The sequence below is a fragment of the Podarcis muralis genome, chromosome 11 (assembly GCF_964188315.1).
Source record: "Podarcis muralis chromosome 11, rPodMur119.hap1.1, whole genome shotgun sequence".
In the NCBI taxonomy this organism is placed as follows: Eukaryota; Metazoa; Chordata; class Lepidosauria; order Squamata; family Lacertidae; genus Podarcis; species Podarcis muralis.
This window is the reverse complement of record NC_135665.1, coordinates 10,604,188-10,674,517: the sequence shown is the minus strand read 5'-3', so window position 1 is coordinate 10,674,517 and position 70,330 is coordinate 10,604,188.

The window sequence follows — 70,330 nt, the reverse complement described above, 5'->3', positions numbered from 1 at the left end:
AAAAATATTTTTCGCCGGTTAAGTTGCCGAGGGCTTATTTCTTGTCCTGTGATAAAAAGCCTTCTCTTTCGACTGCCAAACCTTTCAGGGGAGCATTTTCAAGCGTTTGGCACCATTTTTGAGTGAATTGCCAAAAGTCAGATTTTTGCTGAAATTGTGACCCCGGGGCTTACGGGTTTTTTCAAAAAAATATTTTCCGCTGGTCAAGTTGCCGAGGGCTGATTTCTTGTCCTGTGATAAAAAGCCTTCTGTTTCGACTGCCAAAGCTTTCAGGGGAGCATTTGCAACCGGTTGGCACCATTTTTGAGTGAATTGCCAAAAGTCAGATTTTTGCTGAAATTGTGACCCTGGGGCTTACGGGTTTTTTTCAAAAAAATATTTTCCGCCAGTTAAGTTGTTGAGGGCTGATTTCTTATCCTGTGATAAAAAGACTTCTTTTTCCATCGCCAAAGCTTTCAGGGGAGCATTTGCAATCGGTTGGCACCATTTTTGAGTGAATTGCCAAAAGTCAGATTTTTGCTGAAATTGTGACCCCGGGGCTTAGGGATTTTTTCAAAAAAAAAATTTCGGCTGGTTAAGTTGTTGAGGGCTGATTTCTTGTCATGTGATAAAAATTCTTCTGTTTCAACTGCCAAAACTTTCAGGGGAGCATTTGCAAGCTTCTGGCACCATTTTTGAGTGAATCGCCAAAAGTCAGATTTTTGCTGAAATTGTGACCCCGGGGCTTAGGGATTTTTTCAAAAAAATGTTTTCCGCTGGTTAAGTTGTTGAGGGCTGATTTCTTGTCCTGTGATAAAAAGCATTCTGTTTCGACTGCCAAACCTTTCAGGGGAGCATTTGCAACTGGTTGCCACCATTTTTGAGTGAATTGCCAAAAGTCAGATTTTTGCTGAAATTGTGACCCCGGGGCTTACGGTTTTTTTCAAAAAAATATTTTCCACTGGTCAAGTTGCCGAGGGCTGATTTCTTGTCCTGTGATAAAAAGCCTTCTATTTCGAATGCCAAAGCTTTCAGGGGAGCATTTGCAACCGGTTGGCACCATTTTTGAGTGAATTGCCAAAAGTCAGATTTTTGCTGAAATTCTGACCCGGGGCTTAGGGATTTTTTCAAAAAAATATTTTCCGCCAGTAAAGTTGTTGAGGGCTGATTTCTTATCCTGTTATAAAAAGACTTCTTTTTCCATCGCCAAAGCTTTCAGGGGAGCATTTGCAACCAGTTGGCACCATTGTTGAGTGAATTGCCAAAAGTCACATTTTTGCTGAAATTGTGACCCTGGGGCTTAGGGATTTTTTCAAAAAAATATTTTCCGCCGGTTTAGTTGTCGAGGGCTGATTTCTTGTCCTGTGATAAAAAGCCTTCTGTTTCGACTGCCAAAACTTTCAGGGGAGCATTTGCAAGCTTCTGGCATCAATTTTGAGTGTATCGCCAAAAGTCAGATTTTTGCTGAAATTGTGACCCCGGGGCTTAGGGATTTTTTCAAAAAAATATTTTCCACCGGTTAAGTTGTTGAGGGCTGATTTCTTGTCCTGTGATAAAAAGAATTCTTTTTCCATCGCCAAAGCTTTCAGGGGAGCATTTGCAACCGGTTGGCACCATTTTTGAGTGAATTGCCAAAAGTCAGATTTTTGATGAAATTGTGACCCCGGGGCTTAGGGATTTTTTCAAAAAAATATTTTCCGCCGGTTTAGTTGTCCAGGGCTGATTTCTTGTCCTGTCATAAAAATTCTTCTGTTTCGACTGCCAAAACTTTCAGGGCAGCATTTGCAAACGGTTGGCACCATTTTTGAGTGAGTCGCCAAAAGTCAGATTTTTGCTGAAATTGTGACCCCGGGGCTTACGGGTTTTTTCAAAAAAATATTTTCCGCTGGTCAAGTTGCCGAGGGCTGATTTCTTGTCCTGTGATAAAAAGCCTTCTGTTTCGACTGCCAAAGCTTTCAGGGGAGCATTTGCAACCGGTTGGCACCATTTTTGAGTGAATTGCCAAAAGTCAGATTTTTGCTGAAATTGTGACCCCGGGGCTTACGGGTTTTTTCAAAAAAATATTTTCCACTGGTCAAGTTGCCGAGGGCTCATTTCTTGTCCTGTGATAAAAAGCCTTCTGTTTCCATTGCTAACGCTTTCAGGGGAGCATTTGCAACCGGTTGGCACCATTTTTGAGTGAATCGCCAAAAGTCAGATTTTTGCTGAAATTGTGACCCCGGGGCTTAGGGATTTTTTCAAAAAAATATTTTCCGCCGGTTTAGTTGTCGAGGGCTGATTTCTTGTCCTGTGATAAAAAGCCTTTTGTTTTGACTGCCAAACCTGTCAGGGGAGCATTTGCAAACCGTTGGCACCATTTTTGGGTGAATCGCCAAAAGTCAGATTTTTTGTGAAATTCTGACCCGGGGCTTAGGGATTTTTTCAAAAAAATATTTTCCGCCGGTTAAGTTGTCGAGGGCTGATTTCTTGTCCTGTCATAAAAAGCCCTTTGTTTCGACTGCCAAACCTTTCAGGGGAACATTTGCAAGCTTCTGGCATCATTTTTGAGTGAATCGACAAAAGTCAGATTTTTGCTGAAATTGTGACCCCAGGGCTTAGGGATTTTTTCAAAAAAATATTTTCCGCCGGTTAAGTTGTTGAGGGCTGCTTTCTTGTCCTGTGATAAAAAGACTTCTTTTTCCATCGCCAAAGCTTTCAGGGGAGCATTTGCAACCGGTTGGCACCATTTTTGAGTGAATTGCCAAAAGTCAGATTTTTGCTGAAATTGTGACCCCGGGGCTTAGGGATGTTTTAAAAAAATATTTTCCGCCGGTTTAGTTGTCGAGGGCTGATTTCTTGTCCTGTCATAAAAATCCTTCTGTTTCGACTGCCAAAACTTTCAGGGGAGCATTTGCAAACTTCTGGCATCATTTTTGAGTGAATTGCCAAAAGTCAGATTTTTGCTGAAATTGTGACCCTGGGGCTTACGGGTTTTTTCAAAAAAATATTTTCCGCCAGTTAAGTTGTTGAGGGCTGATTTCTTGTCCTGTGATAAAAAGCCTTCTGTTTCCATCGCCAACGCTTTCAGGGGAGCATTTGCAAACGGTTGGCACCATTTTTGAGTGAATCGCCAAAAGTCAGATTTTTCGTGAAATTCTAACCCCGGGGCTTAGGGATTTTTTCAAAAAAATATTTTTCGCCGGTTAAGTTGCCGAGGGCTTATTTCTTGTCCTGTGATAAAAAGCCTTCTCTTTCGACTGCCAAACCTTTCAGGGGAGCATTTTCAAGCGTTTGGCACCATTTTTGAGTGAATTGCCAAAAGTCAGATTTTTGCTGAAATTGTGACCCCGGGGCTTACGGGTTTTTTCAAAAAAATATTTTCCGCTGGTCAAGTTGCCGAGGGCTGATTTCTTGTCCTGTGATAAAAAGCCTTCTGTTTCGACTGCCAAAGCTTTCAGGGGAGCATTTGCAACCGGTTGGCACCATTTTTGAGTGAATTGCCAAAAGTCAGATTTTTGCTGAAATTGTGACCCTGGGGCTTACGGGTTTTTTTCAAAAAAATATTTTCCGCCAGTTAAGTTGTTGAGGGCTGATTTCTTATCCTGTGATAAAAAGACTTCTTTTTCCATCGCCAAAGCTTTCAGGGGAGCATTTGCAATCGGTTGGCACCATTTTTGAGTGAATTGCCAAAAGTCAGATTTTTGATGAAATTGTGACCCCGGGGCTTCGGGATTTTTTCAAAAAAATGTTTTCCGCCGGTTAAGTTGTTGAGGCCTGATTTCTTGTCCTGTGATAAACAGCCTTCTGTTTCGATCGCCAAACTTTTCAGGGGAGCATTTGCAAGCTTCTGCCATCATTTTTGAGTGAATTGCCAAAAGTCAGATTTTTGCTGAAATTGTGACCCCGGGGCTTAGGGATTTTTTCAAAAAAATATTTTCCGCCGGTTAAGTTGTTGAGGGCTGATTTCTTGTCCTGTGATAAAAAGCCTTCTGTTTCGACTGCCAAACCTTTCAGGGGAGCATTTGCAAGCTTCTGGCATCATTTTTGAGTGAATTGCCAAAAGTCAAATTTTTGGTGAAATTCTGACCCCGGGGCTTACGGGTTTTTTCAAAAAAGTATTTTCCGCTGGTCAAGTTGCCGAGGGCTGATTTCTTGTCCTGTGATAAAAAGCCTTCTGTTTCGACTGCCAGAGCTTTCAGGGGAGCATTTGCAACCGGTTGGCATCATTTTTGAGTGAATCGCCAAAAGTCAGATTTTTGCTGAAATTGTGACCCCGGGGCTTACGGGTTTTTTCAAAAAAATATTTTCCACTGGTCAAGTTGCCGAGGGCTCATTTCTTGTCCTGTGATAAAAAGCCTTCTGTTTCCATCGCTAACGCTTTCAGGGGAGAATTTGCAACCGGTTGGCACCATTTTTGAGTGAATCGCCAAAAGTCAGATTTTTGCTGAAATTGTGACCCCGGGGCTTAGGGATTTTTTCAAAAAAATATTTTCCGCCGGTTTAGTTGTCGAGGGCTGATTTCTTGTCCTGTGATAAAAAGCCTTTTGTTTCGACTGCCAAACCTGTCAGGGGAGCATTTGCAAACGGTTGGCACCATTTTTGAGTGAATCGCCAAAAGTCAGATTTTTCGTGAAATTCTGACCCCGGGGCTTAGGGATTTTTTCAAAAAAATATTTTCCGCCGGTTTAGTTGTCGAGGGCTGATTTCTTGTCCTGTCATAAAAATCCTTCTGTTTCGACTGCCAAAACTTTCAGGGGAGCATTTGCAAACTTCTGGCATCATTTTTGAGTGAATTGCCAAAAGTCAGATTTTTGCTGAAATTGTGACCCCGGGGCTTACGGGTTTTTTCAAAAAAATATTTTCCGCCAGTTAAGTTGTTGAGGGCTGATTTCTTGTCCTGTGATAAAAAGCCTTCTGTTTCCATCGCCAACGCTTCCAGGGGAGCATTTGCAAACGGTTGGCACCATTTTTGAGTGAATCGCCAAAAGTCAGATTTTTCGTGAAATTCTGACCCCGGGGCTTAGGGATTTTTTCAAAAAAATATTTTCCGCCGGTTAAGTTGCCGAGGGCTTATTTCTTGTCCTGTGATAAAAAGCCTTCTCTTTCGACTGCCAAACCTTTCAGGGGAGCATTTTCAAGCGTTTGGCACCATTTTTGAGTGAATTGCCAAAAGTCAGATATTTGCTGAAATTGTGACCCCGGGGCTTACGGGTTTTTTCAAAAAAATATTTTCCGCTGGTCAAGTTGCCGAGGGCTGATTTCTTGTCCTGTGATAAAAAGCCTTCTGTTTCGACTGCCAAAGCTTTCAGGGGAGCATTTGCAACCGGTTGGCACCATTTTTGAGTGAATTGCCAAAAGTCAGATTTTTGCTGAAATTGTGACCCTGGGGCTTACGGGTTTTTTACAAAAAAATATTTTCCGCCAGTTAAGTTGTTGAGGGCTGATTTCTTATCCTGTGATAAAAAGACTTCGTTTTCCATCGCCAAAGCTTTCAGGGGAGCATTTGCAATCGGTTGGCACCATTTTTGAGTGAATTGCCAAAAGTCAGATTTTTGATGAAATTGTGACCCCGGGGCTTCGGGATTTTTTCAAAAAAATGTTTTCCGCCGGTTAAGTTGTTGAGGCCTGATTTCTTGTCCTGTGATAAAAAGCCTTCTGTTTCGATCGCCAAACTTTTCAGGGGAGCATTTGCAAGCTTCTGCCATCATTTTTGAGTGAATTGCCAAAAGTCAGATTTTTGCTGAAATTGTGACCCCGGGGCTTAGGGATTTTTTCAAAAAAATATTTTCCGCCGGTTAAGTTGTTGAGGCCTGATTTCTTGTCCTGTGATAAAAAGCCTTCTGTTTCGACTGCCAAACCTTTCAGGGGAGCATTTGCAAGCTTCTGGCATCATTTTTGAGTGAATTGCCAAAAGTCAAATTTTTGTTGAAATTCTGACCCCGGGGCTTACGGGTTTTTTCAAAAAAGTATTTTCCGCTGGTCAAGTTGCCGAGGGCTGATTTCTTGTCCTGTGATAAAAATCCTTCTGTTTCGACTGCCAAACCTTTCAGGGGAGCATTTGCAAACTTCTGGCATCATTTTTGAGTGAATTGCGAAAAGTCAATTTTTGCTGAAATTGTGACCCCGGGGCTTACGGGTTTTTTCAAAAAAATATTTTCCGCTGGTCAAGTTGCCGAGGGCTGATTTCTTGTCCTGTGATAAAAAGCCTTCTGTTTCGACTGCCAAAGCTTTCAGGGGAGCATTTGCAACCGGTTGGCACCATTTTTGAGTGAATTGCCAAAAGTCAGATTTTTGCTGAAATTGTGACCCTGGGGCTTACGGGTTTTTTTCAAAAAAATATTTTCCGCCAGTTAAGTTGTTGAGGGCTGATTTCTTATCCTGTGATAAAAAGACTTCTTTTTCCATCGCCAAAGCTTTCAGGGGAGCATTTGCAATCGGTTGGCACCATTTTTGAGTGAATTGCCAAAAGTCAGATTTTTGATGAAATTGTGACCCCGGGGCTTCGGGATTTTTTCAAAAAAATGTTTTCCGCCGGTTAAGTTGTTGAGGCCTGATTTCTTGTCCTGTGATAAAAAACCTTCTGTTTCGATCGCCAATTTTTCAGGGGAGCATTTGCAAGCTTCTGCCATCATTTTTGAGTGAATTGCCAAAAGTCAGATTTTTGCTGAAATTGTGACCCCGGGGCTTAGGGATTTTTTCAAAAAAATATTTTCCGCCGGTTAAGTTGTTGAGGGCTGATTTCTTGTCCTGTGATAAAAAGCCTTCTGTTTCGACTGCCAAACCTTTCAGGGGAGCATTTGCAAGCTTCTGGCATCATTTTTGAGTGAATTGCCAAAAGTCAAATTTTTGGTGAAATTCTGACCCCGGGGCTTACGGGTTTTTTCAAAAAAGTATTTTCCGCTGGTCAAGTTGCCGAGGGCTGATTTCTTGTCCTGTGATAAAAAGCCTTCTGTTTCGACTGCCAGAGCTTTCAGGGGAGCATTTGCAACCGGTTGGCATCATTTTTGAGTGAATCGCCAAAAGTCAGATTTTTGCTGAAATTGTGACCCCGGGGCTTACGGGTTTTTTCAAAAAAATATTTTCCACTGGTCAAGTTGCCGAGGGCTCATTTCTTGTCCTGTGATAAAAAGCCTTCTGTTTCCATCGCTAACGCTTTCAGGGGAGCATTTGCAACCGGTTGGCACCATTTTTGAGTGAATCGCCAAAAGTCAGATTTTTGCTGAAATTGTGACCCCGGGGCTTAGGGATTTTTTCAAAAAAATATTTTCCGCCGGTTTAGTTGTCGAGGGCTGATTTCTTGTCCTGTGATAAAAAGCCTTTTGTTTCGACTGCCAAACCTGTCAGGGGAGCATTTGCAAACGGTTGGCACCATTTTTGAGTGAATCGCCAAAAGTCAGATTTTTCGTGAAATTCTGACCCCGGGGCTTAGGGATTTTTTCAAAAAAATATTTTCCGCCGGTTAAGTTGCCGAGGGCTTATTTCTTGTCCTGTGATAAAAAGCCTTCTCTTTCGACTGCCAAACCTTTCAGGGGAGCATTTTCAAGCGTTTGGCACCATTTTTGAGTGAATTGCCAAAAGTCAGATTTTTGCTGAAATTGTGACCCCGGGGCTTACGGGTTTTTTCAAAAAAATATTTTCCGCTGGTCAAGTTGCCGAGGGCTGATTTCTTGTCCTGTGATAAAAAGCCTTCTGTTTCGACTGCCAAAGCTTTCAGGGGAGCATTTGCAACCGGTTGGCACCATTTTTGAGTGAATTGCCAAAAGTCAGATTTTTGCTGAAATTGTGACCCTGGGGCTTACGGGTTTTTTACAAAAAAATATTTTCCGCCAGTTAAGTTGTTGAGGGCTGATTTCTTATCCTGTGATAAAAAGACTTCTTTTTCCATCGCCAAAGCTTTCAGGGGAGCATTTGCAATCGGTTGGCACCATTTTTGAGTGAATTGCCAAAAGTCAGATTTTTGATGAAATTGTGACCCCGGGGCTTCGGGATTTTTTCAAAAAAATGTTTTCCGCCGGTTAAGTTGTTGAGGCCTGATTTCTTGTCCTGTGATAAAAAGCCTTCTGTTTCGATCGCCAAACTTTTCAGGGGAGCATTTGCAAGCTTCTGCCATCATTTTTGAGTGAATTGCCAAAAGTCAGATTTTTGCTGAAATTGTGACCCCGGGGCTTAGGGATTTTTTCAAAAAAATATTTTCCGCCGGTTAAGTTGTTGAGGGCTGATTTCTTGTCCTGTGATAAAAAGCCTTCTGTTTCGACTGCCAAACCTTTCAGGGGAGCATTTGCAAGCTTCTGGCATCATTTTTGAGTGAATTGCCAAAAGTCAAATTTTTGTTGAAATTCTGACCCCGGGGCTTACGGGTTTTTTCAAAAAAGTATTTTCCGCTGGTCAAGTTGCCGAGGGCTGATTTCTTGTCCTGTGATAAAAATCCTTCTGTTTCGACTGCCAAACCTTTCAGGGGAGCATTTGCAACCGGTTGGCACCATTTTTGAGTGAATTGCCAAAAGTCAGATTTTTGCTGAAATTGTGACCCCGGGGCTTAGGGATTTTTTCAAAAAAATATTTTCCGCCGGTTTAGTTGTCGAGGGCTGATTTCTTATCCTATGATAAAAAGCCTTTTGTTTCGACTGCCAAAACTTTCAGGGGAGCATTTGCAAACCGTTGGCACCATTTTTGGGTGAATCGCCAAAAGTCAGATTTTTTGTGAAATTCTGACCCGGGGCTTAGGGATTTTTTCAAAAAAATATTTTCCGCCGGTTAAGTTGTCGAGGGCTGATTTCTTGTCCTGTCATAAAAAGCCCTTTGTTTCGACTGCCAAACCTTTCAGGGGAGCATTTGCAAGCTTCTGGCATCATTTTTGAGTGCATCGCCAAAAGTCAGATTTTTGCTGAAATTGTGACCCCAGGGCTTAGGGATTTTTTCAAAAAAATATTTTCCGCCGGTTAAGTTGTTGAGGGCTGATTTCTTGTCCTGTGATAAAAAGACTTCTTTTTCCATCGCCAAAGTTTCAGGGGAGCATTTGCAACCAGTTGGCACCATTTTTGAGTACATTGCCAAAAGTCAAATTTTTGCTGAAATTCTGACTCCGGGGCTTAGGGATTTTATCAAAAAAATATTTTCCGCCGGTTAAGTTGTTGAGGGCTGATTTCTTGTCCTGTGATAAAAAGACTTCTTTTTCCATCGCCAAAGCTTTCAGGGGAGCATTTGCCACCGGTTGGCACCATTTTTGAGTGAATTGCCAAAAGTCAGATTTTTGCTGAAATTGTGACCCCGGGGCTTAGGGATGTTTTAAAAAAATATTTTCCGCCGGTTTAGTTGTCGAGGGCTGATTTCTTGTCCTGTCATAAAAATCCTTCTGTTTCGACTGCCAAAACTTTCAGGGGAGCATTTGCAAACTTCTGGCATCATTTTTGAGTGAATTGCCAAAAGTCAGATTTTTGCTGAAATTGTGACCCCGGGGCTTACGGGTTTTTTCAAAAAAATATTTTCCGCCAGTTAAGTTGTTGAGGGCTGATTTCTTGTCCTGTGATAAAAAGCCTTCTGTTTCCATCGCCAACGCTTCCAGGGGAGCATTTGCAAACGGTTGGCACCATTTTTGAGTGAATCGCCAAAAGTCAGATTTTTCGTGAAATTCTGACCCCGGGGCTTAGGGATTTTTTCAAAAAAATATTTTCCGCCGGTTAAGTTGCCGAGGGCTTATTTCTTGTCCTGTGATAAAAAGCCTTCTCTTTCGACTGCCAAACCTTTCAGGGGAGCATTTTCAAGCGTTTGGCACCATTTTTGAGTGAATTGCCAAAAGTCAGATTTTTGCTGAAATTGTGACCCCGGGGCTTACGGGTTTTTTCAAAAAAATATTTTCCGCTGGTCAAGTTGCCGAGGGCTGATTTCTTGTCCTGTGATAAAAAGCCTTCTGTTTCGACTGCCAAAGCTTTCAGGGGAGCATTTGCAACCGGTTGGCACCATTTTTGAGTGAATTGCCAAAAGTCAGATTTTTGCTGAAATTGTGACCCTGGGGCTTACGGGTTTTTTACAAAAAAATATTTTCCGCCAGTTAAGTTGTTGAGGGCTGATTTCTTATCCTGTGATAAAAAGACTTCTTTTTCCATCGCCAAAGCTTTCAGGGGAGCATTTGCAATCGGTTGGCACCATTTTTGAGTGAATTGCCAAAAGTCAGATTTTTGATGAAATTGTGACCCCGGGGCTTCGGGATTTTTTCAAAAAAATGTTTTCCGCCGGTTAAGTTGTTGAGGTCTGATTTCTTGTCCTGTGATAAAAAGCCTTCTGTTTCGATCGCCAAACTTTTCAGGGGAGCATTTGCAAGCTTCTGCCATCATTTTTGAGTGAATTGCCAAAAGTCAGATTTTTGCTGAAATTGTGACCCCGGGGCTTAGGGATTTTTTCAAAAAAATATTTTCCGCCGGTTAAGTTGTTGAGGGCTGATTTCTTGTCCTGTGATAAAAAGCCTTCTGTTTCGACTGCCAAACCTTTCAGGGGAGCATTTGCAAGCTTCTGGCATCATTTTTGAGTGAATTGCCAAAAGTCAAATTTTTGTTGAAATTCTGACCCCGGGGCTTACGGGTTTTTTCAAAAAAGTATTTTCCGCTGGTCAAGTTGCCGAGGGCTGATTTCTTGTCCTGTGATAAAAATCCTTCTGTTTCGACTGCCAAACCTTTCAGGGGAGCATTTGCAACCGGTTGGCACCATTTTTGAGTGAATTGCCAAAAGTCAGATTTTTGCTGAAATTGTGACCCCGGGGCTTAGGGATTTTTTCAAAAAAATATTTTCCGCCGGTTTAGTTGTCGAGGGCTGATTTCTTATCCTATGATAAAAAGCCTTTTGTTTCGACTGCCAAAACTTTCAGGGGAGCATTTGCAAACCGTTGGAACCATTTTTGGGTGAATCGCCAAAAGTCAGATTTTTTGTGAAATTCTGACCCGGGGCTTAGGGATTTTTTCAAAAAAATATTTTCCGCCGGTTAAGTTGTCGAGGGCTGATTTCTTGTCCTGTCATAAAAAGCCCTTTGTTTCGACTGCCAAACCTTTCAGGGGAGCATTTGCAAGCTTCTGGCATCATTTTTGAGTGCATCGCCAAAAGTCAGATTTTTGCTGAAATTGTGACCCCAGGGCTTAGGGATTTTTTCAAAAAAATATTTTCCGCCGGTTAAGTTGTTGAGGGCTGATTTCTTGTCCTGTGATAAAAAGACTTCTTTTTCCATCGCCAAAGTTTCAGGGGAGCATTTGCAACCAGTTGGCACCATTTTTGAGTACATTGCCAAAAGTCAAATTTTTGCTGAAATTCTGACTCCGGGGCTTAGGGATTTTATCAAAAAAATATTTTCCGCCGGTTAAGTTGTTGAGGGCTGATTTCTTGTCCTGTGATAAAAAGACTTCTTTTTCCATCGCCAAAGCTTTCAGGGGAGCATTTGCCACCGGTTGGCACCATTTTTGAGTGAATTGCCAAAAGTCAGATTTTTGCTGAAATTGTGACCCCGGGGCTTAGGGATGTTTTAAAAAAATATTTTCCGCCGGTTTAGTTGTCGAGGGCTGATTTCTTGTCCTGTCATAAAAATCCTTCTGTTTCGACTGCCAAAACTTTCAGGGGAGCATTTGCAAACTTCTGGCATCATTTTTGAGTGAATTGCCAAAAGTCAGATTTTTGCTGAAATTGTGACCCCGGGGCTTACGGGTTTTTTCAAAAAAATATTTTCCGCCAGTTAAGTTGTTGAGGGCTGATTTCTTGTCCTGTGATAAAAAGCCTTCTGTTTCCATCGCCAACGCTTCCAGGGGAGCATTTGCAAACGGTTGGCACCATTTTTGAGTGAATCGCCAAAAGTCAGATTTTTCGTGAAATTCTGACCCCGGGGCTTAGGGATTTTTTCAAAAAAATATTTTCCGCCGGTTAAGTTGCCGAGGGCTTATCTCTTGTCCTGTGATAAAAAGCCTTCTCTTTCGACTGCCAAACCTTTCAGGGGAGCATTTGCATTCGGTTGGCACCATTTTTGAGTGAATTGCCAAAAGTCAGATTTTTGATGAAATTGTGACCCCGGGGCTTAGGGATTTTTTCAAAAAAATATTTTCCGCCGGTTTAGATGTCGAGGGCTGATTTCTTGTCCTGTGATAAAAATTCTTCTGTTTCAACTGCCAAAACTTTCAGGGGAGCATTTGCAAGCTTCTGCCATCATTTTTGAGTGAATCGCCAAAAGTCAGATTTTTGCTGAAATTGTGACCCCGGGGCTTAGGGATTTTTTCAAAAAAATATTTTCCGCCGGTTAAGTTGTTGAGGGCTGATTTCTTGTCCTGTGATAGAAAGCCTTCTGTTTCCATCGCCAACGCTTTCAGGGCAGCATTTGCAAACGGTTGGCACCATTTTTGAGTGAATCAGCAAAAGTCAGATTTTTGCTGAAATTGTGACCCCGGGGCTTACGGGTTTTTTCAAAAAAATATTTTCCGCCAGTTAAGTTGTTGAGGGCTGATTTCTTGTCCTGTGATAAAAAGCCTTCTGTTTCCATCGCCAACGCTTCCAGGGGAGCATTTGCAAACGGTTGGCACCATTTTTGAGTGAATCGCCAAAAGTCAGATTTTTCGTGAAATTCTGACCCCGGGGCTTAGGGATTTTTTCAAAAAAATATTTTCCGCCGGTTAAGTTGCCGAGGGCTTATCTCTTGTCCTGTGATAAAAAGCCTTCTCTTTCGACTGCCAAACCTTTCAGGGGAGCATTTGCAATCGGTTGGCACCATTTTTGAGTGAATTGCCAAAAGTCAGATTTTTGATGAAATTGTGACCCCGGGGCTTAGGGATTTTTTCAAAAAAATATTTTCCGCCGGTTTAGATGTCGAGGGCTGATTTCTTGTCCTGTGATAAAAATTCTTCTGTTTCAACTGCCAAAACTTTCAGGGGAGCATTTGCAAGCTTCTGCCATCATTTTTGAGTGAATCGCCAAAAGTCAGATTTTTGCTGAAATTGTGACCCCGGGGCTTAGGGATTTTTTCAAAAAAATATTTTCCGCCGGTTAAGTTGTTGAGGGCTGATTTCTTGTCCTGTGATAGAAAGCCTTCTGTTTCCATCGCCAACGCTTTCAGGGCAGCATTTGCAAACGGTTGGCACCATTTTTGAGTGAATCAGCAAAAGTCAGATATTTGCTGAAATTGTGACCCCGGGGCTTACGGGTTTTTTCAAAAAAATATTTTCCGCCAGTTAAGTTGTTGAGGGCTGATTTCTTGTCCTGTGATAAAAAGCCTTCTGTTTCCATCGCCAACGCTTCCAGGGGAGCATTTGCAAACGGTTGGCACCATTTTTGAGTGAATCGCCAAAAGTCAGATTTTTCGTGAAATTCTGACCCCGGGGCTTAGGGATTTTTTCAAAAAAATATTTTCCGCCGGTTAAGTTGCCGAGGGCTTATCTCTTGTCCTGTGATAAAAAGCCTTCTCTTTCAACTGCCAAACCTTTCAGGGGAGCATTTGCAATCGGTTGGCACCATTTTTGAGTGAATTGCCAAAAGTCAGATTTTTGATGAAATTGTGACCCCGGGGCTTAGGGATTTTTTCAAAAAAATATTTTCCGCCGGTTTAGATGTCGACGGCTGATTTCTTGTCCTGTGATAAAAATTCTTCTGTTTCAACTGCCAAAACTTTCAGGGGAGCATTTGCAAGCTTCTGCCATCATTTTTGAGTGAATCGCCAAAAGTCAGATTTTTGCTGAAATTGTGACCCCGGGGCTTAGGGATTTTTTCAAAAAAATATTTTCCGCCGGTTAAGTTGTTGAGGGCTGATTTCTTGTTCTGTGATAAAAAGCCTTCTGTTTCGACTGCCAAACCCTTCAGGGGAGCATTTGCAAGCTTCTGGCATCATTTTTGAGTGAAATGCCAAAAGTCAATTTTTTTTTGAAATTCTGACCCCGGGGCTTACGGGTTTTTTCAAAAAAGTATTTTCCGCTGGTCAAGTTGCCGAGGGCTTATTTTTTGTCCTGTGATCAAAAGCCTTCTGTTTCGACTGCCAAACCTTTCAGGGGAGCATTTGCAACCGGTTGGCACCATTTTTGAGTGAATTGCCAAAAGTCAGATTTTTGCTGAAATTGTGACCCCGGGGCTTAGGGATTTTTTCAAAAAAATATTTTCCGCCGGTTAAGTTGTTGAGGGCTGATTTCTTGTCCTGTGATAGAAAGCCTTCTGTTTCCATCGCCAAAGCTTTCAGGGGAGCATTTGCAACCGGTTGGCACCATTTTTGAGTGAATCGCCAAAAGTCAGATTTTTGCTGAAATTGTGACCCCGGGGCTTACGGGTTTTTTCAAAAAAATATTTTCCACTGGTCAAGTTGCCGAGGGCTCATTTCTTGTCCTGTGATAAAAAGCCTTCTGTTTCCATCGCTAACGCTTTCAGGGGAGCATTTGCAACCGGTTGGCACCATTTTTGGGTGAATCGCCAAAAGTCAGATTTTTTGTGAAATTCTGACCCGGGGCTTAGGGATTTTTTCAAAAAAATATTTTCCGCCGGTTAAGTTGTTGAGGGCTGATTTCTTGTCCTGTGATAAAAAGTCTTCTGTTTCCATCGCCAACGCTTTCAGGGGAGCATTTGCAAATGGTTGGCACCATTTTTGAGTGAATCGCCAAAAGTCAGATTGTTCGTGAAATTCTGACCCCGGGGCTTAGGGATGTTTTCAAAAAAATATTTTCCGCCGGTTTAGTTGCCGAGGGCTGATTTCTTGTCCTGTGATAAAAAGCCTTCTGTTTCGACTGCCAAACCTTTCAGGGGAGCATTTGCAAGCTTCTGGCATCATTTTTGAGTGAAATGCCAAAAGTCAAATTTTTGTTGAAATTCTGACCCCGGGGCTTACGGGTTTTTTCAAAAAAGTATTTTCCGCTGGTCAAGTTGCCGAGGGCTTATTTTTTGTCCTGTGATAAAAAGCCTTCTGTTTCGACTGCCAAACCTTTCAGGGGAGCAATTGCAACCGGTTGGCACCATTTTTGAGTGAATTGCCAAAAGTCAGATTTTTGCTGAAATTGTGACCCCGGGGCTTAGGGATTTTTTCAAAAAAATATTTTCCGCCGGTTAAGTTGTTTAGGGCTGATTTCTTGTCCTGTGATAAAAAGACTTCTTTTTCCATCGCCAAAGTTTTCAGGGGAGCATTTGCAACCGGTTGGCACCATTTTTTAGTGAATTGCCAAAAGTCAGATTTTTGCTGAAATTGTGGCCCCGGGGCTTAGGGATTTTTTCAAAAAAATATTTTCCGCCGGTTAAGTTGTTGAGGGCTGATTTCTTGTCCTGTGATAGAAAGCCTTCTGTTTCCATCGCCAAAGCTTTCAGGGGAGCATTTGCAACCGGTTGGCACCATTTTTGAGTGAATCGCCAAAAGTCAGATTTTTGCTGAAATTGTGACCCCGGGGCTTACGGGTTTTTTCAAAAAAATATTTTCCACTGGTCAAGTTGCCGAGGGCTCATTTCTTGTCCTGTGATAAAAAGCCTTCTGTTTCCATCGCTAACGCTTTCAGGGGAGCATTTGCAACCGGTTGGCACCATTTTTGAGTGAATTGCCAAAAGTCAGATTTTTGCTGAAATTGTGACCCCGGGGCTTAGGGATTTTTTCAAAAAAATATTTTCCGCCGGTTTAGTTGTCGAGGGCTGATTTCTTGTCCTGTGATAAAAAGCCTTTTGTTTCGACTGCCAAACCTTTCAGGGGAGCATTTGCAATCCGTTGGCACCATTTTTGGGTGAATCGCCAAAAGTCACATTTTTTGTGAAATTCTGACCCGGGGCTTAGGGATTTTTTCAAAAAAATATTTTCCGCCGGTTAAGTTGTTGAGGGCTGATTTCTTGTCCTGTGATAAAAAGTCTTCTGTTTCCATCGCCAACGCTTTCAGGGGAGCATTTGCAAATGGTTGGCACCATTTTTGAGTGAATAGCCAAAAGTCAGATTGTTCGTGAAATTCTGACCCCGGGGCTTAGGGATTTTTTCAAAAAAATATTTTCCGCCGGTTTAGTTGTCGAGGGCTGATTTCTTATCCTATGATAAAAAGCCTTTTGTTTCGACTGCCAAAACTTTCAGGGGAGCATTTGCAAACCGTTGGAACCATTTTTGGGTGAATCGCCAAAAGTCAGATTTTTTGTGAAATTCTGACCCGGGGCTTAGGGATTTTTTCAAAAAAATATTTTCCGCCGGTTAAGTTGTCGAGGGCTGATTTCTTGTCCTGTCATAAAAAGCCCTTTGTTTCGACTGCCAAACCTTTCAGGGGAGCATTTGCAAGCTTCTGGCATCATTTTTGAGTGCATCGCCAAAAGTCAGATTTTTGCTGAAATTGTGACCCCAGGGCTTAGGGATTTTTTCAAAAAAATATTTTCCGCCGGTTAAGTTGTTGAGGGCTGATTTCTTGTCCTGTGATAAAAAGACTTCTTTTTCCATCGCCAAAGTTTCAGGGGAGCATTTGCAACCAGTTGGCACCATTTTTGAGTACATTGCCAAAAGTCAAATTTTTGCTGAAATTCTGACTCCGGGGCTTAGGGATTTTATCAAAAAAATATTTTCCGCCGGTTAAGTTGTTGAGGGCTGATTTCTTGTCCTGTGATAAAAAGACTTCTTTTTCCATCGCCAAAGCTTTCAGGGGAGCATTTGCCACCGGTTGGCACCATTTTTGAGTGAATTGCCAAAAGTCAGATTTTTGCTGAAATTGTGACCCCGGGGCTTAGGGATGTTTTAAAAAAATATTTTCCGCCGGTTTAGTTGTCGAGGGCTGATTTCTTGTCCTGTCATAAAAATCCTTCTGTTTCGACTGCCAAAACTTTCAGGGGAGCATTTGCAAACTTCTGGCATCATTTTTGAGTGAATTGCCAAAAGTCAGATTTTTGCTGAAATTGTGACCCCGGGGCTTACGGGTTTTTTCAAAAAAATATTTTCCGCCAGTTAAGTTGTTGAGGGCTGATTTCTTGTCCTGTGATAAAAAGCCTTCTGTTTCCATCGCCAACGCTTCCAGGGGAGCATTTGCAAACGGTTGGCACCATTTTTGAGTGAATCGCCAAAAGTCAGATTTTTCGTGAAATTCTGACCCCGGGGCTTAGGGATTTTTTCAAAAAAATATTTTCCGCCGGTTAAGTTCCCGAGGGCTTATATCTTGTCCTGTGATAAAAAGCCTTCTCTTTCGACTGCCAAACCTTTCAGGGGAGCATTTGCAATCGGTTGGCACCATTTTTGAGTGAATTGCCAAAAGTCAGATTTTTGATGAAATTGTGACCCCGGGGCTTAGGGATTTTTTCAAAAAAATATTTTCCGCCGGTTTAGATGTCGACGGCTGATTTCTTGTCCTGTGATAAAAATTCTTCTGTTTCAACTGCCAAAACTTTCAGGGGAGCATTTGCAAGCTTCTGCCATCATTTTTGAGTGAATCGCCAAAAGTCAGATTTTTGCTGAAATTGTGACCCCGGGGCTTAGGGATTTTTTCAAAAAAATATTTTCCGCCGGTTAAGTTGTTGAGGGCTGATTTCTTGTTCTGTGATAAAAAGCCTTCTGTTTCGACTGCCAAACCCTTCAGGGGAGCATTTGCAAGCTTCTGGCATCATTTTTGAGTGAAATGCCAAAAGTCAATTTTTTTTTGAAATTCTGACCCCGGGGCTTACGGGTTTTTTCAAAAAAGTATTTTCCGCTGGTCAAGTTGCCGAGGGCTTATTTTTTGTCCTGTGATCAAAAGCCTTCTGTTTCGACTGCCAAACCTTTCAGGGGAGCATTTGCAACCGGTTGGCACCATTTTTGAGTGAATTGCCAAAAGTCAGATTTTTGCTGAAATTGTGACCCCGGGGCTTAGGGATTTTTTCAAAAAAATATTTTCCGCCGGTTAAGTTGTTTAGGGCTGATTTCTTGTCCTGTGATAAAAAGACTTCTTTTTCCATCGCCAAAGTTTTCAGGGGAGCATTTGCAACCGGTTGGCACCATTTTTTAGTGAATTGCCAAAAGTCAGATTTTTGCTGAAATTGTGACCCCGGGGCTTAGGGATTTTTTCAAAAAAATATTTTCCGCCGGTTAAGTTGTTGAGGGCTGATTTCTTGTCCTGTGATAGAAAGCCTTCTGTTTCCATCGCCAAAGCTTTCAGGGGAGCATTTGCAACCGGTTGGCACCATTTTTGAGTGAATCGCCAAAAGTCAGATTTTTGCTGAAATTGTGACCCCGGGGCTTACGGGTTTTTTCAAAAAAATATTTTCCACTGGTCAAGTTGCCGAGGGCTCATTTCTTGTCCTGTGATAAAAAGCCTTCTGTTTCCATCGCTAACGCTTTCAGGGGAGCATTTGCAACCGGTTGGCACCATTTTTGGGTGAATCGCCAAAAGTCAGATTTTTTGTGAAATTCTGACCCGGGGCTTAGGGATTTTTTCAAAAAAATATTTTCCGCCGGTTAAGTTGTTGAGGGCTGATTTCTTGTCCTGTGATAAAAAGTCTTCTGTTTCCATCGCCAACGCTTTCAGGGGAGCATTTGCAAATGGTTGGCACCATTTTTGAGTGAATCGCCAAAAGTCAGATTGTTCGTGAAATTCTGACCCCGGGGCTTAGGGATGTTTTCAAAAAAATATTTTCCGCCGGTTTAGTTGCCGAGGGCTGATTTCTTGTCCTGTGATAAAAAGCCTTCTGTTTCGACTGCCAAACCTTTCAGGGGAGCATTTGCAAGCTTCTGGCATCATTTTTGAGTGAAATGCCAAAAGTCAAATTTTTGTTGAAATTCTGACCCCGGGGCTTACGGGTTTTTTCAAAAAAGTATTTTCCGCTGGTCAAGTTGCCGAGGGCTTATTTTTTGTCCTGTGATAAAAAGCCTTCTGTTTCGACTGCCAAACCTTTCAGGGGAGCAATTGCAACCGGTTGGCACCATTTTTGAGTGAATTGCCAAAAGTCAGATTTTTGCTGAAATTGTGACCCCGGGGCTTAGGGATTTTTTCAAAAAAATATTTTCCGCCGGTTAAGTTGTTTAGGGCTGATTTCTTGTCCTGTGATAAAAAGACTTCTTTTTCCATCGCCAAAGTTTTCAGGGGAGCATTTGCAACCGGTTGGCACCATTTTTTAGTGAATTGCCAAAAGTCAGATTTTTGCTGAAATTGTGGCCCCGGGGCTTAGGGATTTTTTCAAAAAAATATTTTCCGCCGGTTAAGTTGTTGAGGGCTGATTTCTTGTCCTGTGATAGAAAGCCTTCTGTTTCCATCGCCAAAGCTTTCAGGGGAGCATTTGCAACCGGTTGGCACCATTTTTGAGTGAATCGCCAAAAGTCAGATTTTTGCTGAAATTGTGACCCCGGGGCTTACGGGTTTTTTCAAAAAAATATTTTCCACTGGTCAAGTTGCCGAGGGCTCATTTCTTGTCCTGTGATAAAAAGCCTTCTGTTTCCATCGCTAACGCTTTCAGGGGAGCATTTGCAACCGGTTGGCACCATTTTTGAGTGAATTGCCAAAAGTCAGATTTTTGCTGAAATTGTGACCCCGGGGCTTAGGGATTTTTTCAAAAAAATATTTTCCGCCGGTTTAGTTGTCGAGGGCTGATTTCTTGTCCTGTGATAAAAAGCCTTTTGTTTCGACTGCCAAACCTTTCAGGGGAGCATTTGCAATCCGTTGGCACCATTTTTGGGTGAATCGCCAAAAGTCAGATTTTTTGTGAAATTCTGACCCGGGGCTTAGGGATTTTTTCAAAAAAATATTTTCCGCCGGTTAAGTTGTTGAGGGCTGATTTCTTGTCCTGTGATAAAAAGTCTTCTGTTTCCATCGCCAACGCTTTCAGGGGAGCATTTGCAAATGGTTGGCACCATTTTTGAGTGAATAGCCAAAAGTCAGATTGTTCGTGAAATTCTGACCCCGGGGCTTAGGGATGTTTTCAAAAAAATATTTTCCGCCGGTTTAGTTGCCGAGGGCTGATTTCTTCTCCTGTCATAAAAAGCCCTTTGTTTCGACTGCCAAACCTTTCAGGGGAGCATTTGCAAGCTTCTGGCATCATTTTTGAGTGCATCGCCAAAAGTCAGATTTTTGCTGAAATTGTGACCCCGGGGCTTAGGGATTTTTTCAAAAAAATATTTTCCGCCGGTTAAGTTGTTGAGGGCTGATTTCTTGTCCTGTGATAAAAAGACTTCTTTTTCCATCGCCAAAGCTTTCAGGGGAGCATTTGCAACCGGTTGGCACCATTTTTGAGTGAATTGCCAAAAGTCAGATTTTTGCTGAAATTGTGACCCCGGGGCTTAGGGATGTTTTAAAAAAATATTTTCCGCCGGTTTAGTTGTCGAGGGCTGATTTCTTCTCCTGTCATAAAAATCCTTCTGTTTCGACTGCCAAAACTTTCAGGGGAGCATTTGCAAACAGTTGGCACCATTTTTGAGTGAATTGCCAAAAGTCAGATTTTTGCTGAAATTGTGACCCCGGGGCTTAGGGATTTTTTCAAAAAAATATTTTCCGCCGGTTAAGTTGCCGAGGGCTTATTTCTTGTCCTGTGATAAAAAGCCTTCTCTTTCGACTGCCAAACCTTTCAGGGGAGCATTTTCAAGCGTTTGGCACCATTTTTGAGTGAATTGCCAAAAGTCAGATTTTTGCTGAAATTGTGACCCCGGGGCTTACGGGTTTTTCCAAAAAAATATTTTCCGCTGGTCAAGTTGCCGAGGGCTGATTTCTTGTCCTGTGATAAAAAGCCTTCTGTTTCGACTGCCAAAGCTTTCAGAGGAGCATTTGCAACCGGTTGGCACCATTTTTGAGTGAATTTCCAAAAGTCAGATTTTTGCTGATATTGTGACCCTGGGGCTTACGGGTTTTTTTCAAAAAAATATTTTCCGCCAGTTAAGTTGTTGAGGGCTGATTTCTTATCCTGTGATAAAAAGACTTCTTTTTCCATCGCCAAAGCTTTCAGGGGAGCATTTGCAATCGGTTGGCACCATTTTTGAGTGAATTGCCAAAAGTCAGATTTTTGATGAAATTGTGACCCCGGGGCTTAGGGATTTTTTCAAAAAAAAAATTTCCGCCGGTTTAGTTGTCGAGGGCTGATTTCTTGTCCTGTGATAAAAATTCTTCTGTTTCAACTGCCAAAACTTTCAGGGGAGCATTTGCAAGCTTCTGGCATCATTTTTGAGTGAATCGCCAAAAGTCAGATTTTTCGTGAAATTGTGACCCCGGGGCTTAGGGATTTTTTCAAAAAAATATTTTCCGCCTGTTTAGTTGCCGAGGGCTGATTTCTTGTCCTGTGATAAAAAGCCTTCTGTTTCGACTGCCAAAGCTTTCAGGGGAGCATTTGCAACCGGTTGGCACCATTTTTGAGTGAATTGCCAAAAGTCAGATTTTTGCTGAAATTGTGACCCCGGGGCTTAGGGGTTTTTTCAAAAAAATATTTTCCGCCGGTTAAGTTGTTGAGGGCTGATTTCTTGTCCTGTGATAAAAAGACTTCTTTTTCCATCGCCAAAGCTTTCAGGGGAGCATTTGCAACCGGTTGGCACCATTTTTGAGTGAATTGCCAAAAGTCAGATTTTTGCTGAAATTGTGACCCTTAGGTCACAATTGGCGATTCACTCAAAAATGGTCCCAACCGTTTGCAAATGCTCCCTTGAAGGCTTAGGGATTTTTTCAAAAAAATATTTTCCGCCAGTTAAGTTGTCGAGGGCTGATTTCTTGTCCTGTGATAAAAAGCCTTTTGTTCCGACTGCCAAACCTTTCAGGGGAGCATTTGCAAACCGTTGGCACTATTTTTGGGTGAATCGCCAAAAGTCAGATTTTTTGTCAAATTCTGACCCGGGGCTTAGGGATTTTTTCAAAAAAATATTTTCCGCCGGTTAAGTTGTCGAGGGCTGATTTCTTGTCCTGTGATAAAAAGACTTCTGTTTCGACTGCCAAAACTTTCAGGGGAGCATTTGCAAGCTTCTGGCATCATTTTTGAGTGAATCGCCAAAAGTCAGATTTTTGCTGAAATTGTGACCCCGGGGCTTAGGGATTTTTTGAAAAAAATATTTTCCGCCGGTTAAGTTGTTGAGGGCTGATTTCTTGTCCTGTGATAAAAAGAATTCTTTTTCCATCTCCAAAGCTTTCAAGGGAGCATTTGCAAACGGTTGGGACCATTTTTGAGTGAAACGCCAAAAGTCAGATTTTTGCTGAAATTGTGACCCCGGGGCTTAGGGATTTTTTCAAAAAAATATTTTCCGCCGGTTAAGTTGTCGAGGGCTGATTTCTTGTCCCGTAATAAAAAGCCTTTTGTTTCGACTGCCAAACCTTTCAAGGGAGCATTTGCAAACGGTTGGCACCATTTTTGAGTGAATTGCCAAAAGTCAGATTTTTGCTGAAATTGTGACCCCGGGGCTTAGGGATTTTTTCAAAAAAATATTTTCCGCCAGTAAAGTTGTTGAGGGCTGATTTCTTGTCCTGTGATAAAAAGAATTCTTTTTCCATCTCCAAAGCTTTCAAGGGAGCATTTGCAAACGGTTGGGACCATTTTTGAGTGAAACGCCAAAAGTCAGATTTTTGCTGAAATTGTGACCCCGGGGCTTAGGGATTTTTTCAAAAAAATATTTTCTGCCGGTTAAGTTGTTGAGGGCTGATTTCTTGTCCTGTGATAAAAAGCCTTCTGTTTCCATCGCTAACGCTTTCAGGGGAGCATTTGCAACAGGTTGGCACCATTTTTGAGTGAATCGCCAAAAGTCAGATTTTTGCTGAAATTGTGACCCCGGGGCTTAGGGATTTTTTCAAAAAAATATTTTCCGCCAGTAAAGTTGTTGAGGGCTGATTTCTTATCCTGTGATAAAAAGACTTCTTTTTCCATCGCCAAAGCTTTCAGGGGAGCATTTGCAACCGGTTGGCACCATTGTTGATTGAATTGCCAAAAGTCAGATTTTTGCTGAAATTGTGACCCCGGGGCTTAGGGATTTTTTCAAAAAAATATTTTCCGCCGGTTTAGTTGTTGAGGGCTGATTTCTTGTCCTGTCATAAAAATTCTTCTGTTTCGACTGCCAAAACTTTCAGGGGAGCATTTGCAAGCTTCTGGCATCATTTTTGAGTGAATCGCCAAAAGTCACATTTTGGTGAAATTGTGACCCCGGGGCTTAGGGATTTTTTCAAAAAAATATTTTCCGCCGGTTAAGTTGTTGAGGGCTGATTTCTTGTCCTGTGATAGAAAGCCTTCTGTTTCCATCGCCAACGCTTTCAGGGCAGCATTTGCAAACGGTTGGCACCATTTTTGAGTGAATCGGCAAAAGTCAGATTTTTGCTGAAATTGTGACCCCGGGGCTTACGGGTTTTTTCAAAAAAATATTTTCCGCTGGTCAAGTTGCCGAGGGCTGATTTCTTGTCCTGTGATAAAAAGACTTCTTTTTCCATCGCCAAAGCTTTCAGGGGAGCATTTGCAACCGGTTGGCACCATTTTTGAGTGAATCGCCAAAAGTCAGATTTTTGCTGAAATTGTGACCCCAGGGCTTAGGGATTTTTTCAAAAAAATATTTTCCGCCGGTTAAGTTGTTGAGGGCTGATTTCTTGTCCTGTGATAAAAAGACTTCTTTTTCCATCGCCAAAGCTTTCAGGGGAGCATTTGCAACCAGTTGGCACCATTTTTGAGTAAATTGCCAAAAGTCAAATTTTTGCTGAAATTCTGACCCCGGGGCTTAGGGATTTTATCAAAAAAATATTTTCCGCCGGTTAAGTTGTTGAGGGCTGCTTTCTTGTCCTGTGATAAAAAGACTTCTTTTTCCATCGCCAAAGCTTTCAGGGGAGCATTTGCAACCGGTTGGCACCATTTTTGAGTGAATTGCCAAAAGTCAGATTTTTGCTGAAATTGTGACCCTGGGGCTTACGGGTTTTTTTCAAAAAAATATTTTCCGCCAGTTAAGTTGTTGAGGGCTGATTTCTTATCCTGTGATAAAAAGACTTCTTTTTCCATCGCCAAAGCTTTCAGGGGAGCATTTGCAATCGGTTGGCACCATTTTTGAGTGAATTGCCAAAAGTCAGATTTTTGATGAAATTGTGACCCCGGGGCTTCGGGATTTTTTCAAAAAAATGTTTTCCGCCGGTTAAGTTTTTGAGGGCTGATTTCTTGTCCTGTGATAAAAAGACTTCTGTTTCCATCGCTAACGCTTTCAGGGGAGCATTTGCAACCGGTTGGCACCATTTTTGAGTGAATCGCCAAAAGTCAGATTTTTGCTGAAATTGTGACCCCAGGGCTTAGGGATTTTATCAAAAAAATATTTTCCGCCGGTTAAGTTGTTGAGGGCTGCTTTCTTGTCCTGTGATAAAAAGACTTCTTTTTCCATCGCCAAAGCTTTCAGGGGAGCATTTGCAATCGGTTGGCACCATTTTTCAGTGAATTGCCAAAAGTCAGATTTTTGATGAAATTGTGACCCCGGGGATTCGGGATTTTTTCAAAAAAATGTTTTCCGCCGGTTAAGTTGTTGAGGCCTGATTTCTTGTCCTGTGATAAAAAGCCTTCTGTTTCGATCGCCAAACTTTTCAGGGGAGCATTTGCAAGCTTCTGGCATCATTTTTGAGTGAATTGCCAAAAGTCAGATTTTTGCTGAAATTGTGACCCCGGGCTTAGGGATTTTATCAAAAAAATATTTTCCGCCGGTTAAGTTGTTGAGGGCTGATTTCTTGTCCTGTGATAAAAAGCCTTCTGTTTCGACTGCCAAACCTTTCAGGGGAGCATTTGCAAGCTTCTGGCACCATTTTTGAGTGAATTGCCAAAAGTCAGATTTTTGCTGAAATTGTGACCCTGGGGCTTACGGGTTTTTTCAAAAAAGTATTTTCCGCTGGTCAAGTTGCCGAGGGCTGATTTCTTGTCCTGTGATAAAAAGCCTTCTGTTTCGAGTGCCAAAGCTTTCAGGGGAGCATTTGCAACCGGTTGGCACCATTTTTGAGTGAATTGCCAAAAGTCAGATTTTTGCTGAAATTGTGACCCCGGGGCTTACGGGTTTTTTCAAAAAAATATTATCCACTGGTCAAGTTGCCGAGGGCTCATTTCTTGTCCTGTCATAAAAAGCCCTTTGTTTCGACTGCCAAACCTTTCAGGGAAGCATTTGCAAACCGTTGGCACCATTTTTGGGTGAATCGCCAAAAGTCAGATTTTTTGTGAAATTCTGACCCGGGGCTTAGGGATTTTTTCAAAAAAATATTTTCCGCCGGTTAAGTTGTCGAGGGCTGATTTCTTGTCCTGTCATAAAAAGCCCTTTGTTTCGACTGCCAAACCTTTCAGGGGAGCATTTGCAAGCTTCTGGCATCATTTTTGAGTGCATCGCCAAAAGTCAGATTTTTGCTGAAATTGTGACCCCAGGGCTTAGGGATTTTTTCAAAAAAATATTTTCCGCCGGTTAAGTTGTTGAGGGCTGATTTCTTGTCCTGTGATAAAAAGACTTCTTTTTCCATCGCCAAAGCTTTCAGGGGAGCATTTGCAACCAGTTGGCACCATTTTTGAGTAAATTGCCAAAAGTCAAATTTTTGCTGAAATTCTGACTCCGGGGCTTAGGGATTTTTTTTAAAAAATATTTTCCGCCGTTTTAGTTGTCGAGGGCTGATTTCTTGTCCTGTGATAAAAAGCCCTTTGTTTCGACTGCCAAAACTTTCAGGGGAGCATTTGCAACCGGTTGGCACCATTTTTTAGTGAATTGCCAAAAGTCAGATTTTTGCTGAAATTGTGACCCCGGGGCTTAGGGATTTTTTCAAAAAAATATTTTCCGCTGGTCAAGTTGCCGAGGGCTGATTTCTTGTCCTGTGATAAAAAGCCTTCTGTTTCGACTGCCAAAGCTTTCAGGGGAGCATTTGCAACCGGTTGGCACCATTTTTGAGTGAATTGCCAAAAGTCAGATTTTTGCTGAAATTGTGACCCCGGGGCTTAGGGATTTTTTTAAAAAAATATTTTCCGCCGTTTTAGTTGTCGAGGGCTGATTTCTTGTCCTGTGATAAAAAGCCCTTTGTTTCGACTGCCAAAACTTTCAGGGGAGCATTTGCAACCGGTTGGCACCATTTTTTAGTGAATTGCCAAAAGTCAGATTTTTGCTGAAATTGTGACCCCGGGGCTTAGGGATTTTTTCAAAAAAATATTTTCCGCCGGTTTAGTTGTTGAGGGCTGATTTCTTGTCCTGTCATAAAAATTCTTCTGTTTCGACTGCCAAAACTTTCAGGGGAACTTTTGCAAGCTTCTGGCATCATTTTTGAGTGAATCGCCAAAAGTCACATTTTTGCTGAAATTGTGACCCCGGGGCTTAGGGATTTTTTCAAAAAAATATTTTCCGCCGGTTAAGTTGTTGAGGGCTGATTTCTTGTCCTGTGATAGAAAGCCTTCTGTTTCCATCTCCAACGCTTTCAGGGCAGCATTTGCAAACGGTTGGCATCATTTTTGAGTTAATCGCCAAAAGTCAGATTTTTGCTGAAATTGTGACCCCGGGGCTTACGGGTTTATTCAAAAAAATATTTTCCGCCAGTTAAGTTGTTGAGGGCTGATTTCTTGTCCTGTCATAAAAATTCTTCTGTTTCCATCGCTAACGCTTTCAGGGGAGCATTTGCAACAGGTTGGCACCATTTTTGAGTGAATCGCCAAAAGTCAGATTTTTGCTGAAATTGTGACCCCGCGGCTTAGGGATTTTTTCAAAAAAATATTTTCCGCCGGTTAAGTTGTTGAGGGCTGATTTCTTGTCCTGTGATAGAAAGCCTTCTGTTTCCATCGCCAACGCTTTCAGGGCAGCATTTGCAAACGGTTGGCATCATTTTTTAGTTAATCGCCAAAAGTCAGATTTTTGCTGAAATTGTGACCCCAGGGCTTAGGGATTTTTTCAAAAAAATATTTTCCGCCGGTTAAGTTGTTGAGGGCTGATTTCTTGTCCTGTGATAAAAAGACTTCTTTTTCCATCGCCAAAGCTTTCAGGGGAGCATTTGCAACCAGTTGGCACCATTTTTGAGTAAATTGCCAAAAGTCAAATTTTTGCTGAAATTCTGACCCCGGGGGCTTAGGGATTTTATCAAAAAAATATTTTCCGCCGGTTAAGTTGTTGAGGGCTGCTTTCTTGTCCTGTGATAAAAAGACTTCTTTTTCCATCGCCAAAGCTTTCAGGGGAGCATTTGCAACCGGTTGGCACCATTTTTGAGTGAATTGCCAAAAGTCAGATTTTTGCTGAAATTGTGACCCTGGGGCTTACGGGTTTTTTTCAAAAAAATATTTTCCGCCAGTTAAGTTGTTGAGGGCTGATTTCTTATCCTGTGATAAAAAGACTTCTTTTTCCATCGCCAAAGCTTTCAGGGGAGCATTTTCAACCGGTTGGCACCATTTTTGAGTGAATCGCCAAAAGTCAGATTTTTGCTGAAATTGTGACCCCAGGGCTTAGGGAATTTTTCAAAAAAATATTTTCCGCCGGTTAAGTTGTTGAGGGCTGATTTCTTGTCCTGTGATAAAAAGACTTCTTTTTCCATCGCCAAAGCTTTCAGGGGAGCATTTGCAACCAGTTGGCACCATTTTTGAGTAAATTGCCAAAAGTCAAATTTTTGCTGAAATTCTGACCCCGGGGCTTAGGGATTTTATCAAAAAAATATTTTCCGCCGGTTAAGTTGTTGAGGGCTGCTTTCTTGTCCTGTGATAAAAAGACTTCTTTTTCCATCGCCAAAGCTTTCAGGGGAGCATTTGCAAACGGTTGGGACCATTTTTGAGTGAATCGCCAAAAGTCAGATTTTTGCTGAAATTGTGACCCCGGGGCTTACGGGTTTTTTCAAAAAAATATTTTCCGCTGGTCAAATTGCCGAGGGCTGATTTCTTGTCCTGTGATAAAAAGCCTTCTGTTTCGACTGCCAAAGCTTTCAGGGGAGCATTTGCAACCGGTTGGCACCATTTTTGAGTGAATTGCCAAAAGTCAGATTTTTGCTGAAATTGTGACCCTGGGGCTTCGGGATTTTTTCAAAAAAATGTTTTCCGCCGGTTAAGTTGTTGAGGCCTGATTTCTTGTCCTGTGATAAAAAGCCTTCTGTTTCGATCGCCAAACTTTTCAGGGGAGCATTTGCAAGCTTCTGGCATCATTTTTGAGTGAATTGCCAAAAGTCAGATTTTTGCTGAAATTGTGACCCCGGGGCTTAGGGATTTTTTCAAAAAAATATTTTCCGCCAGTTAAGTTGTTGAGGGCTGATTTCTTGTCCTGTGATAAAAAGCCTTCTGTTTCCATCGCTAACGCTTTCAGGGGAGCATTTGCAACAGGTTGGCACCATTTTTGAGTGAATCGCCAAAAGTCAGATTTTTGCTGAAATTGTGACCCCGGGGCTTAGGGATTTTTTCAAAAAAATATTTTCCGCCGGTTTAGTTGTTGAGGGCTGATTTCTTGTCCTGTCATAAAAATTCTTCTGTTTCGACTGCCAAAACTTTCAGGGGAGCATTTGAAAGCTTCTGGCATCATTTTTGAGTGAATCGCCAAAAGTCACATTTTTGCTGAAATTGTGACCCCGCGGCTTAGGGATTTTTCCAAAAAAATATTTTCCGCCGGTTAAGTTGTTGAGGGCTGATTTCTTGTCCTGTGATAGAAAGCCTTCTGTTTCCATCGCCAACGCTTTCAGGGCAGCATTTCCAAACGGTTGGCATCATTTTTGAGTTAATCGCCAAAAGTCAGATTTTTGCTGAAATTGTGACCCCAGGGCTTAGGGATTTTTTCAAAAAAATATTTTCCGCCGGTTAAGTTGTTGAGGGCTGATTTCTTGTCCTGTGATAAAAAGACTTCTTTTTCCATCGCCAAAGCTTTCAGGGGAGCATTTGCAACCAGTTGGCACCATTTTTGAGTAAATTGCCAAAAGTCAAATTTTTGCTGAAATTCTGACCCCGGGGGCTTAGGGATTTTATCAAAAAAATATTTTCCGCCGGTTAAGTTGTTGAGGGCTGCTTTCTTGTCCTGTGATAAAAAGACTTCTTTTTCCATCGCCAAAGCTTTCAGGGGAGCATTTGCAACCGGTTGGCACCATTTTTGAGTGAATTGCCAAAAGTCAGATTTTTGCTGAAATTGTGACCCTGGGGCTTACGGGTTTTTTTCAAAAAAATATTTTCCGCCAGTTAAGTTGTTGAGGGCTGATTTCTTATCCTGTGATAAAAAGACTTCTTTTTCCATCGCCAAAGCTTTCAGGGGAGCATTTGCAATCGGTTGGCACCATTTTTGAGTGAATTGCCAAAAGTCAGATTTTAGATGAAATTGTGACCCCGGGGCTTCGGGATTTTTTCAAAAAAATGTTTTCCGCCGGTTAAGTTTTTGAGGGCTGATTTCTTGTCCTGTGATAAAAAGACTTCTGTTTCCATCGCTAACGCTTTCAGGGGAGCATTTGCAACCGGTTGGCACCATTTTTGAGTGAATCGCCAAAAGTCAGATTTTTGCTGAAATTGTGACCCCAGGGCTTAGGGATTTTTTCAAAAAAATATTTTCCGCCGGTTAAGTTGTTGAGGGCTGATTTCTTGTCCTGTGATAAAAAGACTTCTTTTTCCATCGCCAAAGCTTTCAGGGGAGCATTTGGAACCAGTTGGCACCATTTTTGAGTAAATTGCCAAAAGTCAAATTTTTGCTGAAATTCTGACCCCGGGGCTTAGGGATTTTATCAAAAAAATATTTTCCGCCGGTTAAGTTGTTGAGGGCTGCTTTCTTGTCCTGTGATAAAAAGACTTCTTTTTCCATCGCCAAAGCTTTCAGGGGAGCATTTGCAACCGGTTGGCACCATTTTTTAGTGAATTGCCAAAAGTCAGATTTTTGCTGAAATTGTGACCCCGGGGCTTACGGGTTTTTTCAAAAAAATATTTTCCGCTGGTCAAGTTGCCGAGGGCTGATTTCTTGTCCTGTGATAAAAAGCCTTCTGTTTCGACTGCCAAAGCTTTCAGGGGAGCATTTGCAACCGGTTGGCACCATTTTTGAGTGAATTGCCAAAAGTCAGATTTTTGCTGAAATTGTGACCCTGGGGCTTACGGGTTTTTTTCAAAAAAATATTTTCCGCCAGTTAAGTTGTTGAGGGCTGATTTCTTATCCTGTGATAAAAAGACTTCTTTTTCCATCGCCAAAGCTTTCAGGGGAGCATTTGCAATCGGTTGGCACCATTTTTCAGTGAATTGCCAAAAGTCAGATTTTTGATGAAATTGTGACCCCGGGGCTTCGGGATTTTTTCAAAAAAATGTTTTCCGCCGGTTAAGTTGTTGAGGCATGATTTCTTGTCCTGTGATAAAAAGCCTTCTGTTTCGATCGCCAAACTTTTCAGGGGAGCATTTGCAAGCTTCTGGCATCATTTTTGAGTGAATTGCCAAAAGTCAGATTTTTGCTGAAATTGTGACCCCGGGGCTTAGGGATTTTTTCAAAAAAATATTTTCCGCCGGTTAAGTTGTTGAGGGCTGATTTCTTGTCCTGTGATAAAAAGCCTTCTGTTTCGACTGCCAAACCTTTCAGGCGAGCATTTGCAAGCTTCTGGCACCATTTTTGAGTGAATTGCCAAAAGTCAGATTTTTGCTGAAATTGTGACCCTGGGGCTTACGGGTTTTTTCAAAAAAGTATTTTCCGCTGGTCAAGTTGCCGAGGGCTGATTTCTTGTCCTGTGATAAAAAGCCTTCTGTTTCGAGTGCCAAAGCTTTCAGGGGAGCATTTGCAACCGGTTGGCACCATTTTTGAGTGAATTGCCAAAAGTCAGATTTTTGCTGAAATTGTGACCCTGGGGCTTACGGGTTTTTTTCAAAAAAATATTTTCCGCCAGTTAAGTTGTTGAGGGCTGATTTCTTATCCTGTGATAAAAAGACTTCTTTTTCCATCGCCAAAGCTTTCAGGGGAGCATTTGCAATCGGTTGGCACCATTTTTGAGTGAATTGCCAAAAGTCAGATTTTTGCTGAAATTGTGACCCTGGGGCTTACGGGTTTTTTTCAAAAAAATATTTTCCGCCGGTTAAGTTGTTTAGGGCTGATTTCTTGTCCTGTGATAAAAAGACTTCTTTTTCCATCGCCAAAGCTTTCAGGGGAGCATTTGCAACCGGTTGGCACCATTTTTGAGTGAATCGCCAAAAGTCAGATTTTTGCTGAAATTGTGACCCCGGGGCTTACGGGTTTTTTCAAAAAAATATTATCCACTGGTCAAGTTGCCGAGGGCTCATTTCTTGTCCTGTGATAAAAAGCCTTCTGTTTCCATCGCTAACGCTTTCAGGGGAGCATTTGCAACCGGTTGGCACCATTTTTGAGTGAATCGCCAAAAGTCAGATTGTTCGTGAAATTCTGACCCCGGGTCTTAGGGATGTTTTCAAAAAAATATTTTCTGCCGGTTTAGTTGCCGAGGGCTGATTTCTTGTCCTGTGATAAAAATCCTTCTGTTTCGACTGCCAAACCTTTCAGGGGAGCATTTGCAAGCTTCTGGCACCATTTTTGAGTGAATTACCAAAAGTCAGATTTTTGCTGAAATTGTGACCCTGGGGCTTACGGGTTTTTTCAAAAAAGTATTTTCCGCTGGTCAAGTTGCCGAGGGCTGATTTCTTGTCCTGTGATAAAAAGCCTTCTGTTTCGAGTGCCAAAGCTTTCAGGGGAGCATTTGCAACCGGTTGGCACCATTTTTGAGTGAATTGCCAAAAGTCAGATTTTTGCTGAAATTGTGACCCCGGGGCTTAGGGATTTTTTTAAAAAAATATTTTCCGCCGTTTTAGTTGTCGAGGGCTGATTTCTTGTCCTGTGATAAAAAGCCCTTTGTTTCGACTGCCAAAACTTTCAGGGGAGCATTTGCAAACCGTTGGCACCATTTTTGGGTGAATCGCCAAAAGTCAGATTTTTTGTGAAATTCTGACCCGGGGCTTAGGGATTTTTTCAAAAAAATATTTTCCGCCGGTTAAGTTGTCGAGGGCTGATTTCTTGTCCTGTCATAAAAAGCCCTTTGTTTCGACTGCCAAACCTTTCAGGGGAGCATTTGCAAGCTTCTGGCATCATTTTTGAGTGCATCGCCAAAAGTCAGATTTTTGCTGAAATTGTGACCCCAGGGCTTAGGGATTTTTTCAAAAAAATATTTTCCGCTGGTTAAGTTGTTGAGGGCTGATTTCTTGTCCTGTGATAAAAAGACTTCTTTTTCCATCGCCAAAGCTTTCAGGGGAGCATTTGCAACCAGTTGGCACCATTTTTGAGTAAATTGCCAAAAGTCAAATTTTTACTGAAATTCTGACCCCGGGGCTTAGGGATTTTTTAAAAAAAATCTTTTCCGCCGGTTAAATTGCCGAGGGCTTATTTCTTGTCCTGTGATAAAAAGCCTTCTCTTTCGACTGCCAAACCTTTCAGGGGAGCATTTTCAAGCGTTTGGCACCATTTTTGAGTGAATTGCCAAAAGTCAGATTTTTGATGAAATTGTGACCCCGGGGCTTAGGGATTTTTTCAAAAAAATATTTTCCGCCGGTTAAGTTGTTGAGGGCTGATTTCTTGTCCTGTGATAAAAAGAATTCTTTTTCCATCTCCAAAGCTTTCAAAGGAGCATTTGCAAACGGTTGGGACCATTTTTGAGTGAATCGCCAAAAGTCAGATTTTTGCTGAAATTGTGACCCCGGGGCTTACGGGTTTTTTCAAAAAAATATTTTCCGCTGGTCAAGTTGCCGAGGGCTGATTTCTTGTCCTGTGATAAAAAGCCTTCTATTTCGACTGCCAAAGCTTTCAGAGGAGCATTTGCAACCGGTTGGCACCATTTTTGAGTGAATTGTCAAAAGTCAGATTTTTGCTGAAATTGTGACCCTGGGGCTTACAGGTTTTTTTCAAAAAAATATTTTCCGCCAGTTAAGTTGTTGAGGGTTGATTTCTTATCCTGTGGTAAAAAGACTTCTTTTTCCATCGCCAAAGCTTTCAGGGGAGCATTTGCAATCGGTTGGCACCATTGTTGAGTGAATTGCCAAAAGTCACATTTTTGCTGAAATTGTGACCCCGGGGCTTAGGGATTTTTTCAAAAAAATATTTTCCGCCGTTTTAGTTGTTGAGGGCTGATTTCTTGTCCTGTCATAAAAATTCTTCTGTTTCGACTGCCAAAACTTTCAGGGGAGCTTTTGCAAGCTTCTGGCATCATTTTTGAGTGAATCGCCAAAAGTCACATTTTTGCTGAAATTGTGACCCCGGGGCTTAGGGATTTTTTCAAAAAAATATTTTCCGCCGGTTAAGTTGTTGAGGGCTGATTTCTTGTCCTGTGATAGAAAGCCTTCTGTTTCCATCTCCAACGCTTTCAGGGCAGCATTTGCAAACGGTTGGCATCATTTTTGAGTTAATCGCCAAAAGTCAGATTTTTGCTGAAATTGTGACCCCGGGGCTTACGGGTTTATTCAAAAAAATATTTTCCGCCAGTTAAGTTGTTGAGGGCTGATTTCTTGTCCTGTGATAAAAAGCCTTCTGTTTCCATCGCTAACGCTTTCAGGGGAGCATTTGCAACAGGTTGGCACCATTTTTGAGTGAATCGCCAAAAGTCAGATTTTTGCTGAAATTGTGACCCCGGGGCTTAGGGATTTTTTCAAAAAAATATTTTCCGCCGGTTTAGTTGTTGAGGGCTGATTTCTTGTCCTGTCATAAAAATTCTTCTGTTTCGACTGCCAAAACTTTCAGGGGAGCATTTGAAAGCTTCTGGCATCATTTTTGAGTGAATCGCCAAAAGTCACATTTTTGCTGAAATTGTGACCCCGCGGCTTAGGGATTTTTCCAAAAAAATATTTTCCGCCGGTTAAGTTGTTGAGGGCTGATTTCTTGTCCTGTGATAGAAAGCCTTCTGTTTCCATCGCCAACGCTTTCAGGGCAGCATTTGCAAACGGTTGGCATCATTTTTGAGTTAATCGCCAAAAGTCAGATTTTTGCTGAAATTGTGACCCCAGGGCTTAGGGATTTTTTCAAAAAAATATTTTCCGCCGGTTAAGTTGTTGAGGGCTGATTTCTTGTCCTGTGATAAAAAGACTTCTTTTTCCATCGCCAAAGCTTTCAGGGGAGCATTTGCAACCAGTTGGCACCATTTTTGAGTAAATTGCCAAAAGTCAAATTTTTGCTGAAATTCTGACCCCGGGGGCTTAGGGATTTTATCAAAAAAATATTTTCCGCCGGTTAAGTTGTTGAGGGCTGCTTTCTTGTCCTGTGATAAAAAGACTTCTTTTTCCATCGCCAAAGCTTTCAGGGGAGCATTTGCAACCGGTTGGCACCATTTTTGAGTGAATTGCCAAAAGTCAGATTTTTGCTGAAATTGTGACCCTGGGGCTTACGGGTTTTTTTCAAAAAAATATTTTCCGCCAGTTAAGTTGTTGAGGGCTGATTTCTTATCCTGTGATAAAAAGACTTCTTTTTCCATCGCCAAAGCTTTCAGGGGAGCATTTGCAATCGGTTGGCACCATTTTTGAGTGAATTGCCAAAAGTCAGATTTTAGATGAAATTGTGACCCCGGGGCTTCGGGATTTTTTCAAAAAAATGTTTTCCGCCGGTTAAGTTTTTGAGGGCTGATTTCTTGTCCTGTGATAAAAAGACTTCTGTTTCCATCGCTAACGCTTTCAGGGGAGCATTTGCAACCGGTTGGCACCATTTTTGAGTGAATCGCCAAAAGTCAGATTTTTGCTGAAATTGTGACCCCAGGGCTTAGGGATTTTTTCAAAAAAATATTTTCCGCCGGTTAAGTTGTTGAGGGCTGATTTCTTGTCCTGTGATAAAAAGACTTCTTTTTCCATCGCCAAAGCTTTCAGGGGAGCATTTGGAACCAGTTGGCACCATTTTTGAGTAAATTGCCAAAAGTCAAATTTTTGCTGAAATTCTGACCCCGGGGCTTAGGGATTTTATCAAAAAAATATTTTCCGCCGGTTAAGTTGTTGAGGGCTGCTTTCTTGTCCTGTGATAAAAAGACTTCTTTTTCCATCGCCAAAGCTTTCAGGGGAGCATTTGCAACCGGTTGGCACCATTTTTTAGTGAATTGCCAAAAGTCAGATTTTTGCTGAAATTGTGACCCCGGGGCTTACGGGTTTTTTCAAAAAAATATTTTCCGCTGGTCAAGTTGCCGAGGGCTGATTTCTTGTCCTGTGATAAAAAGCCTTCTGTTTCGACTGCCAAAGCTTTCAGGGGAGCATTTGCAACCGGTTGGCACCATTTTTGAGTGAATTGCCAAAAGTCAGATTTTTGCTGAAATTGTGACCCTGGGGCTTACGGGTTTTTTTCAAAAAAATATTTTCCGCCAGTTAAGTTGTTGAGGGCTGATTTCTTATCCTGTGATAAAAAGACTTCTTTTTCCATCGCCAAAGCTTTCAGGGGAGCATTTGCAATCGGTTGGCACCATTTTTCAGTGAATTGCCAAAAGTCAGATTTTTGATGAAATTGTGACCCCGGGGCTTCGGGATTTTTTCAAAAAAATGTTTTCCGCCGGTTAAGTTGTTGAGGCATGATTTCTTGTCCTGTGATAAAAAGCCTTCTGTTTCGATCGCCAAACTTTTCAGGGGAGCATTTGCAAGCTTCTGGCATCATTTTTGAGTGAATTGCCAAAAGTCAGATTTTTGCTGAAATTGTGACCCCGGGGCTTAGGGATTTTTTCAAAAAAATATTTTCCGCCGGTTAAGTTGTTGAGGGCTGATTTCTTGTCCTGTGATAAAAAGCCTTCTGTTTCGACTGCCAAACCTTTCAGGCGAGCATTTGCAAGCTTCTGGCACCATTTTTGAGTGAATTGCCAAAAGTCAGATTTTTGCTGAAATTGTGACCCTGGGGCTTACGGGTTTTTTCAAAAAAGTATTTTCCGCTGGTCAAGTTGCCGAGGGCTGATTTCTTGTCCTGTGATAAAAAGCCTTCTGTTTCGAGTGCCAAAGCTTTCAGGGGAGCATTTGCAACCGGTTGGCACCATTTTTGAGTGAATTGCCAAAAGTCAGATTTTTGCTGAAATTGTGACCCTGGGGCTTACGGGTTTTTTTCAAAAAAATATTTTCCGCCAGTTAAGTTGTTGAGGGCTGATTTCTTATCCTGTGATAAAAAGACTTCTTTTTCCATCGCCAAAGCTTTCAGGGGAGCATTTGCAATCGGTTGGCACCATTTTTGAGTGAATTGCCAAAAGTCAGATTTTTGCTGAAATTGTGACCCTGGGGCTTACGGGTTTTTTTCAAAAAAATATTTTCCGCCGGTTAAGTTGTTTAGGGCTGATTTCTTGTCCTGTGATAAAAAGACTTCTTTTTCCATCGCCAAAGCTTTCAGGGGAGCATTTGCAACCGGTTGGCACCATTTTTGAGTGAATCGCCAAAAGTCAGATTTTTGCTGAAATTGTGACCCCGGGGCTTACGGGTTTTTTCAAAAAAATATTATCCACTGGTCAAGTTGCCGAGGGCTCATTTCTTGTCCTGTGATAAAAAGCCTTCTGTTTCCATCGCTAACGCTTTCAGGGGAGCATTTGCAACCGGTTGGCACCATTTTTGAGTGAATCGCCAAAAGTCAGATTGTTCGTGAAATTCTGACCCCGGGTCTTAGGGATGTTTTCAAAAAAATATTTTCTGCCGGTTTAGTTGCCGAGGGCTGATTTCTTGTCCTGTGATAAAAATCCTTCTGTTTCCACTGCCAAACCTTTCAGGGGAGCATTTGCAAACTTCTGGCATCATTTTTGAGTGAATTGCCAAAAGTCAGATTTTTGCTGAAATTGTGACCCCGGGGCTTACGGGTTTTTTCAAAAAAATATTTTCCGCTGGTCAAGTTGCCGAGGGCTGATTTCTTGTCCTGTGATAAAAAGCCTTCTGTTTCGACTGCCAAAGCTTTCAGGGGAGCATTTGCAACCGGTTGGCACCATTTTTGAGTGAATTGCCAAAAGTCAGATTTTTGCTGAAATTGTGACCCCGGGGCTTAGGGATTTTTTAAAAAAAATATTTTCCGCCGTTTTAGTTGTCGAGGGCTGATTTCTTGTCCTGTGATAAAAAGCCCTTTGTTTCGACTGCCAAAACTTTCAGGGGAGCATTTGCAAACCGTTGGCACCATTTTTGGGTGAATCGCCAAAAGTCAGATTTTTTGTGAAATTCTGACCCGGGGCTTAGGGATTTTTTCAAAAAAATATTTTCCGCCGGTTAAGTTGTCGAGGGCTGATTTCTTGTCCTGTCATAAAAAGCCCTTTGTTTCGACTGCCAAACCTTTCAGGGGAGCATTTGCAAGCTTCTGGCATCATTTTTGAGTGCATCGCCAAAAGTCAGATTTTTGCTGAAATTGTGACCCCAGGGCTTAGGGATTTTTTCAAAAAAATATTTTCCGCCGGTTAAGTTGTTGAGGGCTGATTTCTTGTCCTGTGATAAAAAGACTTCTTTTTCCATCGCCAAAGCTTTCAGGGGAGCATTTGCAACCAGTTGGCACCATTTTTGAGTAAATTGACAAAAGTCAAATTTTTGCTGAAATTCTGACTCCGGGGCTTCGGGATTTTATCAAAAAAATATTTTCCGCCGGTTAAGTTGTTGAGGGCTGATTTCTTGTCCTGTGATAAAAAGCCCTCTGTTTCCATCGCCAACGCTTTCAGGGGAGCATTTGCAAACGGTTGGAACCATTTTTGAGTGAATTGCCAAAAGTCAGATTTTTGCTGAAATTGTGACCCCGGGGCTTACGGGTTTTTTCAAAAAAATATTTTCCGCTGGTCAAGTTGCCGAGGGCTGATTTCTTGTCCTGTGATAAAAAGCCTTCTATTTCGACTGCCAAAGCTTTCAGAGGAGCATTTGCAACCGGTTGGCACCATTTTTGAGTGAATTGCCAAAAGTCAGATTTTTGCTGAAATTTTGACCCTGGGGCTTACAGGTTTTTTTCAAAAAAATATTTTCCGCCAGTTAAGTTGTTGAGGGTTGATTTCTTATCCTGTGGTAAAAAGACTTCTTTTTCCATCGCCAAAGCTTTCAGGGGAGCATTTGCAATCGGTTGGCACCATTGTTGAGTGAATTGCCAAAAGTCACATTTTTGCTGAAATTGTGACCCCGGGACTTAGGGATTTTTTCAAAAAAATATTTTCCGCCGGTTTAGTTGTCGAGGGCTGATTTCTTGTCCTGTCATAAAAAGCCTTCTGTTTCGACTGCCAAAACTTTCAGGGGAGCATTTGCAACCGGTTGGCACCATTGTTGAGATAATTGCCAAAAGTCAAATTTTTGCTGAAATTCTGACCCCGGGGCTTAGGGATTTTTTCAAAAAAATATTTTCCGCCAGTAAAGTTGTTGAGGGCTGATTTCTTATCCTGTGATAAAAAGACTTCTTTTTCCATCGCCAAAGCTTTCAGGGGAGCATTTGCAACCGGTTGGCACCATTGTTGAGATAATTGCCAAAAGTCACATTTTTGCTGAAATTGTGACCCCGGGACTTAGGGATTTTTTCAAAAAAATATTTTCCGCCGGTTTAGTTGTCGAGGGCTGATTTCTTGTCCTGTGATAAAAAGACTTCTTTTTCCATCGCCAAAGCTTTCAGGGGAGCATTTGCAACCGGTTGGCACCATTTTTTAGTGAATTGCCAAAAGTCAGATTTTTGCTGAAATTGTGACCCCGGGGCTTACGGGTTTATTAAAAAAATATTTTCCGCCGGTTTCGTTGTCGACTTCTTTTTCCATCGCCAAAGTTTTCAGGGGAGCATTTGCAACCGGTTGGCACCATTTTTGAGTGAATTGCCAAAATTCAGATTTTTGCTGAAATTGTGACCCGGGGGCTTAGGGATTTTTTCAAAAAAATATTTTCCGCCGGTTAAGTTGTTGAGGGCTGATTTCTTGTCCTGTGATAAAAAGCCTTCTGTTTCAACTGCCAAAACTTTCAGGGGAGCATTTGCAACCGGTTGGCACCATTGTTGAGATAATCGCCAAAAGTCAATTTTTTGCTGAAATTCTGACCCCGGGGCTTAGGGATTTTTTCAAAAAAATATTTTCCGCCGGTTAAGTTGTTGAGAGCTGATTTCTTGTCCTGTGATAAAAAGACTTCTTTTTCCATCGCCAAAGCTTTCAGGGGAGCATTTGCAACCGGTTGGCACCAATTTTGAGAGAATTGCCAAAAGTCAGATTTTTGCTGAAATTGTGACCCCGGGGCTTAGGGATTTTTTCAAAAAAATATTTTCCGCCGGTTAAGTTGTCGAGGGCTGATTTCTTGTCCTGTGATAAAACTTCTTCTGTTTCGACTGCCAAAACTTTCAGGGGAGCATTTGCAAGCTTCTGGCATCATTTTTGAGTGAATCGCCAAAAGTCAGATTTTTGCTGAAATGTGACCCCGGGGCTTACGGGTTTTTTCAAAAAAATATTTTCCGCCAATTAAGTTGTTGAGGCCTGATTTCTTGTCCTGTGATAGAAAGCCTTCTGTTTCCATCACCAACGCTTTCAGGGCAGCATTTGCAACCGGTTGGCACCATTTTTGAGTGAATTGCCAAAAGTCAGATTTTTGCTGAAATTGTGACCCCGGGGCTTACGGGTTTTTTCAAAAAAATATTTTCCGCCGATTAAGTTGTTGAGGGCTGATTTCTTGTCCTGTGATAAAAAGACTTATTTTTCCATCGCCAAAACTTTCAGGGGAGCATTTGCAACCGGTTGGCACCATTTTTGAGTGAATTGCCAAAAGTCAGATTTTTGCTGAAATTGTGACCCCGGGGCTTAGGGATTTTTTCAAAAAAATATTTTCCGCCGGTTTAGTTGTCGAGGGCTGATTTCTTGTCCTGTGATAAAAAGACTTCTTTTTCCATCGCCAAAGCTTTCAGGGGAGCATTTGCTACCGGTTGGCACCATTTTTTAGTGAATTGCCAAAAGTCAGATTTTTGCTGAAATTGTGACACCGGGGCTTACGGGTTTATTCAAAAAAATATTTTCCGCCGGTTTCGTTGTCGACTTCTTTTTCCATCGCCAAAGTTTTCAGGGGAGCATTTGCAACCGGTTGGCACCATTTTTGAGTGAATTGCCAAAATTCAGATTTTTGCTGAAATTGTGACCCGGGGGCTTAGGGATTTTTTCAAAAAAATATTTTCCGCCGGTTAAGTTGTTGAGGGCTGATTTCTTGTCCTGTGATAAAAAGCCTTCTGTTTCGACTGCCAAAACTTTCAGGGGAGCATTTGCAACCGGTTGGCACCATTGTTGAGATAATCGCCAAAAGGAAATTTTTTGCTGAAATTCTGACCCCGGGGCTTAGGGATTTTTTCAAAAAAATATTTTCCGCCGGTTAAGTTGTTGAGGGCTGATTTCTTGTCCTGTGATAAAAAGACTCCTTTTTCCATCGCCAAAGCTTTCAGGGGAGCATTTGCAACCGGTTGGCACCATTTTTTAGTGAATTGCCAAAAGTCAGATTTTTGCTGAAATTGTGACCCCGGGGCTTACGGGTTTATTCAAAAAAATATTTTCCGCCGGTTTCGTTGTCGACTTCTTTTTCCATCGCCAAAGTTTTCAGGGGAGCATTTGCAACCGGTTGGCACCATTTTTGAGTGAATTGCCAAAATTCAGATTTTTGCTGAAATTGTGACCCGGGGGCTTAGGGATTTTTTCAAAAAAATATTTTCCGCCGGTTAAGTTGTTGAGGGCTGATTTCTTGTCCTGTGATAAAAAGCCTTCTGTTTCAACTGCCAAAACTTTCAGGGGAGCATTTGCAACCGGTTGGCAACATTGTTGAGATAATCGCCAAAAGTCAATTTTTTGCTGAAATTCTGACCCCGGGGCTTAGGGATTTTTTCAAAAAAATATTTTCCGCCGGTTAAGTTGTCGAGGGCTGATTTCTTGTCCTGTGATAAAACTTCTTCTGTTTCGACTGCCAAAACTTTCAGGGGAGCATTTGCAAGCTTCCGGCATCATTTTTGAGTGAATCGCCAAAAGTCAGATTTTTGCTGAAATGTGACCCCGGGGCTTACGGGTTTTTTCAAAAAAATATTTTCCGCCAATTAAGTTGCTGAGGCCTGATTTCTTGTCCTGTGATAGAAAGCCTTCTGTTTCCATCACCAACGCTTTCAGGGCAGCATTTGCAACTGGTTGGCACCATTTTTGAGTGAATTGCCAAAAGTCAGATTTTTGCTGAAATTGTGACCCCGGGGCTTACGGGTTTTTTCAAAAAAATATTTTCCGCCGATTAAGTTGTTGAGGGCTGATTTCTTGTCCTGTGATAAAAAGACTTATTTTTCCATCGCCAAAACTTTCAGGGGAGCATTTGCAACCGGTTGGCACCATTTTTGAGTGAATTGCCAAAAGTCAGATTTTTGCTGAAATTGTGACCCCGGGGCTTAGGGATTTTTTCAAAAAAATATTTTCCGCCGGTCAAGTTGCCGAGGGCTGATTTCTTGTCCTGTGATAAAAAGCCTTCTGTTTCCATCGCTAACGCTTTCAGGGTAGCATTTGCAACCGGTTGGCACCATTTTTGAGTGAATCGCCAAAAGTCAGATTTTTGCTGAAATTGTGACCCGGGGGCTTAGGGATTTTTTCAAAAAAATATTTTCCGCCGATTAAGTTGTTGAGGGCTGATTTCTTGTCCTGTCATAAAAAGCCTTCTGTTTCGACTGCCAAAACTTTCAGGGGAGCATTTGCAACCGGTTGGCACCATTGTTGAGATAATTGCCAAAAGTCAAATTTTTGCTGAAATTCTGACCCCGGGGCTTAGGGATTTTTTCAAAAAAATATTTTCCGCCAGTAAAGTTGTTGAGGGCTGATTTCTTATCCTGTGATAAAAAGACTTCTTTTTCCATCGCCAAAGCTTTCAGGGGAGCATTTGCAACCGGTTGGCACCATTGTTGAGATAATTGCCAAAAGTCACATTTTTGCTGAAATTGTGACCCCGGGACTTAGGGATTTTTTCAAAAAAATATTTTCCGCCGGTTTAGTTGTCGAGGGCTGATTTCTTGTCCTGTGATTAAAAGACTTCTTTTTCCATCGCCAAAGCTTTCAGGGGAGCATTTGCAACCGGTTGGCACCATTTTTTAGTGAATTGCCAAAAGTCAGATTTTTGCTGAAATTGTGACCCGGGGGCTTAGGGATTTTTTCAAAAAAATATTTTCCGCCGGTTAAGTTGTTGAGGGCTGATTTCTTGTCCTGTGATAAAAAGCCTTCTGTTTCGACTGCCAAAACTTTCAGGGAAGCATTTGCAACCGGTTGGCACCATTGTTGAGATAATCGCCAAAAGTAAATTTTTTGCTGAAATTCTGACCCCGGGGCTTAGGGATTTTTTCAAAAAAATATTTTCCGCCGGTTAAGTTGTTGAGGGCTGATTTCTTGTCCTGTGATAAAAAGACTTCTTTTTCCATCGCCAAAGCTTTCAGGGGAGCATTTGCAACCGGTTGGCACCATTTTTTAGTGAATTGCCAAAAGTCAGATTTTTGCTGAAATTGTGACCCCGGGGCTTACGGGTTTATTCAAAAAAATATTTTCCGCTGGTTTCGTTGTCGACTTCTTTTTCCATCGCCAAAGTTTTCAGGGGAGCATTTGCAACCGGTTGGCACCATTTTTGAGTGAATTGCCAAAATTCAGATTTTTGCTGAAATTGTGACCCGGGGGCTTAGGGATTTTTTCAAAAAAATATTTTCCGCCGGTTAAGTTGTTGAGGGCTGATTTCTTGTCCTGTGATAAAAAGCCTTCTGTTTCAACTGCCAAAACTTTCAGGGGAGCATTTGCAACCGGTTGGCACCATTGTTGAGATAATCGCCAAAAGTCAATTTTTTGCTGAAATTCTGACCCCGGGGCTTAGGGATTTTTTCAAAAAAATATTTTCCGCCGGTTAAGTTGTTGAGAGCTGATTTCTTGTCCTGAGATAAAAAGACTTCTTTTTCCATCGCCAAAGCTTTCAGGGGAGCATTTGCAACCGGTTGGCACCAATTTTGAGAGAATTGCCAAAAGTCAGATTTTTGCTGAAATTGTGACCCCGGGGCTTAGGGATTTTTTCAAAAAAATATTTTCCGCCGGTTAAGTTGTCGAGGGCTGATTTCTTGTCCTGTGATAAAACTTCTTCTGTTTCGACTGCCAAAACTTTCAGGGGAGCATTTGCAAGCTTCTGGCATCATTTTTGAGTGAATCGCCAAAAGTCAGATTTTTGCTGAAATGTGACCCCGGGGCTTACGGGTTTTTTCAAAAAAATATTTTCCGCCAATTAAGTTGCTGAGGCCTGATTTCTTGTCCTGTGATAGAAAGCCTTCTGTTTCCATCACCAACGCTTTCAGGGCAGCATTTGCAACCGGTTGGCACCATTTTTGAGTGAATTGCCAAAAGTCAGATTTTTGCTGAAATTGTGACCCCGGGGCTTACGGGTTTTTTCAAAAAAATATTTTCCGCCGATTAAGTTGTTGAGGGCTGATTTCTTGTCCTGTGATAAAAAGACTTATTTTTCCATCGCCAAAACTTTCAGGGGAGCATTTGCAACCGGTTGGCACCATTTTTGAGTGAATTGCCAAAAGTCAGATTTTTGCTGAAATTGTGACCCCGGGGCTTAGGGATTTTTTCAAAAAAATATTTTCCGCCGGTCAAGTTGCCGAGGGCTGATTTCTTGTCCTGTGATAAAAAGCCTTCTGTTTCCATCGCTAACGCTTTCAGGGTAGCATTTGCAACCGGTTGGCACCATTTTTGAGTGAATCGCCAAAAGTCAGATTTTTGCTGAAATTGTGACCCGGGGGCTTAGGGATTTTTTCAAAAAAATATTTTCCGCCGATTAAGTTGTTGAGGGCTGATTTCTTGTCCTGTCATAAAAAGCCTTCTGTTTCGACTGCCAAAACTTTCAGGGGAGCATTTGCAACCGGTTGGCACCATTGTTGAGATAATTGCCAAAAGTCAAATTTTTGCTGAAATTCTGACCCCGGGGCTTAGGGATTTTTTCAAAAAAATATTTTCCGCCAGTAAAGTTGTTGAGGGCTGATTTCTTATCCTGTGATAAAAAGACTTCTTTTTCCATCGCCAAAGCTTTCAGGGGAGCATTTGCAACCGGTTGGCACCATTGTTGAGATAATTGCCAAAAGTCACATTTTTGCTGAAATTGTGACCCCGGGACTTAGGGATTTTTTCAAAAAAATATTTTCCGCCGGTTTAGTTGTCGAGGGCTGATTTCTTGTCCTGTGATAAAAAGACTTCTTTTTCCATCGCCAAAGCTTTCAGGGGAGCATTTGCAACCGGTTGGCACCATTTTTGAGTGAATTGCCAAAATTCAGATTTTTGCTGAAATTGTGACCCGGGGGCTTAGGGATTTTTTCAAAAAAATATTTTCCGCCGGTTAAGTTGTTGAGGGCTGATTTCTTGTCCTGTGATAAAAAGCCTTCTGTTTCGACTGCCAAAACTTTCAGGGAAGCATTTGCAACCGGTTGGCACCATTGTTGAGATAATCGCCAAAAGTAAATTTTTTGCTGAAATTCTGACCCCGGGGCTTAGGGATTTTTTCAAAAAAATATTTTCCGCCGGTTAAGTTGTTGAGGGCTGATTTCTTGTCCTGTGATAAAAAGACTTCTTTTTCCATCGCCAAAGCTTTCAGGGGAGCATTTGCAACCGGTTGGCACCATTTTTTAGTGAATTGCCAAAAGTCAGATTTTTGCTGAAATTGTGACCCCGGGGCTTACGGGTTTATTCAAAAAAATATTTTCCGCCGGTTTCGTTGTCGACTTCTTTTTCCATCGCCAAAGTTTTCAGGGGAGCATTTGCAACCGGTTGGCACCATTTTTGAGTGAATTGCCAAAATTCAGATTTTTGCTGAAATTGTGACCCCGGGGCTTAGGGATTTTTTCAAAAAAATATTTCCACCGGTTTCAGTTGTTGAGGGCTGATTTCTTGTCCTGTGATAAAAATTCTTCTGTTTCGACTGCCAAAGCTTTCAGGGCAGCATTTGCAAACGGTTGGCACCATTTTTGAGTGAATCGCCAAAAGTCAGATTTTTGCTGAAATTGTGACCCCGGGGCTTAGGGATTTTTTCAAAAAAATATTTTCCGCCGGTTTAGTTGTCGAGGGCTGATTTCTTGTCCTGTCATAAAAATCCTTCTTTTTCGACTGCCAAAACTTTCAGGGGATCATTTGCAAACTTCTGGCATCATGTTTGAGTGAATTGCCAAAAGTCAGATTTTTGCTGAAATTGTGACCCCGGGGCTTAGGGATTTTTTCAAAAAAATATTTTCCGCCGGTTAAGTTGCCGAGGGCTTATTTCTTGTCCTGTGATAAAAAGCCTTCTCTTTCGACTGCCAAACCTTTCAGGGGAACATTTTCAAGCGTTTGGCAACATTTTTGAGTGAATTGCCAAAAGTCAGATTTTTGCTGAAATTGTGACCCCGGGGCTTACGGGTTTTTTCAAAAAAATATTTTCCGCTGGTCAAGTTGCCGAGGGCTGATTTCTTCTCCTGTGATGAAAAGCCTTCTGTTTCTACTGCCAAAGCTTTCAGGGGAGCATTTGCAACCGGTTGGCTCCATTTTTGAGTGAATTGCCAAAAGTAAGATTTTTGCTGAAATTGTGACCCTGGGGCTTACAGGTTTTTTCAAAAAAATATTTTCCGCCAGTTAAGTTGTTGAGGGCTGATTTCTTATCCTGTGATAAAAAGACTTCTTTTTCCATCGCCAAAGCTTTCAGGGGAGCATTTGCAATCGGTTGGCACCATTTTTGAGTGAATTGCCAAAAGTCAGATTTTTGATGAAATTGTGACCCCGGGGCTTAGGGATTTTTTCAAAAAAATATTTTCCGCTGGTCAAGTTGCCGAGGGCTGATTTCTTGTCCTGTGATAAAAAGCCTTCTGTTTCGACTGCCAAAGCTTTCAGGGGAGCATTTGCAACCGGTTGGCACCATTTTTGAGTGAATTGCCAAAAGTCAGATTTTTGCTGAAATTGTGACCCCGGGGCTTACGGGTTTTTTCAAAAAAATATTTTCCGCTGGTCAAGTTGCCGAGGGCTGATTTCTTGTCCTGTGATAAAAAGACTTCTGTTTCGACTGCCAAAGCTTTCAGGGGAGCATTTGCAAACGGTTGGCACCATTTTTGAGTGAATTGCCAAAAGTCAGATTTTTGCTGAAATTGTGACCCCGGGGCTTACGGGTTTTTTCAAAAAAATATTTTCCGCCGGTTAAGTTGTTGAGGGCTGATTTCTTGTCCTGTGATAAAAAGACTTCTTTTTCAATCGCCAAAACTTTCAGGGGAGCATTTGCAACCGGTTGGCACCATTTTTGAGTGAATTGCCAAACGTCAGATTTTTGCTGAAATTGTGACCCCGGGGCTTAGGGATTTTTTCAAAAAAATATTTTCCGCCGGTTTAGTTGTCGAGGGCTGATTTCTTGTCCTGTCATAAAAATCCTTCTTTTTCGACTGCCAAAACTTTCAGGGGATCATTTGCAAACTTCTGGCATCATGTTTGAGTGAATTGCCAAAAGTCAGATTTTTGCTGAAATTGTGACCCCGGGGCTTAGGGATTTTTTCAAAAAAATATTTTCCGCCGGTTAAGTTGCCGAGGGCTTATTTCTTGTCCTGTGATAAAAAGCCTTCTCTTTCGACTGCCAAACCTTTCAGGGGAACATTTTCAAGCGTTTGGCAACATTTTTGAGTGAATTGCCAAAAGTCAGATTTTTGCTGAAATTGTGACCCCGGGGCTTACGGGTTTTTTCAAAAAAATATTTTCCGCTGGTCAAGTTGCCGAGGGCTGATTTCTTCTCCTGTGATAAAAAGCCTTCTGTTTCTACTGCCAAAGCTTTCAGGGGAGCATTTGCAACCGGTTGGCTCCATTTTTGAGTGAATTGCCAAAAGTAAGATTTTTGCTGAAATTGTGACCCTGGGGCTTACAGGTTTTTTCAAAAAAATATTTTCCGCCAGTTAAGTTGTTGAGGGCTGATTTCTTATCCTGTGATAAAAAGACTTCTTTTTCCATCGCCAAAGCTTTCAGGGGAGCATTTGCAATCGGTTGGCACCATTTTTGAGTGAATTGCCAAAAGTCAGATTTTTGATGAAATTGTGACCCCGGGGCTTAGGGATTTTTTCAAAAAAATATTTTCCGCTGGTCAAGTTGCCGAGGGCTGATTTCTTGTCCTGTGATAAAAAGCCTTCTGTTTCGACTGCCAAAGCTTTCAGGGGAGCATTTGCAACCGGTTGGCACCATTTTTGAGTGAATTGCCAAAAGTCAGATTTTTGCTGAAATTGTGACCTCGGGGCTTACGGGTTTTTTCAAAAAAATATTTTCCGCTGGTCAAGTTGCCGAGGGCTGATTTCTTGTCCTGTGATAAAAAGTCTTCTGTTTCGACTGCCAAAGCTTTCAGGGGAGCATTTGCAAACGGTTGGCACCATTTTTGAGTGAATTGCCAAAAGTCAGATTTTTGCTGAAATTGTGACCCCGGGGCTTACGGGTTTTTTCAAAAAAATATTTTCCGCCGGTTAAGTTGTTGAGGGCTGATTTCTTGTCCTGTGATAAAAAGACTTCTTTTTCCATCGCCAAAACTTTCAGGGGAGCATTTGCAACCGGTTGGCACCATTTTTGAGTGAATTGCCAAACGTCAGATTTTTGCTGAAATTGTGACCCCGGGGCTTAGGGATTTTTTCAATAAAATTTTTTCCGCCGGTTAAGTTGTCGAGGGCTGATTTCTTGTCCTGTGATAGAAAGCCTTCTGTTTCCATCGCCAACGCTTTCAGGGCAGCATTTGCAACCGGTTGGCACCATTTTTGAGTGAATCGCCAAAAGTCAGATTTTTGCTGAAATTGTGACCCGGGGGCTTAGGGATTTTTGCAAAAAAAATTTTCCGCCGGTTAAGTTGTCGAGGGCTGATTTCTTGTCCTGTCATAAAAATCCTTTTGTTTCGACTGCCAAACTTTTCAGGGGAGCATTTTCAAGCGTTTGGCACCATTTTTGAGTAAATTGCCAAAAGTCAGATTTTTGCTGAAATTGTGACCCCGGGGCTTACGGGTTTTTTCAAAAAAATATTTTCCGCTGGTCAAGTTGCCGAGGGCTGATTTCTTGTCCTGTGATAAAAAGCCTTCTGTTTCGACTGCCAAAGCTTTCAGGGGAGCATTTGCAACCGGTTGGCACCATTTTTGAGTGAATTGCCAAAAGTCAGATTTTTGCTGAAATTGTGACCCCGGGGCTTAGGGATTTTTTCAAAAAAATATTTTCCGCCGGTTAAGTTGTTGAGGGCTGATTTCTTGTCCTGTGATAAAAAGACTTCTTTTTCCATCGCCAAAGCTTTCAGGGGAGCATTTGCAACCGGTTGGCACCATTTTTTAGTGAATTGCCAAAAGTCAGATTTTTGTTGAAATTCTGACCCCGGGGCTTAGGGATTTTTTGAAAAAATATTTTCCACCGGTTTCAGTTGTTGAGGGCTGATTTCTTGTCCTGTGATAAAAATTATTCTGTTTCGACTGCCAAAGCTTTCAGGGCAGCATTTGCAAACGGTTGGCACCATTTTTGAGTGAATCGCCAAAAGTCAGATTTTTGCTGAAATTGTGACCCCGGGGCTTAGGGATTTTTTCAAAAAAATATCTTCCGCCGGTTAAGTTGTCGAGGGCTGATTTCTTGTCCTGTCATAAAAATCCTTCTCTTTCGACTGCCAAACCTTTCAGGGGAACATTTTCAAGCGTTTGGCACCATTTTTGAGTGAATTGCCAAAAGTCAGATTTTTGCTGAAATTGTGACCCTGGGGCTTACGGGTTTTTTCAAAAAAATATTTTCCACTGGTCAAGTTGCCGAGGGCTGATTTCTTGTCCTGTGATAAAAAGCCTTCTGTTTCTACTGCCAAAGCTTTCAGGGGAGCATTTGCAACCGGTTGGCTCCATTTTTGAGTGAATTGCCAAAAGTAAGATTTTTGCTGAAATTGTGACCCTGGGGCTTACAGGTTTTTTCAAAAAAATATTTTCCGCCAGTTAAGTTGTTGAGGGCTGATTTCTTATCCTGTGATAAAAAGACTTCTTTTTCCATCGCCAAAGCTTTCAGGGGAGCATTTGCAATCGGTTGGCACCATTTTTGAGTGAATTACCAAAAGTCAGATTTTTGATGAAATTGTGACCCCGGGGCTTAGGGATTTTTTCAAAAAAATATTTTCCGCTGGTCAAGTTGCCGAGGGCTGATTTCTTGTCCTGTGATAAAAAGCCTTCTGTTTCGACTGCCAAAGCTTTCAGGGGAGCATTTGCAACCGGTTGGCACCATTTTTGAGTGAATTGCCAAAAGTCAGATTTTTGCTGAAATTGTGACCCCGGGGCTTACGGGTTTTTTCAAAAAAATATTTTCCGCTGGTCAAGTTGCCGAGGGCTGATTTCTTGTCCTGTGATAAAAAGCCTTCTGTTTCGACTGCCAAAGCTTTCAGGGGAGCATTTGCAAACGGTTGGCACCATTTTTGAGTGAATTGCCAAAAGTCAGATTTTTGCTGAAATTGTGACCCCGGGGCTTACGGGTTTTTTCAAAAAAATATTTTCCGCCGGTTAAGTTGTTGAGGGCTGATTTCTTGTCCTGTGATAAAAAGACTTCTTTTTCCATCGCCAAAGCTTTCAGGGGAGCATTTGCAACCGGTTGGCACCATTTTTGAGTGAATTGCCAAAAGTCAGATTTATGCTGAAATTGTGACCCCTGAGCTTAGGGATTTTTTCAAAAAAATATTTTCCGCCGGTTTAGTTGTCGAGGGCTGATTTCTTGTCCTGTGATAAAAATTATTCTGTTTTGACTGCCAAAACTTTCAGGGGAGCATTTGCAAGCTTCTGGCATCATTTTTGAGTGAATTGCCAAAAGTCAGATTTTTGCTGAAATTGTGACCTGGGGTTTAGGTATTTTTTCAAAAAAATATTTTCCGCCGGTTAAGTTGTTGAGGGCTGATTTCTTGTCCTGTGATAGAAAGCCTTCTGTTTCCATCGCCAACGCTTTCAGGGCAGCATTTGCAAACGGTTGGCACCATTTTTGAGTGAATCGCCAAAAGTCAGATTTTTGCTGAAATTGTGACCCCGGGGCTTACGGGTTTTTTCAAAAAAATATTTTCCGCTGGTCAAGTTGCCGAGGGCTGATTTCTTGTCCTGTGATAAAAAGCCTTCTGTTTCGACTGCCAAAGCTTTCAGGGGAGCACTTGCAACCGGTTGGCACCATTTTTGAGTGAATTGCCAAAAGTCAGATTTTTGCTGAAATTGTGACCCCGGGGCTTAGGGATTTTTTCAAAAAAATATTTTCCGCCGGTTAAGTTGTTGAGGGCTGATTTCTTGTCCTGTCATAAAAAGACTTCTTTTTCCATCGCCAAAGCTTTCAGGGGAGCATTTGCAACCGGTCGGCACCATTTTTTAGTGAATTGCCAAAAGTCAGATTTTTGCTGAAATTGTGACCCCGGGGCTTTGGGATTTTTTCAAAAAAATATTTTCCTCCGGTTAAGTTGTTGAGGGCTGATTTCTTGTCATGTGATAAAAATTCTTCTGTTTCGACTGCCAAAACGTTCAGGGGAGCATTTGCAAGCTTCTGGCATCATTTTTGAGTGAATTGCCAAAAGTCAGATTTTTGCTGAAATTGTGACCCCGGGGCTTAGGGATTTTTTCAAAAAAAAAATTTCCGCCGGTTAAGTTGTCGAGGGCTGATTTCTTGTCCTGTGATAAAAATTCTTCTGTTTCGACTGCCAAAACTTTCAGGGGAGCATTTGCGAGCTTCTGGCATCATTTTTGAGTGAATCGCCAAAACTCAGATTTTTCGTGAAATTCTGACCCCGGGGCTTAGGGATTTTTTCAAAAAAATATTTTCCGCCGGTTAAGTTGTTGAGGGCTGATTTCTTGTCCTGTGATAAAAAGCCTTCTGTTTCAACTGCCAAAACTTTCAGGGGAGCATTTGCAACTGGTTGGCACCATTTTTGAGTGAATTGCCAAAAGTCAGATTTTTGCTGAAATTGTGACCCCGGGGCTTAGGGATTTTTTCAAAAAAATATTTTCCGCCGGTTTAGTTGCCGAGGGCTGATTTCTTGTCCTGTGATAAAAAGCCTTCTGTTTCGACTGCCAAACCTTTCAGGGGAGCATTTGCAAACCGTTGGCACCATTTTTGGGTGAATCGCCAAAAGTCAGATTTTTTGTCAAATTCTGACCCGGGGCTTAGGGATTTTTTCAAAAAAATATTTTCCGCCGGTTTAGTTGTCGAGGGCTGATTTCTTGTTTTGTCATAAAAATCCTTCTGTTTCGACTACCAAAACTTTCAGGGGAGCATTTGCAAGCTTCTGGCATCATTTTTGAGTGAATTGCCAAAAGTCAGATTTTTGCTGAATTTGTGACCCCGGGGCTTACGGGTTTTTTCAAAAAAATATTTTCCGCCAGTTAAGTTGTTGAGGGCTGATTTCTTATCCTGTGATAAAAAGACTTCTTTTTCCATCGCCAAAGCTTTCAGGGGAGCATTTGCAATCGGTTGGCACCATTTTTGAGTGAATTGCCAAAAGTCAGATTTTTGATGAAATTGTGACCCCGGGGCTTAGGGATTTTTTCAAAAAAATATTTTCCGCTGGTCAAGTTGCCGAGGGCTGATTTCTTGTCCTGTGATAAAAAGCCTTCTGTTTCGACTGCCAAAGCTTTCAGGGGAGCATTTGCAACCGGTTGGCACCATTTTTGAGTGAATTGCCAAAAGTCAGATTTTTGCTGAAATTGTGACCTCGGGGCTTACGGGTTTTTTCAAAAAAATATTTTCCGCTGGTCAAGTTGCCGAGGGCTGATTTCTTGTCCTGTGATAAAAAGTCTTCTGTTTCGACTGCCAAAGCTTTCAGGGGAGCATTTGCAAACGGTTGGCACCATTTTTGAGTGAATTGCCAAAAGTCAGATTTTTGCTGAAATTGTGACCCCGGGGCTTACGGGTTTTTTCAAAAAAATATTTTCCGCCGGTTAAGTTGTTGAGGGCTGATTTCTTGTCCTGTGATAAAAAGACTTCTTTTTCCATCGCCAAAACTTTCAGGGGAGCATTTGCAACCGGTTGGCACCATTTTTGAGTGAATTGCCAAACGTCAGATTTTTGCTGAAATTGTGACCCCGGGGCTTAGGGATTTTTTCAATAAAATTTTTTCCGCCGGTTAAGTTGTCGAGGGCTGATTTCTTGTCCTGTGATAGAAAGCCTTCTGTTTCCATCGCCAACGCTTTCAGGGCAGCATTTGCAACCGGTTGGCACCATTTTTGAGTGAATCGCCAAAAGTCAGATTTTTGCTGAAATTGTGACCCGGGGGCTTAGGGATTTTTGCAAAAAAAAATTTTCCGCCGGTTAAGTTGTCGAGGGCTGATTTCTTGTCCTGTCATAAAAATCCTTTTGTTTCGACTGCCAAACTTTTCAGGGGAGCATTTTCAAGCGTTTGGCACCATTTTTGAGTAAATTGCCAAAAGTCAGATTTTTGCTGAAATTGTGACCCCGGGGCTTACGGGTTTTTTCAAAAAAATATTTTCCGCTGGTCAAGTTGCCGAGGGCTGATTTCTTGTCCTGTGATAAAAAGCCTTCTGTTTCGACTGCCAAAGCTTTCAGGGGAGCATTTGCAACCGGTTGGCACCATTTTTGAGTGAATTGCCAAAAGTCAGATTTTTGCTGAAATTGTGACCCCGGGGCTTAGGGATTTTTTCAAAAAAATATTTTCCGCCGGTTAAGTTGTTGAGGGCTGATTTCTTGTCCTGTGATAAAAAGACTTCTTTTTCCATCGCCAAAGCTTTCAGGGGAGCATTTGCAACCGGTTGGCACCATTTTTTAGTGAATTGCCAAAAGTCAGATTTTTGTTGAAATTCTGACCCCGGGGCTTAGGGATTTTTTGAAAAAATATTTTCCACCGGTTTCAGTTGTTGAGGGCTGATTTCTTGTCCTGTGATAAAAATTATTCTGTTTCGACTGCCAAAGCTTTCAGGGCAGCATTTGCAAACGGTTGGCACCATTTTTGAGTGAATCGCCAAAAGTCAGATTTTTGCTGAAATTGTGACCCCGGGGCTTAGGGATTTTTTCAAAAAAATATCTTCCGCCGGTTAAGTTGTCGAGGGCTGATTTCTTGTCCTGTCATAAAAATCCTTCTCTTTCGACTGCCAAACCTTTCAGGGGAACATTTTCAAGCGTTTGGCACCATTTTTGAGTGAATTGCCAAAAGTCAGATTTTTGCTGAAATTGTGACCCCGGGGCTTACGGGTTTTTTCAAAAAAATATTTTCCACTGGTCAAGTTGCCGAGGGCTGATTTCTTGTCCTGTGATAAAAAGCCTTCTGTTTCTACTGCCAAAGCTTTCAGGGGAGCATTTGCAACCGGTTGGCTCCATTTTTGAGTGAATTGCCAAAAGTAAGATTTTTGCTGAAATTGTGACCCTGGGGCTTACAGGTTTTTTCAAAAAAATATTTTCCGCCAGTTAAGTTGTTGAGGGCTGATTTCTTATCCTGTGATAAAAAGACTTCTTTTTCCATCGCCAAAGCTTTCAGGGGAGCATTTGCAATCGGTTGGCACCATTTTTGAGTGAATTACCAAAAGTCAGATTTTTGATGAAATTGTGACCCCGGGGCTTAGGGATTTTTTCAAAAAAATATTTTCCGCTGGTCAAGTTGCCGAGGGCTGATTTCTTGTCCTGTGATAAAAAGCCTTCTGTTTCGACTGCCAAAGCTTTCAGGGGAGCATTTGCAACCGGTTGGCACCATTTTTGAGTGAATTGCCAAAAGTCAGATTTTTGCTGAAATTGTGACCCCGGGGCTTACGGGTTTTTTCAAAAAAATATTTTCCGCTGGTCAAGTTGCCGAGGGCTGATTTCTTGTCCTGTGATAAAAAGCCTTCTGTTTCGACTGCCAAAGCTTTCAGGGGAGCATTTGCAAACGGTTGGCACCATTTTTGAGTGAATTGCCAAAAGTCAGATTTTTGCTGAAATTGTGACCCCGGGGCTTACGGGTTTTTTCAAAAAAATATTTTCCGCCGGTTAAGTTGTTGAGGGCTGATTTCTTGTCCTGTGATAAAAAGACTTCTTTTTCCATCGCCAAAGCTTTCAGGGGAGCATTTGCAACCGGTTGGCACCATTTTTGAGTGAATTGCCAAAAGTCAGATTTATGCTGAAATTGTGACCCCTGAGCTTAGGGATTTTTTCAAAAAAATATTTTCCGCCGGTTTAGTTGTCGAGGGCTGATTTCTTGTCCTGTGATAAAAATTATTCTGTTTTGACTGCCAAAACTTTCAGGGGAGCATTTGCAAGCTTCTGGCATCATTTTTGAGTGAATTGCCAAAAGTCAGATTTTTGCTGAAATTGTGACCTGGGGTTTAGGTATTTTTTCAAAAAAATATTTTCCGCCGGTTAAGTTGTTGAGGGCTGATTTCTTGTCCTGTGATAGAAAGCCTTCTGTTTCCATCGCCAACGCTTTCAGGGCAGCATTTGCAAACGGTTGGCACCATTTTTGAGTGAATCGCCAAAAGTCAGATTTTTGCTGAAATTGTGACCCCGGGGCTTACGGGTTTTTTCAAAAAAATATTTTCCGCTGGTCAAGTTGCCGAGGGCTGATTTCTTGTCCTGTGATAAAAAGCCTTCTGTTTCGACTGCCAAAGCTTTCAGGGGAGCACTTGCAACCGGTTGGCACCATTTTTGAGTGAATTGCCAAAAGTCAGATTTTTGCTGAAATTGTGACCCCGGGGCTTAGGGATTTTTTCAAAAAAATATTTTCCGCCGGTTAAGTTGTTGAGGGCTGATTTCTTGTCCTGTCATAAAAAGACTTCTTTTTCCATCGCCAAAGCTTTCAGGGGAGCATTTGCAACCGGTCGGCACCATTTTTTAGTGAATTGCCAAAAGTCAGATTTTTGCTGAAATTGTGACCCCGGGGCTTTGGGATTTTTTCAAAAAAATATTTTCCTCCGGTTAAGTTGTTGAGGGCTGATTTCTTGTCATGTGATAAAAATTCTTCTGTTTCGACTGCCAAAACGTTCAGGGGAGCATTTGCAAGCTTCTGGCATCATTTTTGAGTGAATTGCCAAAAGTCAGATTTTTGCTGAAATTGTGACCCCGGGGCTTAGGGATTTTTTCAAAAAAAAAATTTCCGCCGGTTAAGTTGTCGAGGGCTGATTTCTTGTCCTGTGATAAAAATTCTTCTGTTTCGACTGCCAAAACTTTCAGGGGAGCATTTGCGAGCTTCTGGCATCATTTTTGAGTGAATCGCCAAAACTCAGATTTTTCGTGAAATTCTGACCCCGGGGCTTAGGGATTTTTTCAAAAAAATATTTTCCGCCGGTTAAGTTGTTGAGGGCTGATTTCTTGTCCTGTGATAAAAAGCCTTCTGTTTCAACTGCCAAAACTTTCAGGGGAGCATTTGCAACTGGTTGGCACCATTTTTGAGTGAATTGCCAAAAGTCAGATTTTTGCTGAAATTGTGACCCCGGGGCTTAGGGATTTTTTCAAAAAAATATTTTCCGCCGGTTTAGTTGCCGAGGGCTGATTTCTTGTCCTGTGATAAAAAGCCTTCTGTTTCGACTGCCAAACCTTTCAGGGGAGCATTTGCAAACCGTTGGCACCATTTTTGGGTGAATCGCCAAAAGTCAGATTTTTTGTCAAATTCTGACCCGGGGCTTAGGGATTTTTTCAAAAAAATATTTTCCGCCGGTTTAGTTGTCGAGGGCTGATTTCTTGTTTTGTCATAAAAATCCTTCTGTTTCGACTACCAAAACTTTCAGGGGAGCATTTGCAAGCTTCTGGCATCATTTTTGAGTGAATTGCCAAAAGTCAGATTTTTGCTGAATTTGTGACCCCGGGGCTTACGGGTTTTTTCAAAAAAATATTTTCCGCTGGTCAAGTTGCCGAGGGCTGATTTCTTTTCCTGTGATAAAAAGCCTTCTGTTTCGACTGCCAAAGCTTTCAAGGGAGCATTTGCAAACGGTTGGCACCATTTTTGAGTGAATCGCCAAAAGTCAGATTTTTGCTGAAATTGTGACCCCGGGGCTTACGGGTTTTTTCAAAAAAATATTTTCCACTGGTCAAGTTGCCGAGGGCTGATTTCTTGTCCTGTCATAAAAATCCTTCTGTTTCGACTGCCAAAACTTTCAGGGGAGCATTTGCAAGCTTCTGGCATCATTTTTGAGTGAATTGCCAAAAGTCAGATTTTTGCTGAAATTGTGACCCCGGGGCTTACGGGTTTTTTCAAAAAAATATTTTCCGCCAGTAAAGTTGTTGAGGGCTGATTTCTTGTCCTGTGATAAAAAGCCTTCTGTTTCGACTGCCAAAACTTTCAGGGGAGCATTTGCAAGCTTCTGGCATCATTTTTGAGTGAATCGCCAAAAGTCACATTTTTGCTGAAATTGTGACCCCGGGGCTTAGGGATTTTTTCAAAAAAAATATTTTCCGCCGGTTAAGTTGTTGAGGGCTGATTTCTTGTCCTGTGATAGAAAGCCTTCTGTTTCCATCGCCAACGCTTTCAGGGCAGCATTTGCAAACGGTTGGCACCATTTTTGAGTGAATCGCCAAAAGTCAGATTTTTGCTGAAATTGTGACCACGGGGCTTAGGGATTTTTTCAAAAAAATATTTTCCGCCAGTAAAGTTGTTGAGGGCTGATTTCTTATCCTGTGATAAAAAGACTTCTTTTTCCATCGCCAAAGCTTTCAGGGGAGCATTTGCAACCGGTTGGCACCATTGTTGAGTGAATTGCCAAAAGTCAGTTTTTTGCTGAAATTGTGACCCCGGGGCTTAGGGATTTTTTCAAAAAAATATTTTCCGCCGGTTAAGTTGTTAAGGGCTGATTTCTTGTCCTGTGATAAAAAGACTTCTTTTTCCATCGCCAAAGCTTTCAGGAGAGCATTTGCAAACGGTTGGGACCATTTTTGAGTGAATCGCCAAAAGTCAGATTTTTGCTGAAATTGTGACCCCGGGGCTTACGGGTTTTTTCAAAAAAATATTTTCCGCTGGTCAAGTTGCCGAGGGCTGATTTCTTGTCCTGTGATAAAAAGCCTTCTGTTTCGACTGCCAAAACTTTCAGGGGAGCATTTGCAACCGGTTGGCACCATTTTTTAGTGAATTGCCAAAAGTCAGATTTTTGCTGAAATTGTGACCCCGGGGCTTAGGGATTTTTTCAAAAAAATATTTTCCGCCGGTTAAGTTGTTGAGGGCTGATTTCTTGTCATGTGATAAAAATTCTTCTGTTTCGACTGCCAAAACTTTCAGGGGAGCATTTGCAAGCTTCTGGCATCATTTTTGAGTGAATTGCCAAAAGTCAGATTTTTGCTGAAATTGTGACCCCGGGGCTTAGGGATTTTTTCAAAAAAATATTTTCCGCCGGTTAAGTTGTTGAGGGCTGATTTCTTGTCCTGTGATAAAAAGCCTTCTGTTTTGACTGCCAAAGCTTTCAGGGGAGCATTTGCAACCGGTTGGCACCATTTTTGAGTGAATTGCCATAAGTCAGATTTTTGCTGAAATTGTGACCCCGGGGCTTAGGGATTTTTTCAAAAAAATATTTTCCGCCGGTTAAGTTGTTGAGGGCTGATTTCTTGTCCTGTCATAAAAAGACTTCTTTTTCCATCGCCAAAGCTTTCAGGGGAGCATTTGCAACCGGTTGGCACCATTTTTTAGTGAATTGCCAAAAGTCAGATTTTTGCTGAAATTGTGACCCCGGGGCTTTGGGATTTTTTCAAAAAAATATTTTCCTCCGGTTAAGTTGTTGAGGCCTGATTTCTTGTCATGTGATAAAAATTCTTCTGTTTCGACTGCCAAAACGTTCAGGGGAGCATTTGCAAGCTTCTGGCATCATTTTTGAGTGAATTGCCAAAAGTCAGATTTTTGCTGAAATTGTGACCCCGGGGCTTAGGGATTTTTTCAAAAAAAAAATTTCCGCCGGTTAAGTTGTCGAGGGCTGATTTCTTGTCCTGTGATAAAAATTCTTCTGTTTCGACTGCCAAAACTTTCAGGGGAGCATTTGCGAGCTTCTGGCATCATTTTTGAGTGAATCGCCAAAACTCAGATTTTTCGTGAAATTCTGACCCCGGGGCTTAGGGATTTTTTCAAAAAAATATTTTCCGCCGGTTAAGTTGTAGAGGGCTGAATTCTTGTCCTGTGATAAAAAGCCTTCTGTTTCAACTGCCAAAGCTTTCAGGGGAGCATTTGCAACTGGTTGGCACCATTTTTGAGTGAATTGCCAAAAGTCAGATTTTTGCTGAAATTGTGACCCCGGGGCTTAGGGATTTTTTCAAAAAAATATTTTCCGCCGGTTTAGTTGCCGAGGGCTGATTTCTTGTCCTGTGATAAAAAGCCTTCTGTTTCGACTGCCAAACCTTTCAGGGGAGCATTTGCAAACCGTTGGCACCATTTTTGGGTGAATCGCCAAAAGTCAGATTTTTTGTCAAATTCTGACCCGGGGCTTAGGGATTTTTTCAAAAAAATATTTTCCGCCGGTTTAGTTGTCGAGGGCTGATTTCTTGTCCTGTCATAAAAATCCTTCTGTTTCGACTACCAAAACTTTCAGGGGAGCATTTGCAAGCTTCTGGCATCATTTTTGAGTGAATTGCCAAAAGTCAGATTTTTGCTGAATTTGTGACCCCGGGGCTTACGGGTTTTTTCAAAAAAATATTTTCCGCTGGTCAAGTTGCCGAGGGCTGATTTCTTTTCCTGTGATAAAAAGCCTTCTGTTTCGACTGCCAAAGCTTTCAAGGGAGCATTTGCAAACGGTTGGCACCATTTTTGAGTGAATCGCCAAAAGTCAGATTTTTGCTGAAATTGTGACCCCGGGGCTTACGGGTTTTTTCAAAAAAATATTTTCCACTGGTCAAGTTGCCGAGGGCTGATTTCTTGTCCTGTCATAAAAATCCTTCTGTTTCGACTGCCAAAACTTTCAGGGGAGCATTTGCAAGCTTCTGGCATCATTTTTGAGTGAATTGCCAAAAGTCAGATTTTTGCTGAAATTGTGACCCCGGGGCTTACGGGTTTTTTCAAAAAAATATTTTCCGCCAGTAAAGTTGTTGAGGGCTGATTTCTTGTCCTGTGATAAAAAGCCTTCTGTTTCGACTGCCAAAACTTTCAGGGGAGCATTTGCAAGCTTCTGGCATCATTTTTGAGTGAATCGCCAAAAGTCACATTTTTGCTGAAATTGTGACCCCGGGGCTTAGGGATTTTTTCAAAAAAATATTTTCCGCCGGTTAAGTTGTTGAGGGCTGATTTCTTGTCCTGTGATAGAAAGCCTTCTGTTTCCATCGCCAACGCTTTCAGGGCAGCATTTGCAAACGGTTGGCACCATTTTTGAGTGAATCGCCAAAAGTCAGATTTTTGCTGAAATTGTGACCACGGGGCTTAGGGATTTTTTCAAAAAAATATTTTCCGCCAGTAAAGTTGTTGAGGGCTGATTTCTTATCCTGTGATAAAAAGACTTCTTTTTCCATCGCCAAAGCTTTCAGGGGAGCATTTGCAACCGGTTGGCACCATTGTTGAGTGAATTGCCAAAAGTCAGTTTTTTGCTGAAATTGTGACCCCGGGGCTTAGGGATTTTTTCAAAAAAATATTTTCCGCCGGTTAAGTTGTTAAGGGCTGATTTCTTGTCCTGTGATAAAAAGACTTCTTTTTCCATCGCCAAAGATTTCAGGAGAGCATTTGCAATCGGTTGGCACCATTTTTGAGTGAATTGCCAAAAGTCAGATTTTTGCTGAAATTGTGACCCCGGGGCTTAGGGATTTTTTCAAAAAAAAAATTTCCGCCGGTTAAGTTGTCGAGGGCTGATTTCTTGTCCTGTGATAAAAATTCTTCTGTTTCGACTGCCAAAACTTTCAGGGGAGCATTTGCGAGCTTCTGGCATCATTTTTGAGTGAATCGCCAAAACTCAGATTTTTCGTGAAATTCTGACCCCGGGGCTTAGGGATTTTTTCAAAAAAATATTTTCCGCCGGTTAAGTTGTAGAGGGCTGAATTCTTGTCCTGTGATAAAAAGCCTTCTGTTTCAACTGCCAAAGCTTTCAGGGGAGCATTTGCAACTGGTTGGCACCATTTTTGAGTGAATTGCCAAAAGTCAGATTTTTGCTGAAATTGTGACCCCGGGGCTTAGGGATTTTTTCAAAAAAATATTTTCCGCCGGTTTAGTTGCCGAGGGCTGATTTCTTGTCCTGTGATAAAAAGCCTTCTGTTTCGACTGCCAAACCTTTCAGGGGAGCATTTGCAAACCGTTGGCACCATTTTTGGGTGAATCGCCAAAAGTCAGATTTTTTGTCAAATTCTGACCCGGGGCTTAGGGATTTTTTCAAAAAAATATTTTCCGCCGGTTTAGTTGTCGAGGGCTGATTTCTTGTCCTGTCATAAAAATCCTTCTGTTTCGACTACCAAAACTTTCAGGGGAGCATTTGCAAGCTTCTGGCATCATTTTTGAGTGAATTGCCAAAAGTCAGATTTTTGCTGAATTTGTGACCCCGGGGCTTACGGGTTTTTTCAAAAAAATATTTTCCGCTGGTCAAGTTGCCGAGGGCTGATTTCTTTTCCTGTGATAAAAAGCCTTCTGTTTCGACTGCCAAAGCTTTCAAGGGAGCATTTGCAAACGGTTGGCACCATTTTTGAGTGAATCGCCAAAAGTCAGATTTTTGCTGAAATTGTGACCCCGGGGCTTACGGGTTTTTTCAAAAAAATATTTTCCACTGGTCAAGTTGCCGAGGGCTGATTTCTTGTCCTGTCATAAAAATCCTTCTGTTTCGACTGCCAAAACTTTCAGGGGAGCATTTGCAAGCTTCTGGCATCATTTTTGAGTGAATTGCCAAAAGTCAGATTTTTGCTGAAATTGTGACCCCGGGGCTTACGGGTTTTTTCAAAAAAATATTTTCCGCCAGTAAAGTTGTTGAGGGCTGATTTCTTGTCCTGTGATAAAAAGCCTTCTGTTTCGACTGCCAAAACTTTCAGGGGAGCATTTGCAAGCTTCTGGCATCATTTTTGAGTGAATCGCCAAAAGTCACATTTTTGCTGAAATTGTGACCCCGGGGCTTAGGGATTTTTTCAAAAAAATATTTTCCGCCGGTTAAGTTGTTGAGGGCTGATTTCTTGTCCTGTGATAGAAAGCCTTCTGTTTCCATCGCCAACGCTTTCAGGGCAGCATTTGCAAACGGTTGGCACCATTTTTGAGTGAATCGCCAAAAGTCAGATTTTTGCTGAAATTGTGACCACGGGGCTTAGGGATTTTTTCAAAAAAATATTTTCCGCCAGTAAAGTTGTTGAGGGCTGATTTCTTATCCTGTGATAAAAAGACTTCTTTTTCCATCGCCAAAGCTTTCAGGGGAGCATTTGCAACCGGTTGGCACCATTGTTGAGTGAATTGCCAAAAGTCAGTTTTTTGCTGAAATTGTGACCCCGGGGCTTAGGGATTTTTTCAAAAAAATATTTTCCGCCGGTTAAGTTGTTAAGGGCTGATTTCTTGTCCTGTGATAAAAAGACTTCTTTTTCCATCGCCAAAGATTTCAGGAGAGCATTTGCAAACGGTTGGGACCATTTTTGAGTGAATCGCCAAAAGTCAGATTTTTGCTGAAATTGTGACCCCGGGGCTTACGGGTTTTTTCAAAAAAAATTTTCCGCTGGTCAAGTTGCCGAGGGCTGATTTCTTGTCCTGTGATAAAAAGCCTTCTGTTTCGACTGCCAAAACTTTCAGGGGAGCATTTGCAACCGGTTGGCACCATTTTTTAGTGAATTGCCAAAAGTCAGATTTTTGCTGAAATTGTGACCCCGGGGCTTAGGGATTTTTTCAAAAAAATATTTTCCGCCGGTTAAGTTGTTGAGGGCTGATTTCTTGTCATGTGATAAAAATTCTTCTGTTTCGACTGCCAAAACTTTCAGGGGAGCATTTGCAAGCTTCTGGCATCATTTTTGAGTGAATTGCCAAAAGTCAGATTTTTGCTGAAATTGTGACCCCGGGGCTTAGGGATTTTTTCAAAAAAATATTTTCCGCCGGTTAAGTTGTTGAGGGCTGATTTCTTGTCCTGTGATAAAAAGCCTTCTGTTTTGACTGCCAAAGCTTTCAGGGGAGCATTTGCAACCGGTTGGCACCATTTTTGAGTGAATTGCCATAAGTCAGATTTTTGCTGAAATTGTGACCCCGGGGCTTAGGGATTTTTTCAAAAAAATATTTTCCGCCGGTTTAGTTGTTGAGGGCTGATTTCTTGTCATGTGATAAAAATTCTTCTGTTTCGACTGCCAAAACTTTCAGGGGAGCATTTGCAAGCTTCTGGCATCATTTTTGAGTGAATTGCCAAAAGTCAGATTTTTGCTGAAATTGTGACCCCGGGGCTTAGGGATTTTGTCAAAAAAAAAATTTCCGCCGGTTAAGTTGTTGAGGGCTGATTTCTTGTCCTGTGATAAAAAGCCTTCTGTTTCGACTGCCAAAACTTTCAGGGGAGCATTTGCAAGCTTCTGGCATCATTTTTGAGTGAATCGCCAAAAGTCACATTTTTGCTGAAATTGTGACCCCGGGGCTTAGGGATTTTTTCAAAAAAATATTTTCCGCCGGTTAAGTTGTTGAGGGCTGATTTCTTGTCCTGTGATAGAAAGCCTTCTGTTTCCATCGCCAACGCTTTCAGGGCAGCATTTGCAAACGGTTGGCACCATTTTTGAGTGAATCGCCAAAAGTCAGATTTTTGCTGAAATTGTGACCCCGGGGCTTACGGGTTTTTTCAAAAAAATATTTTCCGCTGGTCAAGTTGCCGAGGGCTGATTTCTTGTCCTTTGATAAAAAGCCTTCTGTTTCGACTGCCAAAGCTTTCAGGGGAGCATTTGCAACCGGTTGGCACCATTTTTTAGTGAATTGCCAAAAGTCAGATTTTTGCTGAAATTGTGACCCCGGGGCTTAGGGATTTTTTCAAAAAAATATTTTCCGCCGGTTAAGTTGTTGAGGGCTGATTTCTTGTCATGTGATAAAAAGCCTTCTGTTTCGACTGCCAAAACTTTCAGGGGAGCATTTGCAAGCTTCTGGCATCATTTTTGAGTGAATTGCCAAAAGTCAGATTTTTGCTGAAATTGTGACCCCGGGGCTTAGGGATTTTTTCAAAAAAATATTTTCCGCCGGTTAAGTTGTTGAGGGCTGATTTCTTGTCCTGTGATAAAAAGCCTTCTGTTTTGACTGCCAAAGCTTTCAGGGGAGCATTTGCAACCGGTTGGCACCATTTTTGAGTGAATTGCCATAAGTCAGATTTTTGCTGAAATTGTGACCCCGGGGCTTAGGGATTTTTTCAAAAAAATATTTTCCGCCGGTTTAGTTGTTGAGGGCTGATTTCTTGTCATGTGATAAAAATTCTTCTGTTTCGACTGCCAAAACTTTCAGGGGAGCATTTGCAAGCTTCTGGCATCATTTTTGAGTGAATTGCCAAAAGTCAGATTTTTGCTGAAATTGTGACCCCGGGGCTTACGGGTTTTTTCAAAAAAATAATTTCCGCCGGTTAAGTTGTTGAGGGCTGATTTCTTGTCCTGTGATAAAAATTCTTCTGTTTCGACTGCCAAAGCTTTCAGGGCAGCATTTGCAAACGGTTGGCACCATTTTTGAGTGAATCGCCAAAAGTCAGATTTTTGCTGAAATTGTGACCACGGGGCTTAGGGATTTTTTCAAAAAAATATTTTCCGCCAGTAAAGTTGTTGAGGGCTGATTTCTTATCCTGTGATAAAAAGACTTCTTTTTCCATCGCCAAAGCTTTCAGGGGAGCATTTGCAACCGGTTGGCACCATTGTTGAGTGAATTGCCAAAAGTCAGTTTTTTGCTGAAATTGTGACCCCGGGGCTTAGGGATTTTTTCAAAAAAATATTTTCCGCCGGTTAAGTTGTTAAGGGCTGATTTCTTGTCCTGTGATAAAAAGACTTCTTTTTCCATCGCCAAACCTTTCAGGAGAGCATTTGCAAACGGTTGGGACCATTTTTGAGTGAATCGCCAAAAGTCAGATTTTTGCTGAAATTGTGACCCCGGGGCTTACGGGTTTTTTCCAAAAATATTTTCCGCTGGTCAAGTTGCCGAGGGCTGATTTCTTGTCCTGTGATAAAAAGACTTCTGTTTCGACTGCCAAAACTTTCAGGGGAGCATTTGCAACCGGTTGGCACCATTTTTTAGTGAATTGCCAAAAGTCAGATTTTTGCTGAAATTGTGACCCCGGGGCTTAGGGATTTTTTCAAAAAAATATTTTCCGCCGGTTAAGTTGTTGAGGGCTGATTTCTTGTCATGTGATAAAAATTCTTCTGTTTCGACTGCCAAAACTTTCAGGGGAGCATTTGCAAGCTTCTGGCATCATTTTTGAGTGAATTGCCAAAAGTCAGATTTTTGCTGAAATTGTGACCCCGGGGCTTAGGGATTTTTTCAAAAAAATATTTTCCGCCGGTTAAGTTGTTGAGGGCTGATTTCTTGTCCTGTGATAAAAAGCCTTTTGTTTTGACTGCCAAAGCTTTCAGGGGAGCATTTGCAACCGGTTGGCACCATTTTTGAGTGAATTGCCATAAGTCAGATTTTTGCTGAAATTGTGACCCCGGGGCTTAGGGATTTTTTCAAAAAAATATTTTCCGCCGGTTTAGTTGTTGAGGGCTGATTTCTTGTCATGTGATAAAAATTCTTCTGTTTCGACTGCCAAAACTTTCAGGGGAGCATTTGCAAGCTTCTGGCATCATTTTTGAGTGAATTGCCAAAAGTCAGATTTTTGCTGAAATTGTGACCCCGGGGCTTAGGGATTTTTTCAAAAAAAAATTTTGCGCCGGTTAAGTTGTTGAGGGCTGATTTCTTGTCCTGTCATAAAAATTCTTCTGTTTCGACTGCCAAAACTTTCAGGGGAGCATTTGCAAGCTTCTGGCATCATTTTTGAGTGAATCGCCAAAAGTCACATTTTTGCTGAAATTGTGACCCCGGGGCTTAGGGATTTTTTCAAAAAAATATTTTCCGCCGGTTTAGTTGCCGAGGGCTGATTTCTTGTCCTGTGATAAAAAGCCTTCTGTTTCCATCGCCAACGCTTTCAGGGGAGCATTTGCAAACGGTTGGCACCATTTTTGAGGGAATCGCCAAAAGTCAGATTTTTCGTGAAATTCTGACCCCGGGGCTTAGGGATTTTTTCAAAAAAATATTTTCCGCCGGTTAAGTTGTTGAGGGCTGATTTCTTGTCCTGTGATAAAAAGCCTTCTTTTTCGACTGCCAAAGCTTTCAGGGGAGCGTTTGCAACTGGTTGGCACCATTTTTGAGTGAATTGCCAAAAGTCAGATTTTTGCTGAAATTGTGACCCCGGGGCTTAGGGATTTTTTCAAAAAAATATTTTCCGCCGGTTTAGTTGCCGAGGGCTGATTTCTTGTCCTGTGATAAAAAGTCTAATGTTTCGACTGCCAAACCTTTCAGGGGAGCATTTGCAAACCGTTGGCACCATTTTTGGGTGAATCGCCAAAAGTCAGATTTTTTGTCAAATTCTGACCCGGGGCTTAGGGATTTTTTCAAAAAAATATTTTCCGCCGGTTTAGTTGTCGAGGGGTGATTTCTTGTCCTGTCATAAAAATCCTTCTGTTTCGACTACCAAAACTTTCAGGGGAGCATTTGCAAGCTTCTGGCATCATTTTTGAGTGAATTGCCAAAAGTCAGATTTTTGCTGAAATTGTGACATCGGGGCTTACGGGTTTTTTCAAAAAAATATTTTCCGCTGGTCAAGTTGCCGAGGGCTGATTTCTTGTCCTGTGATAAAAAGCCTTCTGTTTCGACTGCCAAAGCTTTCAGGGGAGCATTTTCAACCGGTTGGCACCATTTTTGAGTGAATTGCCAAAAGTCAGATTTTTGCTGAAATTGTGACCCCGGGGCTTAGGGATTTTTTCAAAAAAATATTTTCCGCCGGTTTCAGTTGTTGAGGGCTGATTTCTTGTCCTGTGATAAAAATTCTTCTGTTTCGACTGCCAAAGCTTTCAAGGCAGCATTTGCAAACGGTTGGCACCATTTTTGAGTGAATCGCCAAAAGTCAGATTTTTGCTGAAATTGTGACCCCGGGGCATAGGGATTTTTTCAAAAAAATATTTTCCGCCAGTAAAGTTGTTGAGGGCTGATTTCTTATCCTGTGATAAAAAGACTTCTTTTTCCATCGCCAAAGCTTTCAGGGAGCATTTGCAACCGGTTGGCACCATTGTTGAGTGAATTGCCAAAAGTCAGATTTTTGCTGAAATTGTGACCCCGGGGCTTAGGGATTTTTTCAAAAAAATATTTTCCGCCGGTTTCAGTTGTTGAGGGCTGATTTCTTGTCCTGTGATAAAAATTCTTCTGTTTCGACTGCCAAAGCTTTCAGGGCAGCATTTGCAAATGGTTGGCACCATTTTTGAGTGAATCGCCTAAAGTCAGATTTTTGCTGAAATTGTGACCACGGGGCTTAGGGATTTTTTCAAAAAAATATTTTCCGCCGGTTTAGTTGTTGAGGGCTGATTTCTTGTCCTGTGATAAAAAGCCTTTTGTTTCGACTGCCAAAACTTTCAGGGGAGCATTTGCAAACGGTTGGCACCATTTTTGAGTGAATCGCCAAAAGTCATATTTTTGCTGAAATTGTGACCCCGGGGCTTAGGGATTTTTTCAAAAAAATATTTTCCAATGGTCAAGTTGCCGAGGGCTGATTTCTTGTCCTGTCATAAAAATCCTTCTGTTTCGACTGCCAAAACTTTCAGGGGAGCATTTGCAAGCTTCTGGCATCATTTTTGAGTGAATCGCCAAAAGTCAGATTTTTGCTGAAATTGTGACTTGGGGTTTAGGGATTTTTTCAAAAAAATATTTTCCGCCGGTTAAGTTGTTGAGGGCTGATTTCTTGTCCTGTGATAAAAAGCCTTCTGTTTCCATCGCCAACGCTTTCAGGGCAGCATTTGCAAACGGTTGGCACCATTTATGAGGGAATCGCTAAAAGTCAGATTTTTCGTGAAATTCTGACCCCGGGGCTTAGGGATTTTTTCAAAAAAATATTTTCCGCCGGTTAAGTTGTTGAGGGCTGATTTCTTGTCCTGTGATAAAAAGCCTTCAGTTTCAACTGCCAAAGCTTTCAGGGGAGCATTTGCAACTGGTTGGCACCATTTTTGAGTGAATTGCCAAAAGTCAGATTTTTGCTGAAATTGTGACCCCGGGGCTTAGGGATTTTTTCAAAAAAATATTTTCCGCCGGTTTAGTTGCCGAGGGCTGATTTCTTGTCCTGTGATAAAAAGCCTTTTGTTTCGACTGCCAAACCTTTCAGGGGAGCATTTGCAAACCGTTGGCACCATTTTTGGGTGAAACGCCAAAAGTCAGATTTTTTGTCAAATTCTGACCCGGGGCTTAGGGATTTTTTCAAAAAAATATTTTCCGCCGGTTTAGTTGTCGAGGGGTGATTTCTTGTCCTGTCATAAAAATCCTTCTGTTTCGACTACCAAAACTTTCAGGGGAGCATTTGCAAGCTTCTGGCATCATTTTTGAGTGAATTGCCAAAAGTCAGATTTTTGCTGAAATTGTGACCCCGGGGCTTACGGGTTTTTTCAAAAAAATATTTTCCGCTGGTCAAGTTGCCGAGGGCTGATTTCTTGTCCTGTGATAAAAAGCCTTCTGTTTCGACTGCCAAAGCTTTCAGGGGAGCATTTGCAAACGGTTGGCACCATTTTTGAGTGAATCGCCAAAAGTCAGATTTTTGCTGAAATTGTGACCCCGGGGCTTACGGGTTTTTTCAAAAAAATATTTTCCACTGGTCAAGTTGCCGAGGGCTGATTTCTTGTCCTGTCATAAAAATCCTTCTGTTTCGACTGCCAAAACTTTCAGGGGAGCATTTGCAAGCCTCTGGCATCATTTTTGAGTGAATTGCCAAAAGTCAGATTTTTGCTGAAATTGTGACCCCGGGGCTTACGGGTTTATTCAAAAAAATATTTTCCGCCAGTAAAGTTGTTGAGGGCTGATTTCTTATCCTGTGATAAAAAGACTTATTTTTCCATCGCCAAAGCTTTCAGGGGAGCATTTGCAACCGGTTGGCACCATTGTTGAGTGAATTGCCAAAAGTCACATTTTTGCTGAAATTGTGACCCCGGGGCTTAGGGATTTTTTCAAAAAAATATTTTCCGCCTGTTTAGTTGCCGAGGGCTGATTTCTTGTCCTGTGATAAAAAGCCTTCTGTTTCGACTGCCAAAACTTTCAGGGGAGCATTTGCAAGCTTCTGGCATCATTTTTGAGTGAATCGCCAAAAGTCACATTTTTGCTGAAATTGTGACCCCGGGGCTTAGGGATTTTTTCAAAAAAATATTTTCCGCCGGTTAAGTTGTTGAGGGCTGATTTCTTGTCCTGTGATAGAAAGCCTTCTGTTTCCATCGCCAACGCTTTCAGGGCAGCATTTGCAAACGGTTGGCACCATTTTTGAGTGAATCGCCAAAAGTCAGATTTTTGCTGAAATTGTGACCCCGGGGCTTACGGGTTTTTTAAAAAAAATATTTTCCGCTGGTCAAGTTGCCGAGGGCTGATTTCTTGTCCTGTGATAAAAAGCCTTCTTTTTCCATCGCCAAACCTTTCAGGAGAGCATTTGCAAACGGTTGGGACCATTTTTGAGTGAATCGCCAAAAGTCAGATTTTTGCTGAAATTGTGACCCCGGGGCTTACGGGTTTTTTCCAAAAATATTTTCCGCTGGTCAAGTTGCCGAGGGCTGATTTCTTGTCCTGTGATAAAAAGACTTCTGTTTCGACTGCCAAAACTTTCAGGGGAGCATTTGCAACCGGTTGGCACCATTTTTTAGTGAATTGCCAAAAGTCAGATTTTTGTTGAAATTGTGACCCCGGGGCTTAGGGATTTTTTCAAAAAAATATTTTCCGCCGGTTAAGTTGTTGAGGGCTGATTTCTTGTCATGTGATAAAAATTCTTCTGTTTCGACTGCCAAAACTTTCAGGGGAGCATTTGCAAGCTTCTGGCATCATTTTTGAGTGAATTGCCAAAAGTCAGATTTTTGCTGAAATTGTGACCCCGGGGCTTAGGGATTTTTTCAAAAAAATATTTTCCGCCGGTTAAGTTGTTGAGGGCTGATTTCTTGTCCTGTGATAAAAAGCCTTTTGTTTTGACTGCCAAAGCTTTCAGGGGAGCATTTGCAACCGGTTGGCACCATTTTTGAGTGAATTGCCATAAGTCAGATTTTTGCTGAAATTGTGACCCCGGGGCTAAGGGTTTTTTTCAAAAAAATATTTTCCGCCGGTTTAGTTGTTGAGGGCTGATTTCTTGTCATGTGATAAAAATTCTTCTGTTTCGACTGCCAAAACTTTCAGGGGAGCATTTGCAAGCTTCTGGCATCATTTTTGAGTGAATTGCCAAAAGTCAGATTTTTGCTGAAATTGTGACCCCGGGGCTTAGGGATTTTTTCAAAAAAAAATTTGCGCCGGTTAAGTTGTTGAGGGCTGATTTCTTGTCCTGTCATAAAAATTCTTCTGTTTCGACTGCCAAAACTTTCAGGGGAGCATTTGCAAGCTTCTGGCATCATTTTTGAGTGAATCGCCAAAAGTCACATTTTTGCTGAAATTGTGACCCCGGGGCTTAGGGATTTTTTCAAAAAAATATTTTCCGCCGGTTTAGTTGCCGAGGGCTGATTTCTTGTCCTGTGATAAAAAGCCTTCTGTTTCCATCGCCAACGCTTTCAGGGGAGCATTTGCAAACGGTTGGCACCATTTTTGAGGGAATCGCCAAAAGTCAGATTTTTCGTGAAATTCTGACCCCGGGGCTTAGGGATTTTTTCAAAAAAATATTTTCCGCCGGTTAAGTTGTTGAGGGCTGATTTCTTGTCCTGTGATAAAAAGCCTTCTGTTTCAACTGCCAAAGCTTTCAGGGGAGCATTTGCAACTGGTTGGCACCATTTTTGAGTGAATTGCCAAAAGTCAGATTTTTGCTGAAATTGTGACCCCGGGGCTTAGGGATTTTTTCAAAAAAATATTTTCCGCCGGTTTAGTTGCCGAGGGCTGATTTCTTGTCCTGTGATAAAAAGTCTTTTGTTTCGACTGCCAAACCTTTCAGGGGAGCATTTGCAAACCGTTGGCACCATTTTTGGGTGAATCGCCAAAAGTCAGATTTTTGCTGAAATTGTGACCCCGGGGCATAGGGATTTTTTCAAAAAAATATTTTCCGCCAGTAAAGTTGTTGAGGGCTGATTTCTTATCCTGTGATAAAAAGACTTCTTTTTCCATCGCCAAAGCTTTCAGGGAGCATTTGCAACCGGTTGGCACCATTGTTGAGTGAATTGCCAAAAGTCAGATTTTTGCTGAAATTGTGACCCCGGGGCTTAGGGATTTTTTCAAAAAAATATTTTCCGCCGGTTTCAGTTGTTGAGGGCTGATTTCTTGTCCTGTGATAAAAATTCTTCTGTTTCGACTGCCAAAGCTTTCAGGGCAGCATTTGCAAATGGTTGGCTCCATTTTTGAGTGAATCGCCTAAAGTCAGATTTTTGCTGAAATTGTGACCACGGGGCTTAGGGATTTTTTCAAAAAAATATTTTCCGCCGGTTTAGTTGTTGAGGGCTGATTTCTTGTCCTGTGATAAAAAGCCTTTTGTTTCGACTGCCAAAACTTTCAGGGGAGCATTTGCAAACGGTTGGCACCATTTTTGAGTGAATCGCAAAAAGTCATATTTTTGCTGAAATTGTGACCCCGGGGCTTACGGGTTTTTTCAAAAAAATATTTTCCAATGGTCAAGTTGCCGAGGGCTGATTTCTTGTCCTGTCATAAAAATCCTTCTGTTTCGACTGCCAAAACTTTCAGGGGAGCATTTGCAAGCTTCTGGCATCATTTTTGAGTGAATTGCGAAAAGTCA